Source organism: Ochotona princeps, chromosome 1 (genome assembly GCF_030435755.1).
Source record: "Ochotona princeps isolate mOchPri1 chromosome 1, mOchPri1.hap1, whole genome shotgun sequence".
Taxonomy (NCBI): domain Eukaryota; kingdom Metazoa; phylum Chordata; class Mammalia; order Lagomorpha; family Ochotonidae; genus Ochotona; species Ochotona princeps.
This window is the reverse complement of record NC_080832.1, coordinates 114323747-114395304: the sequence shown is the minus strand read 5'-3', so window position 1 is coordinate 114395304 and position 71558 is coordinate 114323747. Positions and strand designations below refer to the sequence as shown.

At 42.3% G+C, this 71558-nt stretch overlaps 3 protein-coding genes across 6 annotated transcripts; 1 reads left to right on the top strand and 2 right to left on the bottom strand.

The window, feature by feature from the left end:
• Window positions 1-13176: 13176 nt before the first annotated feature.
• LOC101532547 (butyrophilin-like protein 1) lies at window positions 13177-21862 on the bottom strand. Its single transcript, XM_058664908.1, has 10 exons — window positions 21578-21862; window positions 20979-21160; window positions 18150-18500; window positions 17332-17613; window positions 17005-17205; window positions 16476-16496; window positions 16364-16390; window positions 16178-16204; window positions 14863-14889; window positions 13177-13737 (listed from the first exon to the last, which is right to left on the bottom strand). Exons 2-10 carry the CDS (start codon window positions 21064-21066, stop codon window positions 13226-13228), a joined length of 1536 nt encoding a protein of 511 aa, XP_058520891.1. The 5' UTR covers window positions 21067-21160; window positions 21578-21862; the 3' UTR covers window positions 13177-13225.
• Window positions 21863-25715: 3853 nt separating this feature from the next.
• On the top strand, window positions 25716-39496 carry LOC101532787 (butyrophilin subfamily 1 member A1-like). Its single transcript, XM_004590442.2, has 10 exons — window positions 25716-25898; window positions 26348-26464; window positions 26961-27308; window positions 33894-34175; window positions 34290-34457; window positions 34791-34811; window positions 34904-34930; window positions 35812-35838; window positions 36035-36061; window positions 38142-39496. The coding sequence occupies exons 1-10, from the start codon at window positions 25844-25846 to the stop codon at window positions 38756-38758; spliced, it is 1689 nt and encodes a 562-aa protein (XP_004590499.2). The 5' UTR covers window positions 25716-25843; the 3' UTR covers window positions 38759-39496.
• Window positions 39497-42715: 3219 nt separating this feature from the next.
• BTNL2 (butyrophilin like 2) lies at window positions 42716-57544 on the bottom strand. Of its 4 annotated transcripts, none has more exons than XM_058664884.1 (10): window positions 57442-57544; window positions 56919-57136; window positions 53948-54031; window positions 51937-52284; window positions 50939-51220; window positions 49708-49728; window positions 45628-45975; window positions 44679-44951; window positions 43652-43750; window positions 42716-43140 (listed from the first exon to the last, which is right to left on the bottom strand). In XM_058664884.1, exons 3-10 carry the CDS (start codon window positions 54024-54026, stop codon window positions 42911-42913), a joined length of 1680 nt encoding a protein of 559 aa, XP_058520867.1. In that variant the 5' UTR covers window positions 54027-54031; window positions 56919-57136; window positions 57442-57544; the 3' UTR covers window positions 42716-42910. The 4 variants fall into 4 exon arrangements, with proteins under 4 accessions (XP_058520867.1, XP_058520876.1, XP_058520879.1 ...); XM_058664893.1 differs by lacking the exon at window positions 57442-57544 and adding an exon at window positions 57388-57406; XM_058664899.1 differs by having other exon boundaries at window positions 42970-43140; window positions 43648-43750; window positions 57442-57541.
• Window positions 57545-71558: the final 14014 nt, after the last annotated feature.

Genomic DNA, 71558 nt, shown 5'->3' with positions numbered 1-71558 from the left:
CAGTTACAACTCAACCGCATTTTTAGTCAGTGGCTTGCCCATTGGGTCACCACAACTCTTTATTTTATGTATTTGTCTTACTACTAAGGAATTCCAGTGACTGTTAAATGAGAAGTTAAAGCTAAACCTCAGGGGACAGGGGGGACAGCATTGTGATGCAATATGTTAAGTTGCTGCCTGCAATGCCAGCATCCCATATAGGTACCAATTCAAAACTAACTGCTCCACTTATCATCCAATTCCCTACTAATGTTCCTGGGTAGGAGTCAAGAGCTGCCCAAGTACTTGAGTCCCTGCCAGCCATCAGAAAAACCTGGATGGAGTTACTGGCTCCTATCTTAGACCTTGCTCAGTCCCAGTCATTGCAGTCACTTGGGGAGTTGATGAGTGTATCAATTAATGGAAGATAACTTTTTGTCTGTCTCTCTCTAAAACATCTCAATGTATACTGGAATGTGGATTAATTCATTAGTGAATAAAATGTATTATATAATGACTCCGAAGTTTAAAGAGCCAAGTATTTATATTGACATTTCCAAACTAGCACTCTTAACGGTATTCTCGATTATGATAGGGAAAATTTAAGAAAAATTACAAAAGCATAGATGAAATATCTCAGTTTAATTTTTTCATGTACATCAAAAATAGGCATGAGGTTTAAATCACAGTAAATTTTCAAGTAGCTCATTTCTTAGTCAAGCAAAAGAAGCCATTTACCTATTGAGATTTCAATCAGATTGTGTTTGGAAAACCAAAGAAATGTGTACTGAGGAAATCAGTTTGAGATTTTGAGTCTTTGGAACAGGACATTTACTCAAATAATTTAAAACATTGAGAAAAATACTATCATTCAATTAAGAAATCAAGATATTACCTAAGCTAGGACAAGATTGAGTAGACACACTTCTCCATTTCCTCATAATAATGGTAACCTAAACCCTACACATTGCAAAAAAAAAAAAAACAGAAAAAAAAGGAAAGAAAGAAAGAAAAAAGGAAAGGAAAGAAAAGGAAAGGAAAGAAAAGAAAAGAAAGGAAAAGAAAAAAGAAAAGAAAAGAAAAGGAAAGAAAAGAAAAGAAAGGGACCCATACAGTGGCCTAGGGACTGAAGTCTTTGCCTTGAAAGTGCTGGGTTCCCACTTGGGTGCCAGATCTAATCCCAGCAGCCCCATTTTCTATCCAGCTTCCTGCTTATAGCCTGGGAAAGCAATCAAGGACAGCCTGAGGTCTTGGAACCCTGCACCCACATGGAAGCTCCTGCCTCCCGGCTTCAGTTCAGCTCAGCTCTGGCCATTGTGGCCACTTGGGGAGTGAATCATTGGATGAAAGATCTTTCTCTCTGTCTCTCCTCCTCTCTGTATATATCTGACATTACAATAAAATCAAATAAATCTTTTTATAAAAAGAAAAACAAAGAGACTGAGAAGAAGTTGGAAGAAATTACAAAGGCTGAAGACAAGTATCCAAGCAACAACAATGATGACTTCTGAAGTTTTCTTTTCTTCTAATAGCTCCCACTTCGGGTATGGAGAAGCCAGCAATCAAGAAATACAAGTGGGGGGAAAAGATAATATAATCATAGAGGAAAACCTTCATTTTTCTAGCTGCCTAGTAAGACAGAAACATTCAGATAAAATTCTATTCAAGCATCACCACAGGGAACACAGCGAAAACAAAACAACAGAAACAAACAAAAAACAAGCAGAAGCTTCACTCTATAGCATAGACCAAGTGAGGAACCTAGAAACTCACTTCTACTTTACTTCTAATTCACTAATAATGCACATTTTCCTAGGTCCTGGATTTGTGACAATAATGGTCAAAAGGAAAGCTGGGACTTCACTTTAACTTAGCAGTGGTGAGGCCACTCCTTCAACTCTAACACAGTTAAGTAGAGATCACATTGAAAACAGAAACCAGGTGGCTCTCACTGTACTAGTCTGGTGGTACCAGTGGAGGATCAGCTGTGGGAGAAGTGCAGGGATGAGTAGGGGGTAGAGGGAGTCTGATCCTACCTTACCCAGCAGTAACAAAATACCTCCAGTGCAGAACCTGCAGTTTTATACCTGATTTGGCATTAACAAGGTGTCATCTTCCTTCTCACATGAAGATTTGAACAAAATCCAGAACATCATAAAATAAAGTGTTTAGGATGAAAAACCATACTTAATACTTAGGAGTAACAGGAATATAATTGAATGAAGATGATCAAGCAAAATGTTAGAATTTTCTGCCAAGGATCTTCAAGTGGTCCGAATAAAATTAAGCAATTTCAAACATGCTTGTAACAGATGAAAAGTGTAAAGTATTAACAAAGAAATGAATGCTATAAAAGAGAACAAAATAGGAGTTTAAGAACCAAAAATACAATATCCATAATTGGTACAGGCTATTGGCCTACTGGTTCAGTTGTTACTTTGGATGCCTTATAGGGAATGTCTGGCTCAAGTTTATACATTTTTTAAAAAATTTTTAAACCACGAATTATTAGAAAGACTGAGAAAAGAAGCTCCCATCCTAGTGACAGGAGGGGGCTTCAAGAGAGAAAGGACCCTTACCTGCTGTCATGGTGGAAGAAGAGAGGAAGGAACAACCTAACTTAATGGTGGGGATAGTGTCTTTTAAAACTTTACTTCAAAGGAGTTTCTCCAAAGACAAAGGAAAATTACTGGTTTCCATGGAACCTTGTCATGGGATAAAAGGCCCAAAAAGATATTACTGATTAACTTTCTCGGTGTTTCTAGTGATAAAGAGACAAGTCTGACACTACCCCCTTAATTGGGCAGGCACTTTAGGTGGGGAACTGATATTTTAATGTCACCTTTGTCTCTTGGGGAAAGCATGTTCTTGATATGTTAATTATGCACTTGTCTCTTGGGAGAAACGTGCTCTGGTGAATTCAAGGCATGGTGGAGAAAATACCATTTTTTTTTTATTATTTAACTTCATTAATTACATTGTATTATGTGACACAGTTACATAGATACTTGGGTTCTCCCCACCCCTCCCCAAGCCCTCCCACCATGGTGGATTCCTCCACCTTGTTGCATAACCACAGCTCAAGTTCAGTTGAGATTCCCCCATTGCAAGCGTATACCAAACATAGAGTCTAGCATCTTATTGTCCAGTCAAGTTCAACGGCTTCTTAGGTATACCCTCTCTGGTCTGAAGACAGAGCCAGCAGAGTATCATCCCAGTCAATTGAAAGCTCCAACATACCATCAGCAAAAATTTACATCATTATGGAATTAATTGACATAGTAATGAGTAACCAATATGTTAAAAGTAAATGCGAGTTCCCAGCCACCTTCTGTGACCACCTCACCTATACTTCAATTTTAGTTTATACACAACATATAACATTCAAAACATAACATGTTATACATAACATCATATCATCTTAAATTAAGGCATTTATATTTAAGAAAAATGACCCAAGAATTCAGAATACCCCAATTGCCTACTACCCAGTCTAACTCCTCACACATTGCACCACCCCCCGGAAGAAGAAACCCTAACTGCTGTTAGGTGAGATGGGGCAATGACTAATCTAATTACTTCATGCTGAAAGGGGCATTGTTGCTCTACTTCTTTGTTTCCAACCAGATTCCTGAGAGTGCACAACCTGGGAGAGTACAAATTATGGTTCAGCTATTTGGGTCTCTGCTTACCTGTGTGGAACAGCCAAATGCATGCAAGCATTTGGAGAGCAAGCCAGTAGAGGAGTGGAGGAAAGATTCATTCATTCTCTCTCTCTCTCTCTCTCTCTCTTTCTCTCTCTCTCTCTCTTTCTCTCTTGCTCTCACTCTCACTCTCATTCTCTCTCAACTTCAGCATTTTCTGCTATTGTGATTTCTGCCTTACTTGCTTGGCTGGGGGGCTGTGTGAATTCCAGGCCTGACAACCTACATGACACCTGGCAGAGCACATAGGCAGAGCACTCCTCAGGAAGGAGGCCCCTGGTGTTAGATAAGACTCGTTCACTGCCCTATAGCCCAACAGTTTGTACTATTTGAAAGTTGCTTGCTTCAAACCCACCAATAGAAGCCTGCCAACTTGCTCTTTAAAAGTTAATAAACTGACCAATCATGACTGAGGAATTGTGTGAAATTGGCCTGAAATGTATAAAAACCCTGTGCTGTTCAATCAAGAGAGAAAGGACCCTTACCTGCTGCCATAGTGGCAGGAGGGAGGAAGGAACAACCTAAGTTAAAAGTGGGGATAGCCCTTTTTTCTGCCCCTTCTTCTGCTACTGCTGTTGCCACTGTGGCAGCTATTGCTGCTGCTACTGACCCCCCAGTCCTGTGGGCTGGGGTGGTGGCTGGGAGCCTAGGCCAGCCTGAATAAACTGTCCTTATGTGTTTGCATCAACTTCAGACTCCTGATGATTTCCTGGGGATCTCAAAATCTGGGCACAACACTCTCTGCCTCCGTTCCTCTCTCCGTGTGTGTGTGTGTGTGTGTGTGTGTGTGTGTGTTTACACTTGTATCTATCTTTCAAATGAATTAAAAATAAAGAAACAAATTTTTAAAGAAAATGCATGAGCTTTAACAAAGACTGGAAGTGATGAAAGAATCAGTATCCCTTATGATAGAACAATACTAATTATCCAGTTTGGAAAACAGAGACAAAACAGGCTGAAATAAGTACAGACTCAGGATTCACAAGACTATAGCAAAAGATACAGTGTTAATGTCATGGAAACCTCAGAAGGAGACAAGCAAAGGTGAGGAAATGAAGTATCTGAAGAAGGAATGACTGAAACTTCCCCAAATTTGGCAAAATATGTTAATAGACAAATTGGAGAAGCTGAACAAACTACAAATAGGATAAAGTTCAATAGAGACTATATTGAGACAAAGGATTTTAAAGGATTTTCACCTCTGAAGACAACAATGTGGTCTGGTATGCATTCAGGTTATTTAGCTATTGTTTGTAAAAGAACAGTGGTGTAAGTAATTGATATCAATTCTGAGACACATGTACACACACATATACATCAATCTTTGTAGTTTGACTCATTCTCTACTTCTGTTCAGCTTCATCTTTTTTCTTGCTACAGATCAATGGTTTTTTATTCATTTTCCTGTCAGATGGGGAAAGCTGAACACATTTACCTTTATCACTATTGATGAAAGTTTGGTTTCTGCTCCTGCTATATGAATGGACATCTCAGAGACTATATCCTTTGATCTTATTTCCAACTACTTTCCTCAAAAGTCTGCAGATCACTTAACTCAATCTTATTGATGAACTGCAGTAAAGCCTTTTATTACACTGCAAATGATCTAGTAAAACTCAGAAATAACATTTGATAAATCAAAAACTCATTTTTAATGTTCTTGAATTTTCCAAACCAGATATTGTATCTACCATTATCTTCTTCTTGGAATAGACTTTGGTCTTCAGATAGCAAAATTGTTTCTTAATTTCCTTCCTATCCATCTGATTCTTATGCTCTTACTTATTTCTGTCCTAATGTTCTTCTAATATTGAATATAACTATATAATTTTGACATTAAATGTAATGAGACACTTTTTAGATTAAAAATACGGTTTATCACTAAGAAAAATAAAATTCACGGTCCAGTATGATGGCTCAGTGGCTAAATCCTCATCTTGCATGTGCCAGGATCCCATGTAGGTGCTTATCTTTGTCCCGGCTGCATCATTTTCCTTCCAGCTCCGTTTGTGGCCTGGGAAAGCAGTAGAGGATGGCCTAAGGTCTTGGGACCCCACAACCATGTAGGAGATCCAAAGAAAGCTCCTTAGCTCCTTGCTTTAGATGGGCTCAGCTTTGGCTGTTGTGGCCATGTGGGAAATGAACCAGCAGACAAAGATCTTTCTGTCTGTCTTTCCTTTCTATAAATCTGATCTGCTTTTCCAATAAAAATATATAAACTTTAAATAAATACAAGCATACATTTACTTTCCTATTATATTTGAGGAGTTTTTAATTTCAAACTGATTCATGAAAAATTATAAAAACTATATGGTTTAATATAAAAGGAAGCAAGGGAAACCTATTGCTTTACATTTCAGTAGCTCTGAAACAACCAAAAAAGAACATTGATTAGCTTTTAATGCCATTTTAACTAGAGAGCAGCTTAATTTTAACTTCTACCATATGTTTGTTTTATAACATCTAATAAGTAGCCATGTGGTCTCCTGCTTGTGCCTTTCCATGTTAGGCAACTCATGCTGCACTACAGAAGGACATACTCTATTTTCAGACAGCTGTGATTGTTCAATAATCATTCATAATTTCATCAAAAAACAGATATGAGGAAGGAGAAGGAGATGTAAGAGAAAGTAACATGTAGCAGATACAAGGTTAGTAAGTTGAGAAATCCTTAAAGGAAAACTAATTTATAAACAAGACGTCTCATCAGATATGAAAGTAACACACTGACTTAAACCTGTACCTTGTGACTAAGGTATTTTTCTTGGAAGTAATAACAACACAGACATGTGTGTGTGTGTATGCCTGTATCCATGTGTGCCAACAATAACAGCATTACCAAAGTAAAACTCACCTTCATGTGCCTCATGCTTCAAAACTGACTGTATAGCTTGCTCCATTGACTGAGTTACCACTTCAACAAAGAGTTTTCTTTAATGTCCGTCACTCCTGACCCACATGAAATTCTTAGATCTCTTCTGATCTGCTTTGGCAGTAGTCTGGAATGTCTCTGCACTCACTGTGAAAGCACAGAGAGGAAATATTGCGCTACCCCAAGCAATATCGCAAATTCAGAGAAAGGTGCCAGCCATTTCCAACAGGCTTCTTGATCCCGGGCTCTGCCACTGAATGGAGTTTGGAATTAATCTAGAGGAAGTTAAGGAGGAGAGTTTGGACCATGAACCCAGGATCATAAACGGTGCTTCTATTCTTATCTGGCCAACCAGGCTTCTTTTTTCTTTCTCACTCTTCATACAAATTAGCTTTGGCAAGACTGTCTAGTTAGGTGTTTTCATGATAATTCATAGAATTCGATAAAGCTGAGCCATGTGTGTGACAAAGTAAGCAATGCCTCTGGATTCCTCTTCTTTTGCTTTAAATCTTTATACTCAGATCTAGTCACCTTGCTCCAACAAACTCTTTTGCAATTATGCTTCAGTTGTGACCTTCCTCCTGCTCAGACTGACAAACTCCATGAACTCTTCCAGCAGGCTGAACATGGATTTTTTCATGGATTTCTCTTTCATCTTTCTAATCCTTACACCAGATGAGGCTCTTCAATGGAATTTCTGAGATTCCATGGCTAACATTCCCAACTTGATTACCTGCTGTATCATCTTTCTGGAAAAGGGTAAGCAGAAAGTTCAGTGACCCGCCCCCCCAATCACCTCCTCCTGAAAGAGCTACTTACAGAGGATTTCACTATCCTCAGTGGCCTGAAATCCAGCCTAGAAAACTTGGGAAAGGGTTTAAGCAATGATTTTGCTCCTATAAATCACATACTGTCTACTTCTTTCCAAGCCCAAGACTCAAGGCAGCTGCAGCACAACCAACTGCATTATGTCTTGGGGGCCAAGACTGCCTTTGCAGCCCCAACTCTGCCGCAGTCCCTGGAGCCAGTGTGTTTCACAAGGCAACTGCAGATGCAAGACTATGGTGCACATGTCTCTAGCCACACTTTCTCTGGCTACACATCTGAGGAACTCACCATCTACATGTGAGTAGCATAAATTCAAGTACTATAGCCATCCTAGGGGTATATTTTCCTAACAGCTAGAACATGAAGAGAAGGTGGGATCTGAACTCAGGTGCTCAGATACAGGATGTGGCTGTCCCAGGTGTAAGCCACCACTATGCCAAAGGCTCATCCCTGACCAGCCTTTCTTGTAATGAAACTTCTGCTTCTTTCTGCCTTCTGTAAATGAAATAAAAATGCCTTTGTTGCCTTTTAAGATTATGTATTTGAAAGACAGAGAGACAGAGGGAGAAGGATGTACATACATACAGAGAAAGAAAAGAGAGAAAGAGAGAGAGACAGAGAGAGAGAGAGAGAGAGAGAGAGAAGCAGAGCGATCCCATCCATCTATTGGCTCACTTCCCCCAAAGTACCAACAAATGGGGCAGGGTCAAGCCATGTCAGGAATCATAAACTCATCCAGGTCTCCCACATAAGCCCTAATACTCAGCCAACATCTGGTACCTTCCCATAAGCATTAGCAAGAAGCTAGATCAGATGTGGAGGAGACAGGACTCAATCTGGAGATTTGTTATGGCATATCAGTCTCAAGCAGAAGCACAACCCACTACAAGCAACACTTTTCTCCATCTTCATTTTTGAAAGCCATTTTTATTGGATATTAAATTTGGTTTTAACGATATACTCTTTTCCGTGCTTTAAAAATGTTAATTTGCTGTTTTCTTACTTGCATGCTATGCAATAGGTAAGTTATAAATATATTTTTATATGTACATTTTGTGTTCATTTGGTTTGGAGTTTTATACTAACCAAATATTTGAATTTTCAAAAAAGATTCAAAATATTCCAAATTTTTTGACCCAATGATCTCATAATTTTTGCATCAAATTTTCCTTCCTCATTTTCCTTAAGGAGGCTCCAATTTCTATCTGTGAGTCCTTTTGATGTTTTTCTGTGTCTCATTATGCCGTTTTCATATTTTCCAAGTAAAAAAGTAGTAGAGCGTGTGTGTGTGTGTGTGTGTGTGTGTGTGTGTGTGTGTGTGTGTTGGAATAATTTCTGCTTATGTATCTTCAAGTTCTTTTACTCTTTTTCTGCAATGGCTATTTGATTTTAGTCCTAATATGATACTGTAAAAATGTCTGCTATTTCTCCAAATTTTGTCCATTAATTCCTAAAATGCTTAGAGTTGTGCTACATTAACATAGGAAGGGATAGTTCTCTTAGCAGAGATAATTTCATTCTCCTTAAATACATGTCAAGATCATGTGATACTTCCCTTTTTAGAAGTACCTACTGTTTTCCATTCCCACCAACAGTGTGCAAGGTTTCCCTTTCCTCTTCATATTCACTAGCATTTGTTATCAATGTAGTTTAGCACTATTCATAGTATCCAATAAATGAATGCTGCCTGAGTCTCAATTCACTGAGTAGTGGATAAACAGAATGTGGTACACATATATGATGAAATACTACTCAGACATAAAAAAGATGAAGTCTTGTCATCTTGCAACACCATGCATGGTTCTGAAGGTCACTATGCTAGGTGATGCAAGACAACTGCATACACAATTACAGCACTGTCTCATGTATATATGATGTCTAAAATAAGGTAATTTCACAGAAGTTTAAAGTATGCTTGGTGATTATCAGAAGCTAGAGGTTATCAGAGGGTAGGTATGGGAGCAAGTTGTATTAATATTGGAATAAGTTCTATAGTTTGGGAAAAACATTTGGCATGGTGGTTAAAATATCAACTAGAATGCCCAAATCCCACATGAAAGTACCTGAATTCAATTACTGACTCTACTCCCAGGTCCAACTAACTGCTAATTGCACCTAGAAGGTAGCATGTAGCTGGGTGCCTGCCATCTAATAAAGGACCCAGATTGAATTCTGGACTCTTGGTTTCAGCATGGCCCAGCTTTTACAGTGGTAGGCATTTGGCATTTGAGATGTGAATCAGCAGCTAAAATTCAGTCTCCCTCTTCCCCTCTCCCCCCCCCCCATCTATCTTCACCTCACTCTCTTTTACTAGGTACACTTTAAGAAAACTAAATGCATTTTCTCCTTTAAAAGAAACTTACATTACATTTCAAATGTTTTCACCATAAAGAAATGTTACATATTTGAGAATCTGTATTTACTGTGATTGGCTATTACTCTGGATCTACATGCACTGAAACAACACTTGATGCCATATGAATACATACAACCTTTATATTTCTTGTAGAAGAAAAATAAAATCTAAAATGAAATTAATAAAACAATTTTAAAAATAATACAAATATTCAAATGGCTAATAGGCTCCATGCTGTCAGGGAAATATAAATGAAAACGACATTGAGATTCCACCTAACTCAAGTGAGATTGGCCTACATTCAGAACTCTACTAACAACACCTGCTGGTATGAAACTTGGAAGAAAGGTACCCTCCTTCACTATTGGTGGGAGTGTAGGCTAGTAAAACCATCATGAAGAGTTCTAAGAGAACTGAAAATTGACCTGTTGTGTGACACAGTTATCGGACTGCTGGGAATATATCCAAAGGAAATTAAACCTGCGTATTAGAAAGGGACCTGTCATCCCATATTTACAGCAAAAGAATCTACAATAGCAAAGACATGGAAACAATATGAATGTCCATCAAAAGAGGAATGAATAAAGAAATTGTGGCACGTGTAATCCATGGAATACTATCCAGTTACTGAAAAGAATAAAATTTTACCATTTTAGCCAGACATTCCCAACTAGACACCATTATACTCAGTGAAATTAGTCACTCCCAAAAGGACAAATATCATATGTTCTCTCTAATATAAGGCAACTTTTATGCAAAATACAAGATCAGTAACCCTTTCAATATGGTTTTTGGAACATCTATGGATATTGATATATTTATTTTTCATTTTAATTTCTCCAAAAGATTTTTCTTATTAATTTCCTCACTGACTCAAGGTCATGCATAACATTGTTTGCTCAAGAAGGTTTTTGATTTTCTTTTTCATTTCTTCAGTGACACATTTATGTTGCTGTAACTTATGTTGTTGTAAATTTTACATTTTTTCTCTGTTATTGATTTTATTTTATGGTTTTTCATTTAAGGGGATGAATAGTAACTGTGTAATAGAGACTATCATATCCAGATTTGAAGATACAACGCAGTACACATCTCTACTTCTGAATCAAAGATGGACTCCCAATGAAGCTATTAACTGTATCTTGACAATTGGATGCTTGACTGTCTCCATTGTCTGTACCTACAATCAGGATATACTTAAACAGAAGAAAGATGGACTTGTGACAGATTATGAAGGACTATACTATCAGTAGAGTTGAAGGGATTTGGGGAAGAGTAAGGGAAATCAGAGAGTCTATGCAATTGCATCATAAAATAATAAAAAAGAATAAATATTTTTAAATAACAGAAATAAAATTCTTAGAAATTCCTAACGTAAGTTGTATTTTTGTATGCTAATGAGTTAAATGATGACTGCTGCTTACAGATTTGGGGTAGGTTACCTCAGAGAGTAAGGCAGGACTAGAAGATTAAGGCTATCTATCAGTCCCTGACTCCAACCTTCCATGAGGAAGGACTGAAAATGAGGTGATTACCATGGCCAAGGAGTTAATCCACTGTGTGTGTGAAATGAAGATTTCATAAACGGACTGCATTCAAGGGATTCCATATAGTTGGACATGTTGGAAGAGGCACAAAGAGTGTAGAGGACATAGATGCTCCATATCACACCCACAATGTGTTAACTTGTTCATCATAATGTTCTGGCCATTAATGCAGCAAACATGGAAGTTTATCTGATTTCTGTGATTTTTCTAGCAAAATAGTTGGGTCCAATAAGAAGCTTATGCAAATGTTGATTTATAGTTGGTCAGTCAAAAATACAGATAAAACAAGCTGTGCTTTCCAGTGTCATCTGAAATAGGGAGCAGTCTTGTGGGACTGACCTCTCAACCTTTGTCTGATTCCAGAAGGAGTGTCAGAAACCAACTGAATTAAGACATCCACTGGTATTTCTTGCATTTCTTGCAGAACTGATTACTTGCTCTTGTGTGAGGAATCCACTTCTCTCCCCCACCTGGTGTCAGGAGATTCCTTTGTACATCATCTGACTGAGAGAACAGGAAAAGCACCTAAGTTCATCCCTGTGTCCTCAGACCGGCCCAGTGTAACTTTTATCTCACATGTTAAAGTCTTCATTTCTAGAAACACAATGTGAGTCTTCCTTATAAATTCAAATCTCTAACATTTTGAATATTTAGAGATCGTTATAACCTCTGTTTTAATGTTCTAGTCTGTTAATTCTAACAGCCATAACAGTTCTATGTCAATTTTAATTTATTGATTTTTATTTATTGTTGTATTTTACTATTTCTTTTCATGCTTGATCATCACTGACTGGAATTCAGACATTTTAGTTTCACCCCACTGAGCTTTGTTCTGAAATTAGTAACTTACTGCTTTTGGTCTTGCTTTTAATATTTAATCTTCAGGAGTAAGTCTGCTTTGAGTCTGACCCTAATTATATCTTTTTTCTAGCAGAACAATATTGAGTATCTCGTATTCCAATGTCTGAATACACAAAGGGCAATGAATTTACAAAACTTTCCAGTCTTTTGGACAGGAATATAACTATTGTAGTCCCTAACTGAGCACTGGATACTGCTTCCTGCAATTACATGGTATAGTGCAATCAACAGTTTTGATTAAAAGGAGAGGAAAATAAATCTTTCCTACTTAGAATTGCCAATAATATAAGGTCTTTATTTCCTTTATCAGTATCTTAAGCAAAGCAATAGATTGCTTCTTCCTCCTTCAGCATGTGCTCCTTTCTTCACAGTCTTCTAGATCTACATCACGCTAACATCATCAAATTTCTTGGAACTAGATGGTAACTGATGTTTTTTCTTTCCTAAAGTTATCTCTACATTGAAGACCTAATTTGGTCTGATTATAAAACTAAAGTTTCCCTTACACATTTGCAAGTAGCAGTTGTGGGGTTTTACTCATTGTTGCTGTTTTGTTCTTTAACAATATGATTCTTTTAATTTCTATTTCCTTAAATATCGCCTTAACAATGCTAGTCAATGAGTAGTCCAAAGAATATGCCTGTACACAATTTGTTTTTTTTCACCAGTTCTTTATTAAACAAGCATAGAGAGAATGTTAGAAAAATGTTAGAAAAAAAATTACAGAGCCAACTGACAATTTGCTTATATTGAATCTGACACTAAAATAATTGCCACGTCTTTATAATCGCACACCTTTGTTTTCACTCATGCCAGTTTTGCAATCATTCATTCTAGAAAATTAAAGTATGGGACATATCAAAAATAAAATAATGAGAATTAACATTTACAATAATGAAAAACAAAGGGCCCTGATATTTTTCTTCTTGAGAAGCACCACTTTTTATGTGGTAATCCTAGGTCATGTGTCCTCGTGAAGTGGAGTTGCTCTGAGACACACATGCTCATGGTCCCTGAGGCCACTCATCATGACTGGATCCTGAGCTGGAGCACCTGGGCTGAGAGTACTTTCTCTAAGTCACTTAGAGGATCGTGCAGAAAGGGAGAAGTAAGGATAGACTTGTCCAGAGAAGCTAGATTTGGTGAAGGAATAGATGTGGTCACCGCTATTTATATCATAAAAAGAAACATCATTGTCTTCATAATCTAAGAAAACCACAATCTTTTGTGGACTATTTTCTATTTTAAGAGTCTCCTCTAGAAAAGTGTCTTGGAGAGTATAGCAAAGAACCCGGTATCTAGCTCCCTGCTTCTCTAAGACTCTGAATTTTTTCTTTGATGTTTCTCTGATGGGTGCATTTCCAATTGTACAATCATCAAATATGCCTAGCGTCCACTCATCAGCACCCCCAAGGTCCACCTCCCAATAGTATCTCCCCTTTGTGAAACATTTCTGATCCACCGTAATGAGGTTGTCATCTCCTGGATGGTCATTGGCAGGTGGATTCTGTGACTCCTCTTTGTGGTTCTCTTTTCCTTCTGGACCAGAATTACTCTTGTTAGGCATTTCATGATGTATAGTCACAGAGGCTAGAAGAAGAAGAAAAGAGAACCACCATGGTATATTTCACAAACTTTCTACACAGATAAAACTTTAAAGAAACAGGGAAAACAGAGGGCTAGGTTATGACAACACTTTTCCCCTAAGCATCTGCGCACGCATGCACACACACACAAACACACGCTGGGATTGCATGTGTGTGTCTCACACAATTTCTTACTCAACTTACTTACAATGAGAGTCTTACTCAGTTTCACCCATGCTACTATTAACTTCATAGCAGAGTGCCACGTGAGCCAGAACTTTCAATATTAACTTGAGAATATTGTTCTTTCCACGTTCTTTATAAAATAGAACAATGATCGAATTCATAGAAAGGATGCTATTTAACTTCATGTTGTTGCTAAATTTCTATCTTTTCTTGCTGTTATTGGTTTTGTTTTATGGCTTTTCATTTAAGGGAATGTATAATAACTGTGTAACAGAGACTCTCACAATCAGATGTGAAGATACAAAGCAGTATGCATCTCTACTTTCAAACCAAAGAAGGACTCCCGATGAAAACTGTTAAATAATTCTTTACAATAGGATGCTGGAGTCTCTACCATTGTCAATACCTACAATTTTAGGATACACTTAAATAGCAGATTGGTGCACTTACGATTAATTATGAAGGACTATACCGTTGTAATGATATAGGGGAATTCAGTATGGGAAGGGAAAGCGGAAGGGAAATACCAGGAGCTTTGAAACTACATCATAAAATTTTAAAAATACATATTTTAAAGAGAATAAAGGCGATACATGTTCATAAATATGCAATGGGTCTCATTTGAACTAATCACTAAAGAGAGTAACTGATAATTCCTTACATTTTCAGGAATTGTTAGTTAGGGATTTTCTCAAGGGAGGGACTACATTAGTTTCCATTTTCAAATCCAAGTGGACCCCATGGACAAGAAAAGTGGGTCAAAATATAAGGGTAGAAACACAACCAATTAATAAAACAAATTCGTATTGCTGATGTACATGTTCTTCCCCTTCTGCACTAATGATGCCTTGTCCTTTCCACTAGAACATGGTGTTTGGAAAGGAAAAATGAGAAAGAGCGGTACATTGGAAAGGAGCCAAAGAGATAAATAGAAATCACTCACCAGACATAAACAGTTCCTTCCTCCAGTCTGAAAAAGACCAACACAAATTAAAGGATATGCACCAAGAGGTGAAAAAGAGAAGAAATGTTTCCTACACTGAATGACCACGTCTCCATTTTTCTCAATTTCTCTCACTTCCTCACAAAGCCCCACGACCTCTGGTAGATCCAGAAGCTACAGGACAAGTGGGGTGCATTCTGCTCTCTGTCTTTGCTTATGAACTTAAGCAGGTCATGACTGTAAGAGTTCCTAACCTTTAACCCTATGTTCCTGTACATGGAAACTGACTTGACAGGCCTTGAATAGGTAAAAACAGATTCAACATAGATTTCCAAGTATAAAACATACTATCTATTTTTGGTTTTATTTTTAATGTATTTATTTATGTGAAAGGCAGAGTTACAAAGAGAGAGAGACGGTGAGAATTATTCCATCTGCTGGTTTATAATCCACTTGTTTGCAACCACTGGAGCCGAAGCCAGGACTCTTGAACACCATTCAAGTCTCCCACAAAGGTGACAAGAGGTTCCAGTACCTAGATGATGTTCTGCTGCTCCTCCAGGCACATGGACAGGGAGTTGTATCAGAAGTGGAGTGGCTGGAACTGAAACTTGCTCTCAGATATAATGCTGGTGTCGCTGGCTGCAGCATAACACAGTGCACCAAAAAACCAATCCCCATATTATCTATTCTTTTTTAAGCCTGAGTATTTATTTGCTGTATATAAATACTGATACTGAACATTCACTACTCTTCCAAAATCTCATTAAATCACTCTGAAATTTCCATATCTTCCTTCTGCAAAGTGACTTAGAATTTATATGAAGTTCCTGGAGCCCATGCTGAGATGCACTGAGTTAAACCACAGTTTTCAGAGCTAGCATCTCATATGAGTGCTGTTTCAGTTCCCAGCTGTCCCATTTTTATATGGCTCCCTAATAATGCAGCTGGAAAAGCAGTGAATAAGTTTTTACACCCCTGCACCGACATGGCAAATCTGGAAGAAATTTCTGGCTTCTGCATGGCCCAGGTATGGCCATTGCAGTTATTTTGGGAATGAAACAGCATCCTCCTCTCCGTAACTCTGCCTTCCAAATAAATATTTTAAACATTATTTTCTACTTATCTTAGTTCTGAACAAGCATTGATTATTTGAATTACCAAATACAAATTACCACACATTGATACCAAATACGTTTTCACAACTTGCAAGTTTATAGCTCTTTGTGTATGTGAATGTGTGTCTGCATTTAGTGTCTGTTCATTAAGCTCGTAACACTGAAGATATCAGACAAGATTTAGGAGCATCATTTACCAGGATACAGCAGGGCCTTCTTCCAGTCTGAAACAGAACAATTTCAGGTAAGAAAAGATGCAGTATTCATCTGTTGTCTTACATTCCTTTACACTCATCATATTTCCTATCATTTTTTCATTTTCCCTCTTTTCCTCCAAAAGGGAGGAGGAGACATCAAGGTAAGGAAAAGGCCAAGTCTCTTACCTTCTTTGTACAGTTCTTTTCGCTTCTCTGCAAGAAACAACATCCCATGAGAAGCCCAGAACAGGTGAAAAAGGAAAACAAACTAGAGGGCATGACAGGAAGCAAGACTCACTGAGCTCTTCCTGGAGGTCTTCTGTAAGAGAAGGAGATATAAAACCGTCACCAGGGATTTACCAGTCATTGAGTTGGTGAGTAGCTAATTAATTAGATTTGGCCTTCCCGTGAGGATACCTAAATTTCAGTGATAAACTGGGATAACCATTCATATTCAATTAAGAAAACCAGAATATGCTTGCAAGATATTCTAGAATGTAATAAGTTTGTCAGAAGATATTTCTTGCAGTATGATTAGGGAGAGCGTTCTGGAGAAAACATTCACACTGGGACAAAGTACAGGCTGGGACAGAGAGGTGGGAGGGAGGACGCTGGTGAGAGGAGTCACACTTTAGAGACCTCCTGACCAGGGCGTTTAACCCAGCTTCCCACATGATTTTCTCCTCAGACGGGACAGCCAGAAATGAATGTGTGCCTGACACACACATTTCTGTGAAGTCTTTGAGAATCTCTGATATTCTTATCTACTCTATCTCCTCCAGCTTTTGCCTGAACCTCTAATTCACCCTGCTCCCTTCCACATTTACCTCTGGTCTTACACGCCTCTTCCTTTTCCTTCTTCGCTTGATCTCTCTCCTCAGATTCATTTTTCGTTTTCTTTATTTCCAACACTTTGGCTTGATGTTCTCTCCAACCAATGTAACTGATCCCAATGAGGAGGAGACTCAGCACCGGGAAGGTCCAGGCTAGCGCTACTTTCCATGGAGACATCCTGGGGAAGAAGGGCTCTACACAGGGGTGGTGGGAGGCACCGTCAAGCACCAACCTGAAGGAGCCTGTTGTATCCCCAGTGCTCCCCTCAACACTTCTCCCACTTCCTGTCCTTACTCCACCCACCTGAAGTTTGGACTCACCTGGGAGGAAGATGGCTGATGCTCTCTCCTGGCCAGAGAGGGAATTCTGGATGGCACAGGTCACATTGCCCAAGGAGCTGTCTTTGACTATGATCGATGACTCCACAGAGAAGAGCCCATCACTGTCTTGGGTTTGAGACTCAGGAAGCGATGAGAGCTTTCCTCCAGCCTTGTCTCTCCATTGCACGGTTGGTTTGGGGAACCAGCCACCGGAGGAGCAGAGCACTCGAATGCCCCCTTCTTCCGGCCCTGTCATGTGAACACGAGGGGTAGAGCCCAAACCTAAGGGCAGAAGACAAAGGCCGGAGGTTGGGGGGTTCTCAGAACTCATGGTCTCTGAAGCTCAAACCTGGTCTGAGGAAATGCACGTTCAGAGGTGAGGAATTAGTCTGCTATGGGGCAGTTTTGTAATCAACATAATGCCTTTGCAATGTGATTAGACAAAGAGAGCCATTCTACGAGGTCATTCCAGGAAGGGAAAATAGCAGGAGCAATTAAATCCAGAAAAGTTTAATTCTGTTCATTATTTTTCTCTCCCGATCATACAAAAATAATGTCTTAGGCTGAACTAACTATTCCTCAGTATGTTTTCAGAACTTTTGTATGTCAAACATCTTTAGAAATTTTCACCTTTCAGTATTTAGAAATGAAAAGAATGCGCTGTCTTATCCTTCTGTTCAAGTTAGAAGACTGGTATTTGGCAAGGCACAACGGTGTGTTGATATATCCAAGATGGTGTGCAGGGCCTGATGAGAAATCAGAATCCTCTCCTCCTTCCTGACTTTCCATGACCTCCATTCTGCTGAATACACACATACCTATGACATTCAGCTCCACGATGGCCTCTTGAAAGACGTCCCCATCTCTAAAATGACACCAGTACTGGCCAGCATCAGAGGCCCTGACATGCTGTATCAGCAGCGTCACACTCCCCTTGTTGATGGCGTTGGCCACCAACTGGGTCCTGCCACGGTACTCCAGCATCTGCTCATCGCTGTGCTCCTGTCCATCCTGGAACACCAGCACCGCCAGGGAGAGCTGGCCTCGGTACCACCGGATGTGCATGTGGGCGGCACTCTGCTCAGGCAGCAGCTGGCAGGGGAGAGAGGCGTCTTCCCCCAGGGAAACCACGACAGGCTCCTGGGGACCCTCCACAGAAAACAGGGACTCTGCTGGGAAATGAGAGAGGATGAGACAAAAGATCCATCTGTATTGCATTATGTGTCAACTCACATATTTCTGCTTTGTATGAATTTTCCAGAAAAATAGTATGTATTCTAAATTTTAAAAAAATTATCTCTATAAAAATGTGCATGTATATTAATATACATATCCAGGCATATAATATTTTGTCTAACTGCTCTCCTCTTAACTCTCTTCCAACAGATTCCATTCATTTCTTGGAAATAACAAATGTTGACAGCTTAGCATTACAAACAACATTTTTCTATGCATTTCCAAGTAGTATTTGTAAAGCATGTAGAAGAGATTTGTTGATAATTCAACGTGGCAAAGAAACTCACTAAGTTATTGTTCTTTCTGAGGGGGAAAGTCATCTCCCTGATGTCCTAGGAGAAAAAGTAGACATTAAATGCTTCTGAACTTGAGATTTAGGGAGATTTGATAGGGTTTTATCCCAAAGGTAAAAGTAGAATTTTAAGGGAAGATGAGTCTTTTATTTTGCTTTCAAGTAACTGTGAAGGCCCATAGGGTAGTTTTACATGAAAATCATTTTAGTGAAAGAGGTGGAGGATATGGAGGCTGTGGCTCAACAGGTTAAGAGTCTGACAGCTCTTAATAAAATTGAAGGAGAGAGTTATAGTGAAAATGAGAATTTTGTCTGTGCTGTAATATATGCTCCTTCATCAAATCAACTGAACTATTCAATGAAAAATTTTAATTAAAAAAGATAAATCTTGGGCCTTGTGCCATAGCACATTTGGATAATCCTCCCTTTCAAACATCAGAATCCCACGTGGACATCGGTTTGTTTGGTTTTTTTGTTTGTTTGTTTGTTTGTTTTTTGCTATTTTGGGAAAGATTTTACTGCCTGCTCCACTTCCCATGCAGCTCCCAGCTTGTGGCCTAGGAAAGCAGTAGAGAATGACCCAAGGCCTTGGGACCCTGTACACATGTGGGAGACCAGAAAGAAAGCTCTGGGATCCTGACTTGGATCAGTTCAGCTCCAGCTGTTGCAGTTACTTGGGGAGTGAACCAGCAGATGGAACATCCTTTCTCTGGATGTAAATCTATAAATCTGCCTTTCTAATAAAAACAAGTAAATCATTTTTAAAAAATTTAAGTGCCTATTTACTTTCCTTGAATTTGAAAAAGAGACAGAGTAAGGACATCTTCAGCCCAATGATTTACTCCTAAACTACCCTCAACAGGTCATCCTGGGCCAGATAAAAGCCATGAGCCTGAAACTCAATCCCAGTCTCCCATGTGGGTTCAACCATTACCTACTGCCAGGATGTGAATTGGAAGGAAGAAGATCTTATACTGTAGAATTCCACGCTGACTTAAAGGTGACTGGCTAAACCTGCACTGACAGAAGCATGGGACACAGTGGCGCTCAGGCTGCACAGGTGTGATGGTTCTGCTTGTGATCAATTCAGAACAGGATGGCTCTGTGGATGTCCAGAAGGACTGACCACAAAAGGCAAGGGCATATGAGTTTGGTGAAAATGGCTCTGACCAGCTGAGGGTGTGGATCAGACAGTCTGGGCAAGAATGAAAGTAGTCATTGTGCTGGACTGAGCCAGTGGTTTCGTTCTACCCCATTCCTGCATAAAACACCAGGTACTGCTGAAACAGGAGACACATGTCTTTAGTTATCTGATGCTGGGGTCCTGATAATACATATTACATGAGGAATTTAATGTAGAAAAAGGGCATTTGATCTTACATGAGCCATAACGTTGTAGAAAAGGTCAGTGTATCGCATACATGTGATCACTATACATCAACATCTCCAACAATAGACATCCAGCCATCTTACGACTTGTAGTCTGCTGAACCTGTTTTTCACTGTCAGCACCATTATGTGCACACTTTTGCTAAGTAAGTGAATATTTAACTTGCTTCTATGACTGCAAATGGTACCAGATCACATACAAAGGTTATGTTTCCATAGCATAATTTTTATAAAATCTTCGAGTTAACATGCTCCAACATTAAATTTTTTGGTACTCCTCATCTAGCACATCAAAATGAGTAGATAAAAGGGAAAAAAGCATCATTCCTGTGATCTTATATCTCCAAACCACTTCTCGGAAGTTTCATCCCAAGGACCCTTTTTATTTTATGAATGGGAGAGTCATGTTACAGACAGACTAAAGATCTCTGCAAGATCATAACCAGTCAGAACCCAGAAATTTTGAATCTAAACTTGTGTATGTCAGACTTTCCTGGGCAGAGTAAAAAGTATAAAGCAATTTTTCACAAACAGATCAAATCTAAGCTCAATAGGCTAAAGCCACCTACACTCATTGACAATGTCAATCAATATCACAACTATAAATGTTATAACATCTACCCAAAGGAGTAAGGACGCATGGCTGACACATGACCTACCATTTCCATTTATGCAAGAGGAATGTAGGAGAATAAGTCGGTAATTGGAAAGTGTGAGGCAGAACACTGACCTGCGGAATACCATATGAACAGCTGGAGAAGGAGAGAAGGGAGCACAAAGCTGGTCGGAGGCAAGCCGGCAAGACGCAGCATCTTCATCAAAGCAGAGGGAAATGTTCCCTCCAACACTGAACTACTGTGTAGCAGAAGGTGGGGAGATGGCCAGGAGAGGGCGAGTTCTTAGAAAAATAATCTGCTCAAAGACATAAGTTCATAATTATTTTTCATTAGGCTTTTTCCCCTTACAAACAAACGCCTATCCCCTAATTCAATGAGATTTCCTTCTTCCTTCTCTCTTTCCTTCTGAAAACCAACCATATCCCCATTAGGTGCCCAACACTGAACTCTGGTCTCTTGCTCTGGTGTCTGTCTTGCTTTCCCACAGAGTTGCCTTCTCATCACTGCTCTCTTGGAATTGAAAACCGCAAGTCAATGCTGAACAAGTGAAGTCAGACACAGAACCAGACTACTCCCCTCAGCCAGTGCTTCTTCAGAATACTTGCCTTTATGTACTTACCACAAATGATCCCGTCACTCACCTCCTTTTCTCTCCATGTGGCCCAGAGCTCAAAACCCTGTTTGCCCGTGTCCTTGCCTACCACAGACCCACCTGCACGTCACCAGTTGGATGGACCTGGTGGATTTCTTGAAGCTTCTGGTCTCCTCAGTACAGCAACAAGCCCGACTCTTTAGACGGTTGCATCTGGTGGTTCTGTTGTTCAGCATCGAAGGATATAACTGCACAGGCTGGGGTTGACAGGTTTTTAACGCATCATTAAATTGGAAAGATATTCTTGAGAAAATAGGTACACCTTGCTGCCCAGACAGGTGGGTTTTTTAATGTCTCTTCCGGAAATGAGACTAAGAAGGTAATCACAGCCAGCTTCTTGCTGAACATTTCAGTTACTGTAAAAGAGAAAGTAACAAAGGCCACCGCAGGATACTTTGAACTGGGCTGGGCCACAGAGTAAGAAGCAGGATGTGTGCCTTTGTTGAGAATGTAGGGCCCTTTTCTCACTTGCAGAGGACTGAAACCACATTACTCAGGGTGAATGAAGCGTCTATCTGTATGATGGTCAGATCGGTGAAACATTGGAATGTTCAAATCACTAATTTACTCAGAAAATAAAACCAAAACAAGCGTGATTTCTTCTTTCCATACTGTAATGCACAGAAGAAGAGGCTTGTAGAGATACGCAGGGGAAAACCAGAGCTAGAAATGGAGGACTCTTTGCTGAATAGATCTTAGGGCTTCCAATGGTAGAGTAGAAAAAGTGATTGTGTCAGATGCAGAACATGTTCAGAAAGAGCTGGCTTTCCATTGCACTTTCTTTCTTTCTGAGCTCAGTTAATGTTTCCTCATGTGACATAATATTTGCAGGTGATCAGACACCCAAAAATCAATTATAAAAATACTAGGAATGATCTGCTGACAGTCTGACCGAAGAGATACTAAGATCCTAAATGAATGTCTCCATAGCCAGTTAGAGGCATCCAGTGTTTTAGAAATAAAATCAATTGATGGGTAATTTGCACAGAGTAGAATGCATGGTTTTTGCAAAATATATTTCAAAGGGCACCACAAATTCTTATACTAATAAAAACACCACCTTGATCAAAATATAAAACATGTCTAATACTAGAAAATTTTTCTCACATCCATTGTATATTAAACCAATTAAAAATGTTCAACAGTATCATCATAAAAATTGTGATACTAAATCATGCCTGTTCTAAAACTTGATAAATAACAACAAAAGGAATCATACCGTATATAACATATATGCTTTGAGGTTTGGATCCTCTGACTAAACAAAATGTTGTTAAAACTCCATCATGTTGTGTATCTCAGAAGACATGTGAATGAAACCATTCAGTACTGTCAGCTGTGCCAGGCCTGTTTTCACTTCATGTAATGTCCTCTGATTCCTTGTATCGCAATTGGCCAGACAGCCTTCTTATATGACTGAATAGCACTTCACTCTATACATAAAACACATTTTCTGTATCCATTCATCATCTGGTGGACTCCCTCTGTTACAGTGTTGAGAGGAACGTGAATGAATGCAGCTGTTGTGGAAAATTACAGGAAGGTTCACGAGAAAAACAAAAGTAGACCTACCATATGACCTGGTATATCACTTTGGGAATACATGCCAAAGAAGTTAAGTCACCATATCAAAGACATTCTTATACTTGCCCATTGGTGACATCACTGGTCATAACGGCTAAGAAACAGAATGAACCTAAGTGTCTCTCAGTGGATGCATGGCAAAGAAAATGTGGTATAAATACATAATGAAACAAGATTTGGTCATGAATAATAATAAAAAACCTGACATTGGAGCATAGTGGGTAAAATTTTTGGTTATTACATTAAGCAGAATAAATCAGACATGGGAAAACAATTATCATATGTTCTGCCCCACATATGGAAATTTTTAACTTTATTTGAATTTAGAACACTGGTTAATGTAAGCCAGGCAGGGTGACAGGAGGGGAAAGACGGGTATGTGGCCCCAACATGATGCCTCAGTGGCTAAATCCTCACGTTGCACATGCCAGACTCCTTTATTGGTGCCAGTTCATGTCCCGGCTGCCCCACCTCCCATCCAGCTCCCTGCTTGTGGCCCCATTAAACAGTAGAGGATGGCCCAAAGCCTTGGAATCCTACACCTGTGTGGAAGACCTGAAAGAGGCTCCTGGCTCCTGGCTTCAGATTAGCTAAGCTCCAGTCATTGGCAGCCATTTGGGGAGAGTGAACCAGCAGATGAAAAATTTTTCTCTCTGCCTCTCCTTTTCTCTATAAATCTGCCTTTTCAATTAAAAAAAAGCCTTTAAAAAATGTTGGTGTTTGGTAACTGGTATCAATACATAGAATTAAAAATAAAGAATACAGGGCCCGGTGTGGTAGCCTAGTGGTTAAAGTGCACTAGGATCCCATATGGGTGCCAGCTTAATCTAGGTGGCCCTGCTTCCCATCCAGCTCCCTGCTCATAGCCTGGGAAAACAGTCGAGGACAGCCCAAAGCCTGGTGACACTACATGTGCTTGGGAGACCCAAAAGAGGCTTCAGGCTCCTGCTTCAGATCAGCTCAGCTCCAGCCATTTCAGCCAATTAAGGAGTCAATCATCGGATGGAAGATCATCCTCTTTTTCTCTCCTGCTCTCTGTATATCTGACTTTCCAATAAAAATAAATCTTTTTTAAAAAAAACTAAAGGAAACAGAAAGTATTGAAGGAGGGAGGGAGGGAGAGAGAGAAGTATGGTTATTGTCTTACAATTGTATCTGAAATACATAAAATCTGTTATTTTTATTAAAAATGTTTAAAGAGCTATTAAAAGAATCAGCTGTCTATGCTATAGCGCAATAGGACAACCATGTTCTCAGTAATGGATTATGTACCACATGAAAAACAGAGAGGAGCTCACAACCACCAAACATAAAGAAAATATACTCAGTCATAAAAAGAATAAATTCTTGTCTTCTGCGACAAAATTGACGAAACTGGAAACCATTGTGTTTTCAGTTACATCCATGTGCTTTCCCTGATATGTGGTAACTGTTACACAGAGTATCCAGTATGGTGGACTAGCGCTTAAAGTCCTCATTTTGTACATACTGGGATCCCATACGAGCACCAGAGCTAACCCTAGCAGCCCTGCTTCCCATCCGGCTCTCTGCTTTTGGCCTGGGAAAGCAGTCAAGGATAGTCCAACTGCTTGGGACTCTGCACACACATGGGAGACCAAAAAGAGGCTCCTGGCTCCTGGCTTCAGATTGGTTCAGCTCTGGCTGTTGTGGCCGCTTGGGGAGTGAATCACTGGGTAGAAGATCTTCCTCTCTATCTCTCCTCCTCTTTGTATATCTGACTTTCCAATAAAAATTATATATATATATGTATATGATCTATGTAAGTGAGACTGACATATTGAAATCTCAATGTTTTCTATACAACAGTATAGTACAGCGTTTTTTTTTTTTTCCTATTTGCTATGTATTGAAATATTTGGAGTGTTAAGCCTGTGGTTGTGAAGTGAAATCAAAGTATTCCATTGAAAAAATTAAAATGATAATTAAAATAATTATAATAATGAAGAAGGAGGAGGAGGGAGAGTGGGGTGGGAAGTACACTTTCCTCCTAAATCTGTACTGGAAAATACATGAAATTTGTTCACTTTACATTAATAAAATAATTTATAAAAAGATGAAAAAATACAAATGTGAAATATCTGATTTGGTCAGTTTATACCATACATTTGTGTAATAACACTACACTCTACAAAATGTACAAAATCACATTCATCTAATAAACAAATACATGTTACTGACCTCTTCTAATGCTTTACATGTTAATTCACTTAACCGTCACATAAAAGTTTCAGGGCAGTTGGATGAGAAACCATAGGCACAATGTTGTATACCTTGCCCCACATCATAACCTTGTAAATTCCCTCAGCAGGACTGTGACTGGCATATTCAAGCTCTACTATTAGTGTTGTTCACTTGAATCACACAATATTTCTCAGAGAGAAAGAAATAAGTTGTTCTTGAATCTTCCGATATTTCCTAAGTATGTGATCATAAAAGGTGTGTGATCTATGCCAGGTCAAAGTCCTCTTACCTTGCTTTATTTCATTTTCATTTTTGAGTATGGCAGGGTGGCCTAGAGAGGCTCACTGCTGTAGGTGCTCCGTATGAGAGATTTCTTGCTTCCTGCTTTTGAATTCCTTTTAAAAGCTTCTGAAAGCTCCCCCTGCAGCCCTCAGTTCCAGGTAACAGTTTAGAACAGGAAGCACAGGAGAGCCCCATGAGCACCCCAAGAAGGTATCAGGGAGGAATGCCAGCAAGCAGCTCTGCCCAGTGTCGGAGGTAATGAAGAGAACAAGTTCCAGGACACCTCCATCTCTCCAAGAGGAACCTCAACAATGTGAGTGCTGCAGGATGCCTCTCAGATTCCTTTCTGGGTGATGGGCAAGAACGAGAGGAGAGAGAGACCCTGGATAGGATCATGGTGGGTGGAGAGGGAAAGTCGAGTTCTAGCTGTTTCATACCATGTATGGATGAGTGTGAAAACAGGTCATGGAGCCAAGAGTAACGTTTGTGCTAAAGCCATTTCCCTCCAAGGTGCTCTTGTCTCTCTCTCTCCTTATCGAAAGAATAAAATGTTCTTGTCTCAAAAAAGAGTTGGCTAGGTGGCTACTGGTATGAGGACTGTTTCCCTGATAAGAGAAATAGAAAACACTTTGTGTATGTCAAAGACTTAATCTTATTTCCTGAAAGCTGTCCAAGATCTAGGAGACCATTTCTTAGAGGCATTGAGACCACCTTAGCCACAATAGTTCGACCCAGTGAATCCCACTCTTATCTTTGCTCCAGCTATTTACAGGACCCGCTTCCATATCACCCTGCTCCCTGGACTGGGAACCATGGTGCACTCCCTGCCCAGAGCACTCTTCCCGATCCTGCTGCTCCAGGTGCCCATGTGGGGCTCAGGTGAGACTATCTCAACTGTTTCATAACTGAATCATCTTGTTTTCTGAATAGAAGAATTGAATCACTTCATCACTTCTCATATAAACTTGGGTTAATTCTAAAATCCTCTATTTGAGTAGAGTGAGTTATTCACTTGTGCATTAGGGCAGATAAACCATGATACAATTATTTGAGGCAGAAGAACCAGGAAAAATTAGTTCATTTATACAATCTAGTTTATTCTGGTCTCAACTCCTGAAGTTCTAGTTTGATAATTTTCCACAACCACTGCAAGTTGAAAACCACTTGCTTCCCTTGAGACTGTCCTGGTGTTTGTAAGCTCCTCACAAGCAGATCCCTTTTTACATTGCTGCACACCACACCTGCAGCCTCAGTGTGTGCTGTGAACACCTGGCGAATGAGGGCTGTTGGGCTCTACCTGGAACTTTGTTCTAAAGCGTCCTCCCTGACACTCGTTCTGACATTCTTTCCACATTTAACTCTGTTCATCCCACAGATTCGTTTGAAGTGAGCGGCCCCTCGGAGCCCATTGTGGCTATGCTGGGCACAGAAGCCGTGCTGCCCTGTTATGTGACCGCAGCCGTGGATATGAAGAACGTGGAGCTGCGCTGGTTCCGCTCCCAGTACTTGGAGGCTGTGTACGTGTATCAGGATGGGATGGAGCAGGCAGCAGAGCAGCTCGTAGATTACAAAGGACGAGTAGAGCTGCTGAAGGATTACATCTCAGAGGGGAGAGTGGCTGTGAGGATCCACAGTCTCCGAGTCTCAGACAATGGGATATACTGGTGTTTCTTTAAACAGAATGACAACTTTGGTGAAGCCACTTTGGAGCTCAAGGTCATAAGTAAGTAATTATCTGCAAATACAAATAACTCTTGATCTGTTAATACATTTAATATCTCTGTCTTAAAACTGAGCCACTTCAAGGAGTGACCTTATGTGCAGTAGTTTATACTGCCATTTGGGACGTCCATATCCCACTTGAAAGTGCTGGGATCAAATCCTGCCTCTGCTTCTAGCACAACTTTCTGCTAATGCTGGGAGGTGACAAATTAAAATAATAATAAAAAATTGTTGGAGTATATGCAAGAACTGCTCCACTTTTTATTTCTAGTAGCAGTATATTACAAACATTTTTCACAATCTTTTTTGGAAAAGATTTATTTATTTATCTGAAAGGCAGAGTTAGAGGGAGAGAGAGAGATTCCACCTGCTCATTCACTCTTCTAATGTTCACAAGCATTCAGGGTAGCCAAAGCCAGGGGCCTATAACTCCGTCCAGGTCTCCCACATGGGCACAGGGGCCCAAGCACTTGAGCCATCCTCTGCTGCTTTTCCAAGCACATTAGCAGGGAACTGGATCCAAAATTGAGCAGACAGGCAGTTAACATAACACTGACTCTTTTCATACTCTTAACAACACTGAATATTATGTTTTTTATACTTTTCTGGCCAAGTAGATTAAAAGCCATATTCTATTATTTTCATTTCATGCTCACAACAGATATTAATACATTTTCACATATTTCTTAATTGTTAGCATTTTTTCTTTTTTGATTTTGCTGTGTATGTCCTTTAATCAACTGTTTGAGGAGGGGTAAGAAAACAGCTTTCCAAAAAGATTTTTGATACATTGTAGTTACTTTTAATCATGGAAATATCCTCTTTATTTGTCTTACAATTTTATATTTTATTTCACTTGTGTGAATTTTAAAACATATAGGGAACTATTAGCATTCTTTTTTATCCTCAATATTTATGAAGTCCTTTTATACCAGTGCCACAAAAAATATTTCATCTTCCTGTATCCTAGTGCTGTTCCTGTAAAATATTCTGAAATTTCAATTTTACTTTAAATGTCTCACTGCATAATTTTTGTAAGTTTGTAAAAAAAAAAAAAAAACTCCCAGATCAGAAAGGAGCATGTAATTACAATCCAAAAAAATCCAATACTCCCAGTCACTGCTTCCTCAGTGTAACAACTGGTCTGAGTTTTAACCTCAAAGATTAGTTTTGTGGTTCATTTGAAAATTTGTTAAAAAATAATAATAAGTTGCAGACAGGGAGAGACAGAGATCACCCACATCAGCCTGTTTATATAGTGGAAATTGCAATTGCTGACTCAGTTCTGACCAATGGATGTTGTTGCCCAGACCAAACCAACATACTACATACTCCACCCTCACATAATACCAGCAGGAATATAGCCAAGTCAGAGTAACCCCTACCAGACCCACCTCCAGCCCTGGTTCCTGTGCTTGCCAGTATGTGCAACAGACTGGTTCAGTCTGTCCTACATCCCATTCAGCTCTCATACACAGCAATGGGCATTGGAACCTAGTTCAACCAAACCAACCCCACTATTCAGTCCACACTCACACTGGTGGGTGCTACCACCTAATCTAGCCAAGCCTGTCCCCGACCCTGGTTCTCATGCTCACCAGTGGAAATTGAAACCCATCAGAGGCACCCACAGTTTCCCTACTGGGCTCGCTCCCTCTCACAGACCTTGCACTCTCCAGATGGTTCTGCAGCCTAGCTAGACAGGATGTGCCTCCAGTCCTAGCACTTGTCAGCTAATGCTGTGGCAAAGCCCAACCAGCCTGCTCTTACTCTGACTTATGCTGTACCAGTGGATACAGTTGTTAGCCCAATCTGGCTCTCCACCTAACCTTGTTCACATGCAGAGCAGATGTTATATCCCTGCCAAGACTGTCTGTTCCTAGTACCAGTTCTCACGCTCAGCAGTGGGAGCAGTGGCCCAGCATGGGAGCCCATGTTGCCTCCTAACAGGCTCACAACCTTCCCATCAGGTCTCACATGTACTGGTGCATGCTGTGTCCCAACTTGGCAGGCCAGCCATGTTGGCATTTTCTGACGTATGCTGTAACTTGGCCCGACCCAGTCTGTACCAAATTTCAGCTAATATTGGTAAGTGCTATAGCTTAACCCTGTCCTGTCTGCTTCCATCTCTGGGTCATACAAACCAGTAGGTGTGATAGCCTAGCCTGGGATGACACACACTCCAGCCTCATTCCTGCACATGTCAGTGTACTAAGGTTTGACACAACCCTTCCCAATCTGCCCCCTTCCAAAACCAACACACGCTTGTCAACAGGTGGAACTACCTTGACCAGTCTGACCAACACCCACGCATGAATCACATGTTCACCAGCGGGAACTATGGCCCACCAGGGGAGTTTCCCAAGTTCCCCAACAAAGCCCATTAGCAAACCTTAGATCTCACATATGTCAGCAGATGCTAGGCCCTTACCCCACATAGTCTGCCCCTCTCTATCCCAGACTATGTATAAACTGGCAGATGTTACAGCCCAGGCTACCTCACACCCTATTTTTGGGATGTGTCTGTAAGTGCTACAGCCTAGATCAGCCCTGCTTATACCCAACCCCACTACCCATGAGTGTCAGAGTGTTCCTTGGTCATAACTACCTCAGCCCATCACCACACCCCAGCTCTTTTTTTTTTTTTTAACATTTTTTTTATTGTTAATTATTTTGCATTATGTGACAGTTTCATAGGCTCTGGGAACCCCCCCCTCCCTCCCCCTCCCCTCCCCCCAGTGGATTCCTCCACCTTGATGCAGTATTACAGTTCAAATTCAATCAAGATTCTTTCATTGCTAACCACACCCCAGCTCTTAAGCAAACCAGCAAAATATACAGTACCATAGACCCAGCCCAAAGAAACTGCCCCCAGACCCGATTTTCTTGTGTACTGGTTAGTACAATAGCCCAGCCTAACATTGCCCATCCCCTGTTGTGACTCTCACTGATGGGTACTGTGACTTAGCCTTCCCATGTAGGCCCCAGCCCTAGCTTTATTGTGCACCAGTGAGTGGTTTCAGTGATGATTAATGCTAAGTAGGCCAACTCATGTCTCCCACATGGGCTGACCCTTAAGAGTACTCCAGTTCTCCCTCCAAATTGCTCAGTCTCAGATCCCTCACTTACCTGCAGGCATAGTGACCTTATTGATGGAAGTCCCTCAGTAGTCGTTTCTTACTTGCATCTTACTCCCTCAGTGATCCTCCCTCCCACACATCTATTTACCCACTTCCCCCACCACCAAGCCCGCATGAGTGTGCCGCTATGAGGTCCATGGGCTTCTCACCAGTACCAATAGCCTCCCAGCCCCAGTCCAGGTCCTGAGTCCTGCAAGGTTACCTCTAGGCTCACTGACCTGACTCCCCCTCTGTCTTTTTAAAGTTGACTTTTCTTCCAAACTTTGAGAACTTCAGCCTACAGAAATATTATCTGAGTGTAAAGTTTCATGGAATGGCCAAAATAGTTTCCAATGTCAGTTCTGATTATTTTGAGAAATATTAACCATTATTTTTCCATTAACTACTAGTGTAGATATCAGAAAAATCCAAGTTCTATGTGACTATAATAATTTATTTACCACCTTTTTATAATACTATGCTGTCTCAACTTTTAAAATTTTATATTTAAAAAAAGTTATTGATGTAAAGGGAACAAATTTCAGTCTTAAGAGCAGGTTGACACTCCCCACCAGACCCTCCCTCAATTCTATCATTTCTCCTCTTTCCTTTCATATTTTAATTTTTATAACAACATACTTTCAATTTACTTTATAACCACAAGGTTAACCCTCCACAAAATAAAGAAATCAAGAATAACTAAGTAGAAAACCACTCTCCCTCAAGAGTATGGACAAGCACCAGGAACAACAATCAAATCTCAAAATGTCAATTTTATTCATGTACTCTAATTTTTTAACTCTGTATATTAATTGCCACAAATCAGGGAAAATATGACATTTGACTTTTGGGGACTGGCTTATTTTACTAATCATGTTTTCAAACTGCATTCATTTTGTTGCAAAAGACAGGATTTTATTCTTATAAAGCTGAGTAATATTCCATTGTGTATACATACAACAATGACTCTCTGCTAACACAACATACTATTTTTTTAAAATGTATTTATTTTTATTGGAAAGGCAGATACACAGAGAGGAGGAGAGACAGAGAGGAAGATCTTCCATCCATTGGTTCACTCTCCAAGCAGACTCGATGGCTGGAGCTGAGCCAATCCGAAGCCAGGAGCCTCTTCCTGTTCTCCCTTGTGGGTGCAGGGTCCCAAGTCTTTGGGCAGTCCTCGACTGCTTTCACAGGCTACAAGCACAGAGCTGGATGGGAAGTGGAGCAGCCGGGATTAGAACCGGCACCCATGTGGGATCCAGGCACGATCAATGAGAGGACATTAACTGCTACGCTATCACACCAGGCCCTAGTTTTTTTTTAATATGTCTTTATTTTTCTTTGACTGTATTGCACATATGTTAAAATAGTAATTCTCAATTGATGCTATCTGAAATGATATCTGTAGTAGGCTCATGTTATCGATCTTCTTTTATTCTTTATAAAGATTTATTTATTTTTATTGGGACGACAGATATACAAAGAGAATGAAAGACATAGAGAAAGATTCTCAGCCAGATGGTTCATTCTCCCCAGATGGCTGCAACCTCCTGAGCTGAGCCAATCCAAAGACAGGAGCCTCAGGTCTCCATAGGTGCAGGGTCTCAAGGCCTTGGGCAATCCTCTATTGCATTCCCAGACCATAGGCAAGCTGCTGGATCAGATGTGGAGCAGCTGGGACACAAACCAGTATCTATATGAGATCCTGGTCTTTGAAAGGGAAGAGTATCCAATTTAGCCATCGTGTCAGTTCCTATACATCTTCTTTCTGTGCAATTTGGATAAGAAGAACCAAAATCATTTCTTTCCTGAAAAAAAAAATCTCCTCAGTCACATTACTCTGCCTAAGAATTTCCTCAATGAGAAATCAAAGATTTCACAGACTCAGAACTGGCCTTTTGGCAGGCACGGTTTTTCAATACCTCTCTCATATATGTTTGCCATTTAGTGGGGTGTGACTCTGACCTTTAGAAGCAGTTGGCTAATGAGATACCCATGCTTATCTTCCATTCTGCTAACCTTTGTCCAGTTGGTGTGGCCACTTTCATGCTCAGCAAACACAACCTTTACCAACACAGGTGTAGCTTTTGTCTTCTTGGTCTTGGAACTTCCATGGTTATATTCTTCCAGGAGGCTGAAGTCTGTTTCTTCTATGTGCTCTTACTTCCCAGTATGCTCTCAGAATCAGTTTCATTCAAATCTTCACTTACTTTGTTTAATCGAGTTGGCAGTTGCCTTGGGCAGTTATAAAATGGACTATTTCTTGGATTATTTTGATTCCTTGAAGCCTGTACCCCCTAGGGGATCAAGATCAGACGATAAACATTAGCTGTGTTGTAATTTTTAGTGCCAATAAAATAATGTAGCTAAAGTTCTTAATGCATTTCCCACAGCAGAAATCTGTAGGAGAACTGAGCTAGACATACCATGTGATTTGACATAAATAATATATAATCTTGGAAATCAAAATAGTCACTTTCTGGAAGACATGATGGGTTATTCTAGCATCTAATAATGCTATGTTGAGTCCATTTGTAAACTCCACATGACAGGAGTTGAAGAGATGAAGAGAAGACTTGCTGGACACAGGAAGAAATAAGGGGAAAAAATGAGAAACAATTTTAATCCTTCAGACACCTGCTTCATCTGGCCCCATTCAATTATAATGTCTACCCAGGGAAAGAAATAAAATTTAGAGAAAAAGTCCCAAAGGGGATTGTTTAAGGAAATCTTTTAAAATGAGATAGTTTTCCTTGAGATGTTAATGAATGGAATAGAAAAGTACAGATAAAGATATGGAAATATAGGGAAGCTGTAGAGCTCAACATTGACAAATATTGGTTGACTTCTTCACTATTATCCTTATGTGGCCTTATTGCAGATACACGTGGGTACAAAGTTTGTGGCAGGCCTCACTCTCAGTATTAGTGACAACTTCAAATCTGTTGTGATTTTTTTCTAAAGATTTTGTTATTTTTATTGAAAAGGCAGGTATACAGAGAGGAGGAGAGACACACAGGAATATCTTCTGTCCAATGATTCACTCCCCAAGTGGCCACAACAGCTGGAGCTGAGTTGATCCAAAGTCAGGAGCCAGGAGCTTCTTCCAGGTCTCCCACATGGGTGCAGGGTCCCAAGCTTTGGTTATCCGTGACTGCTTCCCCACGCCTTAGGCAGGGAGCAGAGTGGGAAGCGGAACTGCTGGGATTAGAACCAGTGCCCATATGGGATCCCAGAGTGTTCAAGATCAGGACTTTACCCAATAGGCTAACGTGCTGGTACCTCAAGTCAGCTGTGATTTTTGAACCACAGATACTGATTTATGTCAGGAAGTCCTCTCCTCCCACCCAAGGCTGTTGCACTTCATCGATCTGCTCACATTAGGGCTATTGTTTGATTTAGTGATTTCTAAATAAAAAGCATCAAGATTTCACATGAATGACCCTCCTCCCACCACCACCCAGGTCTTGGTTCTGGTCCTCGCATCATCATGGTGGGTCCAGAAGATGAAGGCATAAGGCTGTCATGCACTGGCAAGGGGTGGTTTCCCCAGCCTGAAGTACAATGGAAGGATGAGAACGGAGAGAAGATCCCATCTCTGTCTGAGCAGGAGACCCAAGACGATGATGGCTTGTTCCAGATGGATGCATTCCTCATTTTGAGAGACAGAACAAAGGGGAAAGTGTCCTGCTCCATGAAGAATTCCTTCCTTCTACAGGAGCAGACGGACACAATTTCTATCCCAGGTAAAGGGTTGCTTACCTGGGGACAGGGTGTGAGCAAGGAGGAGTGTTGGGGTGTGGGTTGGAAAAGCTTGTCTGCTGCCTGCTTTCTCCTCACACGTGAGGGCTCTGTGTTAGAGCCCTTCTTTCCTAGGGCCTCGCCTTGGAGGGCAGCGTTTGCTGTGACTTTCCTCATGCTTGTGGTTTGCCTGAGTGCTGTTGTCTTTTTTGCTTGGCGAGAAAAGCAAGAAAAGAAGAAATTAAAGGAGGTCAAGGATGCAAAACAGAAAGAAGTTACTGAAAAAGGTACACCATGTGCTGTGGATCTTTTGGTTTGTTAGATTCACTCAATATATGTTTGTCACCTACTGACATATACAAATATAAACAAGACAGCATTAGAACCCGAAGACACCATCAAAGTACAGATCCCAGGACACTTTGAGAAAAATATAATATAATAGACTTTGCTGTTCACTGATATAAACATGAAGTTGGGGTACAGAACTTAATCATAAGAATTCAAAGTCAAGAAAAATTTGTGAACCTGGCAATTTAGAAATATTAGTATAAACTAGAAAAAAAGACTTTGGATATTTCTTATAAAGTCTATTATGTTATTTTGTTTTTCTTTTTCAGAAGCAATCAAGAAAGAACTTGGTAAGTTCTCTCTTTTCTCAGTCCTGTGGAAAACTTAGAGTCCTGCCGCCATTCTGAATCATGGCATCTCACAGGTTATTATTTCTTTGCAGAGAGAAGGAAGAATTTGTATCTACTCGGTGAGTTCCACTCATGTTGTGGCTAGGCCAATCATCTCTTCTGCCTGTCTGTTCTTTAAAAAAAAAATCATTTATTTATTTGAAAGGCAGTCATAGTAATAAAATAACACATAGTGATGAAGATATTACATCCCTTGGTTCACTCTTCAGTGGCCACACAAGCCAGGTTGAGCCAGGCCAAAGCCAGGAACCCAGATTTCATCCAGGTCTCCTATGTGGATATTAAGATGACAAGAACTTCAACTATTTCCAAGGCACATTAACAAGAGGCTAGAGCTGGAGCTGAAGTAGAGTAGCTAGGGCTCGAATGAGTGCTCTGTTCTAGGATTGTGATGTTGCAGGTAGTGAGTAGTGGCTTAATCCACTGGACTGTCATGTAACCACAGAGGAGTAGCACCTCAGAACAAAGCAAATCAGCAAAGATGATAAGGGGACAAGCTTTGTTGCAAAAGATTACATGTCCCATGTTTTTCAAGGAAGTTATGTGGCTTAGCTTGTTTGATGAACATGAAGGCTGACAGGGATATTAAGCCATTTAGGCTGAAAAGGAGCACAACTGGACAGATTCGGAATTTATTCTGGCAGAGAGCTTTCATATCTACAGGAAACAAATCTGTTGAGTACAGAGAGATTGTTAGTAAAATATGATGGCAAAGATGTCAGAGCAGTGCACGGTTTTAGGCATTAACAATACACCACCAAGGACCAGGCCATTAGATTGATGGAAAGCAGAAAATATGAGGATAGGACAGACCCATCAGAGCTAACATTAAGAGACAATGACCACAGAAATGATAGTTTATAAACATTCAAATTTCATGAAGTCACAGTAAATTTCATTCTCTTAAGTGAGGGAATCTAATTATTATGTTTTATTTCAGACTGGAAGAAAGCAAATTTATATGCTGGTGAGTAAATCTGATGTTGTCTGTGGCTTCAGTTGACCCAGCATCTTGTGGGATATTACCAGACAATTGTTAAAAGACGTGGAATCTTCTGGAGGCATTGTTGTAAAGCTGGCATGGGGGTCAGTGGCAAGAGAGTGCATGAACTCACAAAATATTTGCTTGGTCTGTTTTACTGTGGAATTTGTTTCCTTTTCAGACTGGAGAAAAGAGAAGTTCACAGCAGGTAAGAGATTTTACTACTGGGTTCCAATCAGCCTCTTGTATACAAGTGGGAAGCACTTGCACCTGAACGTTGTAGTCACCTCAAGGCTTTCTTTCTGATCTCAATGGGTTCTTTAATGTCCTGAGGCTATTTATTCAACCTGTCAGCATAAATGTACAGTTCCTGACTTACTGTCTTCCAACTTTACAATGACACAAATGCAAAACACATTTAGTAGAAAGTAAACTTCAAATTATAATTTTGATTGTGTTAGTATCAATATATATTACAATACAATTAAAAATATTTTCTACTTATTTTCCTTTTCTTTGAAACCAAAACATTGAGAGACAGAGAGATCAGAGGGAGAAAAAGAAAATTTAACTTGTTGATTCATTTCCCCCAAATCCAGGCAATATCAAGGAACACAGAACACTACCCAGATCTCCCACAAAGGTTACAGGAACTAAAGTATTTGATTCATCATGTACGGCATCCTGAGATGCACTGTAGCAGGAACCTAGACTGGAAACAGCATAGTTGATTTAGAACCAGGCACTCTAAAATGGATCATCGCATCCCACATGATTACTTAAGCTGCTTTGCCAAACATACATCCTGGCATAACACTCATGCATAAACCACTGGATACTCAACACTGTGACATGTTTGTAGCATTTGTTGATATTATGTTTTTACTTTGCTTTCCCATTATATCATCAATAAGTCATTTTGTTGTAAATAGGCTTCGTTAAGTGATTCTGCCCAACTGTAAAGCCAATTTAAGTATTCTGAGTACATTTATGACAGTTTAGTCTATTCTAGCACTTTAGGTAGAATAGGTATATGAAGTTCATTTTCAATTAGTAATGGGTTTGCTAGATCCATCAGAAATCAGGGACCATCTTTATACAACTATTTGCTGCCAAAGAAATAAGCAGATATGATCTCTCAAAAATTGAAATGTGGGTTAAGGGATTTTCTCCAAGGAATGAATAGTTAAACTGAGAGTTGGATAAAGTATTGGATTTATTCATGTGAATAACACTGGAAGAATGCTTCAGTTGGAAGAAGGAATATTGTATAACTAGCATGAGTCAGGAAGGAGCGTTTTAAATCAAAATAGTGTGAAGTAGCCGCTAACCAGGCTAGTCTTTCGAGAATCTTGGGTTGCCCACTTCTACAGCATGCTACCTCACTCTGAATATTCCTGCAGACTCAAAATATGTCCTAATTATGCTAATGCTCCAAAAATTCAAGCATAATTTCCATATACAACTTTTCATGACAGAAACTTCACTTTTTGAGATTATTTCTTTGGACAAGATTGATTACTTTTGTGTTAGTGCTAGTGTTACTGTTGCTACCTGTAATGGTGTTAGTGTAATACTGGAAGCTAAAAATTACTGATTGCTCATCATTCAATTCAATTGATGTGTAGCATTCAATTCTTTACACACTATCTCATGTATTTCTCACAATATCCTTATGCTAAGGTTGATCATAATTATGTTCATCATCGTAAGATTAAAATGAGGCTAAGATAAATAAAATAACTTCACCAAGTTTGCAACTACCATGGATTCAAAAATGACCCAAGTTCAGATCTTTAACTACAGAGCCTGGTATTTCACCAATATAAAGAGATATAAGAGAATGTGAGAAAAGATGATTTGTTTGCTATATAAAATGCACATAAAAATAATCCTGAGTAGTTTTAAATGTAAACAAGCACACGGTGACTGGAAATATAACAAACTTAACTACAAAAGGAAAACAAAACAATAACAGGTCCTTACAAAAGGGTACAAAGACTCCATCCTAAAACACCTGACACTCTAAACAGACCAAGAGACAGTCACCCTGGCTGGATAGTCTTGGGCTGTCTGGAATAAATAGTTACACAAGGTCATATCCAACTCAATTTCTTTGGTTTACACATCATGAGCCTCCTAAAATAAAGTGTAGGTTATTTGCCTGTTCTTATGGGTTTCTTTTTCTTATTTTTATTCTTTGTCCTTATGCAGTATTTCCATCTTTCTTAAGACCAACAAGCCACTGCCTTATCTTTGCCTTTGTTTTCTTTTCTCCAACTCTGCAGTGGATGTTTCCTTGGATCCAAAAACAGCTCATCCCAAACTCAAGATATCTGAAAATGAAAGACATGCTTCTTTGGAAGAAGAAGATTATGAAACCAAATTCAGTGTCCTAGGTCGTAATTGTTTTACCACAGGAAAACATTATTGGGAGGTAGAAGTAAATAAAGAGACAGAAATGAAGTCTGGAACTAGATGGGCTTTGGGTATTTGCTCAGAAATAGTGGAGACAAAGGGATGGTTTACAGAAAATACAGACAAGGACTTCTGGGTGTTGGCATGCAAGGAAGGGACAGTCATGGCTCTCACCTCCAAGTCAGAATCTCTGTCATTGAGACATTACCCTGAGAGGATAGGAATATTCTTGGACTTAGAGAATGGGGATGTATCCTTTTACAACATGATGGATGGATCCCATATCTATTCCTATTCTGGCAGCTTCCGTGGGAACATACATCCTTATTTTAGCTTGCAAGGTGTTGGCACATCTATGTCCATCTGCTCAACTTCAGGTCAGAATGAAAATGTTCCCAGGTCTTCTTCACAAACTTCAGTAACTCTACCAAGGAATTGTGATATAGATATTCCCCAGGAAACTAATACTCTGCTGTATAAGAAGTGAAGTGGCAGCCCCAGGTACCTTCAATGCCTCTACTCAAGCTTCTTGTAAGAAAGTTGTTCTGTATGGAGTGGTCAGCTTCAACCTCTTCCCAAGAGGGAGAGCCAGAAAGAGAAATGGGAAGACAGGAAAAACCCAGGGAGAATTTCCTCTACAGCTCTCAGTGGGGAAGCATTCTCTTTGTGAGCAGCATGATTTGTTACAAATAACACCAAACACATGTATGAAGTCTTTCCTCTGTGTTTGTGCTTAATATATGCTTATGTAAATGCCTTTTATTATCCTTGAAGAAAAAAAATGTTGATGTGTGAAATTGATATGTTGAGATTTCATTATTGCTTCTAGCCCTTGTCTATACACTTACAGAACAGTGTTTTTTCTACTACTTGTTGAATTCTCTATTTAGAGGAGGACTGATTGTAATTACAAAGAAGCTTGAAACTATGTCATTGTAAAAATTAAAAGAAAAATGTAAAAAAGATGAAAGAGGGTGGAAATGAAGGAGGGAGGGAGGGTAGAAAGTATCTATGCTCGTAAAATTGTGTATGTGACATACCTGAAATCTGTTCCCTTTTCATAAATTGGAAAAGCTTTAAAAGGGAAAAGATATATTCTTCCCTTTTTACTGTCAAACATGGAGGGGTTGATGTTTAAAAGGGAAGGGCAGTTGGAGTGAATATGCAATACAGGTTAACACCGCTGAAAAGTAGAAATCTGCTAAACCCCATCAAAATGCAAGAACTCAACTTGTGTGTTCTTCAGTCTCTAGTGTCCCATGTTCCGAGTCTGCCAAGAGGTGGAGTAACCCAATAAATAACTGTAAACTGAGTCTTCGGAGTGGAGAGAGCCGTTTATTTAGCAAGTTCTCACTGGTTAGTAAGCCTAGAATTGTATTTTCTTGGAACTCAGAGTAACAATGAGTTGATACTGCATTTCAGAAAGGAAAATACCTAAGCAGAAATGAATAAAAAAACTATATCCTTTTAAAGAGAAAAAGTTATTGACTGCATGTACTAGCAACATTTTTCCTCATGACCATATTTTGTCCATTGTAGAGAATTTTCGTTGATCGTTATAACATCTATGCCTTCACCAACTATTTAACACCAAATTTAAACCTTCAACAAAATAAAATATAGGTTCTTCTGCTAAATGAATGCTGCCTTACTGATGATAGGAGAGATAAGCTTACATTTTGGTACACAACTGACAGCTCTTTAAGCCAAAGATGCTCTAACAACCTTTGAAGATGTATCTCCCTAGTGAAAATTTCCCTGTATGATCAGTAAGATATACTGAACCCAGAGTTTGTACGCAGGAAGAATAAATACAGAGTCCCAAATCTTAATTCCACTGATAGTTAAAGGAGTATCTACAAAACAAGCAAGAGGTGATTAAAGTGTAAGAAGTATAAACCAATGGTGGGGTATAAATGAATGCATATCAATAGAACATGGTAAGTCAGGAAGGATTTTTGGACATTAAATCCTTTATACAGGTGTAGCAACAGAACAGGAACAAATGAAAACAAAACTATAATATAAAAAATGGAGGTTAATGGATTTAGTTGGGATGTTTTGCTTTTTTAAATGAGCTTATCTGTTGTCTATCTATCATCTATCTTTCTATCTATCTATCATTATTTAAGAGGCAGAGAAAAGAGAAAAAGAGCAAGAATGCTGTAGTGCATCACTTTCCAAATACCTGCAATCAACAAGCCTACTTCAGGCCTGAAGTAGGGACCAGGAACACAATCCAGTTCTCTGGAGTTGCTATCAGGAATCAATGACTTGAACTGTTACCCCTGCTGTCCAGAGTCTGTATCATCAGGAAGCTATAGTCAGCAGCAAGAGACAGGAATTGAACACAGTTCCTCTTCTGTGCCAGACGAGCATCTTTCGCTTGGTACCTGGGTATCTTACTAACCTTGGGCCTTCTGGAAATTTATCATGAGTTTTTAGTATCTGTCCTTAAGGAACCTACATTCGTTCTTTGTTCTATATGATTCTTCTGCCCAACACTTCTCCACTCATTATAATGGGCTCTGCCTTTCTAAGATAAGGGGTTGGTTAACTGGAGATAGGCAATAAAACTGTGAAGGCTGATGTCTTATTTGATTCAATCATAAAAGTGTCGGAACTATTGATGTTTGTCTTACCCTCGACTGTAACTGTTGAGTAAATTAGCAAGCAGGGAAGGGTTTCCAAGGAGCTTATGGTTTCTGAAAAAGTAGTAATCATGAATTTTATTATCTGACTACATCATTCAATATTCAAGGATGGACCACTCTGGAAATCCTATTTTTAGTAAAGTTATCAAGGTTCGATAAGACATTGAACAATGGAGTGGTTCCATTGGGATAGATAAGTGCCTAAAGACAGGAATTGTGTCTTAGTAATAATCTACTGTAACATCAGGATGCAATAAGCATAATGGTATGGACTTTTGTGCTCTGGGAGGTAGCTATAATGATGATTGCTGCCATTCTCCATGCAGTGGGAGTCCTCCCTTGGGACTGGTAATTAGCAAACCAATGCCAGGTTTACAATTCTGCTTATATGAAATGGCCCAAATTTATAGGAACAGATGGCAGGTTGGTAGATGCCAGGTTCTGATGGGAAGAATAACTATATAAAATGCCTGGTGGGCTTTGAGTTTCCTTTGGGAATGATGAAAATATTCTGTAGGAAAATAGTGATGATGGCTGTGCAACATTGTGTTTGGAATAAACTTCAATTGTATGTTTTAGAGTGGTCCAGATGATGAATTCTACTAATTCACTGAATCACAACATTTTTAGATAAAATAAATATGTAAATATCTATGGAAGAGTAATACATATGCTCTATATACTTGAACCCACTGCAAATTGGGCCACTGCCTTTTTTCACCAACACTGATTTTTACTTATCTGTGCCCAATGAGATGGAACATATTCACACACAAAAGACTATGCAAAGCAGGTCTATTATTTACAGAGAGGGAAGAAGGACAAAAGAAACTATGGATCTTTTGTAAACCAGTTTCCAATATAACTTAAAGTATGCAGTATTATCAAACTTGTGGTCAGATGTGAAAATAGAGACCCAGAAAGACTATATAATTTTAAGCACATCAGGCAGGTATCAGACTATGATTATAGGTACGACACAGAGTTTAGACTAGGACACATGCCTGACAGGATCAGCCTTAAGTCATATTTAGTGGATGAATTGAGGTTAAAATGCTTGTTTAAAGATTCATTTATTTGTATGGGAAAGTCAGATATACAGAGAGGAGGAGAGACAGAGAGGAAGATCTTCTGTATGCTGTTTCACTCCCCAAAAGCTGCAACGGCTGGAGTTGCGCCGATCCGAACCAAGAGACAGGAGCTTCTTCCAGGTCTTCCACACAGGTATAGGGTCCCAAGGCTTTGGGCTGTCCTTGAATGCTTTCCCAGGCCACAGGCTGGGAACTGGATGGGAAGTGGAGCTGCCAGGATTAGAACCAGCTTCCATATGGGATCCTGGGACTGGCAAGGTGAGGACTTTCACCGCAAAGCTACCATTCCGGGCCCTAAAGCACTCTTAATACCTAGATGATCATGCCAGTCCTTTTCAAACAGTTGATGACAAGAGGGAAAAAATGGGAATCAGAGCACAGTCCTGGTTTCCAGATTCCCAGGAAGTTTTCTGGGGAGCAGGAAATAGTCTGAAGAACGTCCAGCAGGGTGCTAGAGAGACAGAGCCCTGGAGCAGAAAAGCCTGGGGAGGGTCCCAACGTGGCGCCAGTTGGTCATGTTGCACAGCGGCAAGTCTACACAAGGAGATTCTAAATGTCCATGAACCACTTTCAGGCAGCAGAGATTGTGAATATGGATGAGGGCTTAAAACTGATTTCCTTTAAAAATATTTATTTACCTACTTACGTATTTTAAAGAGAAAGACAGCAAGACAGAGATTTTTCTATCCCCTAGTCCACACCCCAGTGGCCAGGGCTGGACCAGACTGAATCCAGGAATTTGGAACTCCATCCAGCTCTCCCACATGATAGCAGGGATCAAACACATGGGTCATCATCTTCTGCCTTTCCAGGTGCATCAGCAGGGGCCTGGATTGGAAGTGGAACATCCGGGACTCCAATCAGTAATCCCCTGTGAGATACCAGCATTGCAAGCTATCGTTTAACCCCACTGTGACCCAGTATTGACCTGCTAGTACTTTTCCCACACTCAGGACACTTTGTCTCTTCTTTCAACCCTCCGCCTCCTTGTGGTCCTGTGTAGGGAGCATGTAGGTGGCCCTCTGTTGAGTATTGACTATATGAACATCCGTGGGCTGCATCCTTGGTTTTCTCAGAATCAATCCATTGCAAGTTTGTTCTATTTGGCTCTTGTATCAAATTCACTATAAAAAAGAAAATCTACTGTAATCATGACTCAGTAAAAACAAGCATTGATTTTACACTATTAATAGGCAAACAAAAGTCTTAGCAACAAAAAAAATTTAAAGCAAAAGAATTTTCTGGAGCACACGAATCAATTTATTGTATGCGAGCAGGAACCTCCAATACGTGGGTTACAACATATGTAAAGGTATTAATGAAATGAAAATGTTCATGCCAACAGAATCCCAGTGAGATATGAGGTTGTGGTTTTGAAGACAAGGACGGTTTGCTCCCAATATTTTCCTCTCCCTTTCCAGATCACCGGGGAAAGGACAGTAGGAAAACAAGTTACAGCCAGTTAGGCTTTGAGCTTCCATTATCACTGCAAATTCCAATCTCATTCAACACAGATCCTTGATTACACAGACCTCCATGTCTCCTAAACCAGCAAGTATTCACTGAGGGCCTCTTACAGGTGCCTTCTGAAAAGAGAAGCCAAGTGTGCTATGCACTGCTTATTTTCCTACTTACCGTCCTCATGGTCCTTCCTCCTCCTCAGGCCTACAGCCACAGCAAGAAGCAATACCACAATAATCATCAGAATGGGCCACGACAAAGACAGCCTGGAGTCTGAAATGGAAACCCAGCCTCCCATTAATGAAAGGAGATCAAGATTTTCCTTTTCACCTGAGCAGCTCCCAGGCTAGAGAGGGGTTGAGAACTGGGTCTCTCAGGGATGCCGAGAAAAGATTGTAAGTCTGTGCCCTGCTTTAGTGTTTACTGCTTCCAGACACACACGTGCACATGTGTACACACACACACACACACACAATTTTCTCTTCTCTTTTACAACTATAACACTGTCACAGGAATGACTGAAGAGCCAAAAGAATAAAAATAGCAGTAAAAATAGTAAGGAAAACTCACTTTTTAATTTTTAGAATTCATCTGTTATATTTCATTGAAAGGCAGAGATACAGAGACAGAGATCTCCCATCCACTGGTTCATTCTCCAGGTCAAAACTAGGAGCAAGAACTGAACTTCCTCCCACGTGAGTGTCAGAAACACAACTTCCTGAGCTGTCCTTGCTGCCTCCAGGATACCTTATATCAAGAAGCTAGAAGTGACAGTAGAGGTGGGATTTGAACCCAGGAACTCTAATGGTGAGGTGGGCATCCCAATCAACATCTTAACTACTATGCCAAGTGTGCCACTCTGAACATTAATTACTTTTAAATCCAGAAGAAAAATCACTAGGAGGGAAAAAACAAAAGCAAAGAACTTATATTTATTATTTTCAAATTGAGAGAGTTTTGCAGATAGAATAAAATGGAACTTAGTTATACCCAGGATTAAATATGACTTTAGGGATTTAGAAAGGTCTGTGAGGAGAAAAATCAGAGGACTGGATCCCTAGAGGTCCTGAAGATCAACTTCATAAGAGATAGAGCAGCTGTTTCATGAGAAAGGATAGGTTTTTTAAAAAAAGTAATCATGAATGAATTGCTCTTAATACTTATTTATCAGACCTAAGGGAAAACAAATGGAATCACCAACCTGGAGAAGAAAAAGTAGTCCTCTTCTCCTTGCCCAGAAGGGGGTTGCTGATGCAACAAGACACATTCACAATGATGTTGTTTTCCACCAGTAAAACCGTCTCCACATGGAACAGCCCGTGGCTGCCTTGTGTCAGGGCCTCAGAGAATGCTGGCATCATATTTCCATCTCGGTCCATCCACTGCACCTGGGGCTCGGGGAACCACCCATCCGAAGTGCACTTCAGCTGCTTTCCTCCCTCCTTCATGGTGACCAGTGGGGAGGAGCCCATACCTGGGGAATGAAGATCCAGGGACCAAAGCCTGGCATCTCTGGCCAGTTCAATGGTCAGGCCTATAACTTCACTGTAAGGAAAAGTCGGAGTCGCAGGGTACAAAGAGACTGCAAAGCTTAAGGGGCAATCTACTCCACTTAAGAGTAAATCAGCCTGAACATTTCTCCCAGTGTCGGGAGTTTCTATTTTTTTTTTATTCCTGAATGACACATTAATAATTAAGACACAATTTCATGCCAAATCTTCTTCTTTTGTCCCTGAGAACAAAATCACCGGTGCATGAATGACATGGAACAAGGCATCAGCCACACAGATATGATAAATTATAATAAGAATATTCTCAAAGATCACTGGGATTAACACCATACTGAGAAATCATGAGTCCTGTGTAAAATCAAGGAATAACATTATTAGATGACCCTAAATATATGGTCACTATAAGGACAGATTAAGAAGTGGGCAGGTAATATGCCCATAGAATTAACTTTTGATCCACTTGAGTTTCCAGATCTTCAGGTATCTGTAAAAGTGCTGGAGAACTAAAGGTATCAATATACATTTGGTGATCAATGGACATTAAGAAAATGTCAGGTACCAGAGCGCCCATTGCCAGACTAGCATGTTAACACATCAGGAAGAGATGCTGAACCCAGAGCACATCTCTGAAATCCTTACCTACCACTTTCAGATTCACACTGGCCTCCTGATAGACACCATCTTTTTCAAAAAGGCATCGGTACTGCCCATCATCTGAAATGCTGGTGTTGTGTATCTTCAGGGTCAGTCTGCCCTCTTGGATGGCATCACTCATCAAAGAAGTCCTCTCTGTGTATTCTTCCATCTGCTCTCCAGCCATATCGCTCCCATCCATATAAACATGGACTGCAGGGTAGCGCCTGGATCGGACCCACCTCACCTCCATCCTCTGTGCATTCGCCTTCGGGGACAGGTAACAGGTTATCCCCACATCTTCTCCCACCCTCACAAGGATAGGCTGGGAAGGTCCAATCACCTTTAAAGAAGCTGGTGAATATGGAGACAAAATTTTTTTAAAGATTTATTTATTTTTATTACAAAGTCAGATATACAGAGAGAAGAGCCAGAGAGGAAGATCTTCCCTCTGATGATTCACTCCCCAAGTGACCACAACAGCCAGTGCTGTGCCGATCCGAAGCCGGAAACCAGGAACTTCTTCCAGGTCTCCCACATGGGTGCAGGGTCCTAAAACTTTGGGCCGTCCTCGACTGCTTTCCCAGGCCACAAGCAGAGAGCTGGATGGGAAGTGGAGCTGCCGGGATTAGAACTGGCGCCCATATGGGATCCCGGTGCTTTCAAGGCAAGAACTTTAGCCACTAGGCCATGCCGCCAGGCCCTGGAGACAAAATTTTTAAAACTATTTAAATGGAGCAAATGATGCTATCTTAAGAACATCTGTAGTCTAGAGTGGAGCTCAGGCCTACCTTGTGAAAAGATGGGGTATGATGGGCTCAGGTTAGAGGTCATTCTTGCCCAGGGAAAAACCACCCAAAAAATCACTCACTCACCCTGCCTGTATCTGTTTGGGTTGCAGATCAATACCAAAATAATCCTACAATTAAACCTCACTATTTCTTAATCTGTCTGTGTCTCAGTTTCTTCTTAAAATATAAATTTGTCCTATTATTGTGAAAATCCTGATATTGGGGCAGTTCAGAGAACACAGAATGCAGTGCAGCAATGAAAAAACAAACTCTCCTGGTGTGGGGATTGTCGGTGATGGCTTCCCTGGACCCCAGTTGTGTAACACACCCCGTTCTTCCTGTGGCTATGCCAAGTTAGCTGTACTCTAATTTAAAAATCATTTTCCAGTGAACGTAAGGATGATTTCCTATATGTGAAGATAATTGTGGCAGAAATGCAGACAGAAAGTTGTCGATTCTTTGCACAGAAGTCCACGGCCAAGGACATAATCTCCTCATTACATCATAGCCAAAATCTCTAAGGTATCTTTCTAGAAAAGAAACTTCACTACAAACACAATTCAATATTCCCATTATTCCCGTCTACTTTATCTGTAATGTAACTCTAGTTATTTCTGATGTTTTCTGTATTTTATCCTCCAAATTTCCCTTGAAAAAATATTAGCTCCATTTCATATTTGTTTAATTCTGAAGATGAGGGTAAGAATTAGAAAACGCAAATTGAAGAATAGTTTCTTACTGTTATCCCATCCCCAATTTTTAAATTACTTAATAGAAAACAACATTTCCACACTTCTGCCATCCCTGTGGGGATTTTTCCCCTTGCCCATGATCTGTGGCACAAATCAAATCCCAAATCAGTTTGTCCGGATATAGACATGGTAATGAAGAGCTAACGTTGACTTTAATGGGAAGTAGAGAAAATGAATGCAAGCATGGAGGTCAGCCATTAGAAGCATTGTAGACATACAAAACTCCCATTTCTCCTGAATCCAGAGTTACAAGTAATAAACAAATCCTTAAGTATTGATTACTGATATGTGACAAGATAGGATCTCCTTTAGAGCTGTGCAGAGGTTCCATTTTCTTCACAGTTTACAGCATAGCATTCACACCATTAGTGCTCACATATACTGCTTGGTGTTTAGTATTGGATGCATGTTCTTCAAAGGCCTTCTGAACAGTCACCGGAAAGATTAAATCCTGCCTGGGGTATGAAGTGCACGGAATTGTGAGCAAATCCCCTAGAATTTGGGCATCTTGTCCTCATAGCATCTCTACCTTCAGAAATGTGTGTCCCTCTCTCCAGTTTGCCATGTTAAGTAACCTTGCAGCTATGATATCAGTGCTGGGCACTATAGCAGAGCTCAGGCCAACCTGTTCATTCTAAAGGTGAGAAAAATACAGACTAAAGAGATGCTGAAACTGTGGCTATTACTGAGTTGCTCTCTTAAGTTAGATCGGCAAGAATTATGGCATAGTCACAACTGCTTACAGCTTTCAGCAAATCACATATGCCTATAAAACAGATTGGTCACTGCAAAACGAGACTAAATCTGTTAACTGGTACAACTATGGAGCTGAAACAAAGGGAAAGAGAGAGAGAGAAAAAGAAGGAAGGAAAGAAAGAAAGAGAAAGGGAGAAAGAGAAAAGAAGGAAGGAAGGAGAAAGAAAGGAAGGGTGGGAGGTAGGAAGGAAGGAAGCAAGGAAGGAAAAGAAATGAAAGGGGGAGCAAAGAAAAGATCTCCTACAAAGCATTTAGCATCTTTTCTTGGAACATGGCGTTTCAAACCACAAGTCACTATTTTCACAAACCAATAACATTCCACCACAAAAGGACCTAGAACCGTAGTCCTGGAACTCGTGGAACAGCTGGCATGACCAGCAGCCTCCTGCACAGATTCTTTCTCTGAGCCTCCAACCACGGAGGTAGCACAGAGGTAGCCATGGAGCATGGGAGTCCCTCAGTCACAAGAGCATGCCCACTCTCCATATTCCTGGGCCTCAGCCCTGCTTCTCCAAACTGACAGTAGACAAAATGAAGCTCCATCTTTCCACCTTGCTGCATTATGGGCCCAGAAGTGAGTGCAGCTTGTGAGCAACCCAACAGGAACTTCATTTTATTTCCTGAGTCTCTAAAAGGCATGTGCAGTTAGCTCAGAGAACTCAGGGTTCCTTCTTCACTAAACTCTCCCTGAGACACACAGACTTGATTCCACCTGCCCAAACATTAACTTGACTCCCTAACCTGCACTAACCAGTTCCAGAGCTCAAGGTTTCCATGCAAAGAGGCACATTTGCCATCCCCAGGCAGGTGCAGAGCTGCCTTAGAAGAAGGAGTTTCAGTTGGGGTATCTCTTCTCACAACGTGAAGTTACCTTTGGCCTTCCTGAGGCCCTTCCCTTTATCTTTATGGCCCAGAAGAATCAAAGGTGTCACTCCCAGCTCCAGAAACTGGGGTGTGTTTTCCTGATTTTCCCCAAAAACTTTTACATAGATTATAAGGAAAAAGGAATTCCCAAAGCTCTGCTAACATGAACATCAATGCACATACATTCCTGTGGCAGGTGACTTGATGGAGTTCAGGCATTTATGGGAAGAGGACATACAGGACAGTTTCAGAAGCAACTTGCTGTTCCAGGCTTGGACAAGAGGCCTTGAACAGGAGGGGAAGTGTAGGGTTATGAAGTGGAAACTGAAAGGGGTTGCAACATGTAGTTAATGTTTAAACCACGTATCTTGAGTACAATAAAACAATACCTATAAACCAATTATAAAGCTTCAAAAAAGGCTACAGTCATTGCTCCAGTCAAAGGATCCTAGGCTACACCTAAAAATTTAGCAGCCTCCTCTCACTAAAGATGAGGTCCAGGGTCTGCTGGGTGAGGAACAGGTACAGGATCATGGCACAGCTAGATGAGCTCGAGAGGACAGTGACCTCCAGTTGTGCTGATAGCCCTGCCCCTACACACACTAGGAATGCTTTAAAATGGCCTCCAAGGCTGGCCATCTGTCAGGTGCCATCCCCAAACACTCCAAAGACAGTTCTTCTTCCATGCACAGTGGAAAGGGTGCTTGCTCCCACGGGCATCCATCTGAGGCTCATTGGAGTCACCATGCAGACTACACAATGGGCTAGGTCCTGAAGGAGACCTGTATTCTGCCAGCCCCACTGATAAACTAAGCATCAGATGGTGACCCCACCTTGGCTTCTCATTTGGATCTCAGGGTGTCCCCCTGTCTCACACGCTGTGTCCCCAGTGCCTACCCGGAACATGAGAAAGTCCCACTTACCCATCTCAGTCTGAAGTTTCTCTGGAAAAAGAATGAGAAGTACACATTGAGGAAATTGGTTCGAAAAAAAGGAGAGAAGCTATCCAAAAACATAAAATAAAGCAAGTTCTACATTTCAGAGAGAGGTTCAATATGTAACAAATATGATATGATAGAAAATACTAATTCTTTCCAGGGAATCATCTGGTATTCCAACTGGTTTTCCTTTTCTCTAAACAACAAAAATCCTTACAGCACTGTCACCCAATAATGCTAAGTATTTCTGCAGAGATTTAACTATCATGTGTCAAATATGCATAATTTTGGAAATGCTAAATTATATAAAAACATATGGACATAGATTTAACACCTGTAATTTCAATCAGAGATTACAAACTCAAATATATAGCTATGTTGTATGTATGCATGTGTATGAGTGTGTATGTATATGTGTGTGCATATATATCTATGTATATATAATTTGGCTTCTTTTAGCATTAACATAGAAATTTCATTTTATTTACTTCTTTCTATGAATCATAATAAAATAGTTATCATAATAATAAAATACATATATGTAGACTGCTTCAAAAATCTTAGTCCAGTTATGTTATTCAAAGTCAACAACCTGTGTAATTTGAAATGCCTATTTACCAATAGATGCAATCTTGATAATTAAACAACCACAAAAATTATTTAGAAATACTTTTCATTATTATAGTGATATGCTACATTGAACATGATATTATTACATTGTGTTCCTTTTGTGTTTTTTCCTATTATTAAGAAATATAAAAACTTGTTTCCTCCATTTGATTGTTTTTGCATAATACGAGTTATTGGCACAACACAGCATAGAAAGACATTTCAGAGGAATGAATACAATTTTGCTTTACTTAGAATACTTGTAACTATAAAAAGAAGGCAGACTAACCCTGTGAATATAGAATGAATTAAAACTATCTTTTTGCAAAAACAGATGAAGAGAGGGAAGTGTGGGGTGTCGAGTTGGGGAGGAAGGAAAGTAGGGTAGCCTTCTTGGAACTATACTCATAAGTGCATAATATCTGTTCTCTTTACATTAGTAAGACAATTTTAATCAGTGGAGAAAAAGTCTAGTGTAATGCAGCCAAAATGTAGTTATCTAGTTCAGGGGCAGATATTTTATTGATCTGAACACATATTGCTGATGTGAGGTGTTTCTCCACTATATTACAGGGCAGGCTGTGAACCCCCAAGGAAGAGCACTGACCTGGAAGGGTGATGGTGGCCACCCTCTCCTCACTGACCACAGGGTTGTGGATGATACAGGACGCAGACTCTGGAGAGGCACCCAGCACCAACACGGTGGCTTCCACATAGAACAGGCCATTGGCATCTTGGATGTAGTGCTCAGACAGCGACAGCAACTGCTCTCCCTGACTGTCCTCCCAGCGTACACGGGGCTCTGGGAACCAGCCCTTTGCAGTGCACACAAGCTGGATTCCACCTTCTACAGACCCGTTCATGTGGATTTGAGGGGCAGACCCCAGGCCTGTGGAGAAAAGTCACAGCTATGAGCCCCAAATGATGGAAGGGAAGGGAGTGGGAGCTCATGGGTCAGGGAAGCAGAAAGCAGTCAACATGCTCTTGCACACCAGCTTTAGGTGGTACAGATCCTTCTCACAGAAAAAAAATGCTAATGGATGAGTCAAAGTTGGTGTCACAGCACATAAAGCTGCTGCCTGAGATGCCCACAACCCATGAGGCAGTGCTGGTTTGAGTCGCAGCTACTCTACCCCTCATCCATTATCCAGCTTATATACTGGGAAGCAGTAGATGATGGTTCAAGTGCTTGGGTTCCTGCCATCCAGGTGGGAGACCCAGGTAGAACTTCTGCTTCCAGCCTGGTCCATCCAGAGCTGTTTCATGCACTTGGGGAGTGAAACAGCAGATGCAAAATTTCCCCACCCATCAGTCTGTTTCCAAAAAAATAAGTCTCTGAAAAGTTGCTAATAACTACATGTCTGATATTTCAAATAATGCCCTCCTGCAAGAATTGTCAAAACCATACTACATTTTCCATTTGGAAGAATATTTAGTTAGTGAACTGGCTTTGAAGATGTCAAGTCCGCTTTTTTCAAGTGATACAAGATATGGAGCATTAGGAATGGTTTGATGACTCCAGGGGACTTCTTCAATTGGCAATAATCTTCCTACAGGTTAACGACTTCCTCTCTCCAAAATCGTATGCCTGTTCCAGATACTCACCTGCCACTTTGAGCAGCAGGCTTGCTTCACCAGCATGGCTGCCCTCTTGGAGATGGCACCAGTATTGCCCGTTGTCGGAAGGCCGGATGTTGTGTATCTTCAGAGCCACTCTCCCTTCTGCAATGCCATCATCAATCCACTCCACCCGGCCTCTGTACTCTTCCATCTGCACCTCAATCATCTCAGCTCCATACCCGTATGCAATGATGGGTGTGCTGGGTTCTGAGCGATACCACCGCACCTCTGTGTGTGCCGCAGTCCCGTTGGGAAGGCGCTGGCAGGTTAATAGGGCATCTTCCCCCACCAAGGCCAGAAGAACATGGGAAGAGCCCATCACTCGGAAGTCATCTACAAAATGGTACAAAAGAAGAACCAGTGAGGTACCACCTAACGCCAGTAAGACTGGCCCACATGAATAAAAGCACCAACAACACTTGTTGGCGAGGTTGCGGGGAAAAGGGATCCCTACTCCACTGCTGGTGGGGCTGCAGGCTGGTACAGCCTCTATGGAAATCAGTATGGAGAATATTCAAGCAACTCAAATTCAACATACCGTATGATCCAGCAATAGCACTCCTAGGAATATATCCAGAACAATTGTTTTATGAGAAACCAACATGCACTCCTATGTTCATAGCAGCACAATCAGTAATTGCAAAAACATGGAAGCAACCAAAATGCCCATCAACAGAGGATTGGATAAGAAAGCTATGGTTCATCTACTCCATGGAATACTACTCAGCTATTAAAAAAAAACAAAATGCAGTTCTTTGTGGCCAAATGGGCCAAACTGGAAACCATAATGCTAAGGGAAATGAGCCAATCCCAAAAGGTTAAATACCACATGTTTGCCTTAATTTAAGATGATATGATGTTATGTATAACATGTTATGTTTTGAATGTTATATGTTGTGTATAAACTAAAATTGAAGTGTAGGTGAGGTGGTCACAGAAGGTGGCTGGGAACTCGCATTTACTTTTAACATATTGGTTACTCATTACTATGTCAATTAATTCCATAGTGATGTAAATTTTTGCTGATGGTATGTTGGAGCTTTCAATTGACTGGGATGATACTCTGCTGGCTCTGTCTTCAGACCAGAGAGGGTATACCTAAGAAGCCGTTGAACTTGACTGGACAATAAGATGCTAGACTCTATGTTTGGTATATGCTTGCAATGGGGGAATCTCAACTGAACTTGAACTGTGGTTATGCAACAAGGTGGAGGAATCCACCATGGTGGGAGGGTATGGGGAGGGGTGGGGAGAATCCAAGTACCTATGTAACTGTGTCACATAATACAATGTAATTAATGAAGTAAAAATAATAAATAATTAAAAGAAAAAAAAAAAGAATGAGAACCAAGGAACATCAACCAGAGAACCGGTGTATTTGCTCCAGGGTGTCCCACCAGGAAAACAGGGTTTTAAGCTCAGTGGTTCAGAGAATTCTATCTTGGGCATGTATGATGCACTTGTTTGTTATAAAGATAATTTTGTGTAGTGAGAGTAGACTAAGTTCAAAAATGTGATCCCAAGTGCCAAGTCTGTCAATCACCTTCTACATACTTTGGGGCACACCTATTATTCTCAGTGAAAATGGGATATTTGGGGTCTAATGTCATCTTATCTGGGTTATTTTTATTCTCAAGCAAATGAACATGCAAGTTTATTTTTAGTTGAAATCTGGTGATTAACATTTGAATTATTTTTCCTAAAATTAGGTAAGAACTACATTGATTAGATTTTCACCTTTGAGGATGATTACTGTCCTGTGCGAGGCTTTAACATGCACAGACATTCTTCCTATCACAAGGGCAGAGAAACCAAGGCATATGATGCTCACCTGACTTCCCCAGGGTAACACAGCTGGAAGAGGAGGAGTCCATTTTCAGAACTCAGATGCTTTAGGCACTGGACCTACACTCTGGTTTTCAGAGGTTAGAACTCTGCCTGGGACTGGATCACCAGGGCATTGCCACATACAGAAAAGGGAAGAGGGGAATCATACCTGACCGTCTCAGCGTGAGCAGGATGAAGAAGAAGGAGGCAATGGTACCAGGCACGCTATATCCTAAGATATCGACCATCCTGCCTGCAACCAACACACGATAATGAGACCCAGCAACCCTGGAAACTTCTAAAGGCTATGCAGTCTGAACAAGGCTCCAGCATCACCCTTCCCCAGTCAAACATGGAAACAGACAGGGAAATAAACCCCTCTGAATGATTATTGAGCACATCTGGCTCCTTACTTAATGTGTTGTTACACTCCCAGTGTGTTTCAGACCTTATGATTGAAATGAAGAGCTAAGGGCCAATCCCAGTATAAAACAAACATACAACAAACACTGCTACTCCCCAGGGTCTGTCCATCATAAGCATAGGGAAGTTGCAGAACAAGATTCAAACTTGGCTTTCCATCCTCCTCCCAGCACTTGCTGCAATGTCTTTCTCACTAAGCTCCCGAGGTGTGGCAGCAGAGACACTGTGTCTGAGGGCTGCAGCCAGGAGCCTGGGGCATGGAACTCTGACAAGTGAAAGAAAGAGTCATGGGAAGTGCTGTGGAATGCAGCCAGCAGGATGAGTAGAGAGGCCTCTCAATGAAATGTGGGGATGAAGAAAAGAAATGATCCACTGGTAGAGATTGGCAAATCCCCCAAGTTGATGATACCAATGTAATTGAAATATTCAACACATCTCGGGCTGGCACAAAGTGTTTCAGGCTAATCCTCCTTCTGCAGGGAGCCATCATCCCATATGATTGTCCAGGCTGTTCCACTTCTGATCCAGCTCCCAGCTATGGCCTTGGAAAGCAGTATAGGGTGAATCAAGCCCTTAGGACCCCGCACCCATGTGGAAGACCCCAAAGGAGCTCCTGGCTCCCAGCTTCAGACCCTAACTCTGGCCATTGCACTCGCTCATTTGGGGCATGAGCCAGCAGACAGAAGATCTCTCTCTCTCTCTCTCTCTCTCTAGCTCTGCCTTTCAAATAAATAAGAACATCTTGAAAAAACACTCTGCTCAGCTGAAAGTTTCGAACTTCCAAGATAAAGGCAGCTTTCATGTTGATTTAATGTTGAAACATTAAAAATTCAGAGTAAAAGAAACTTTAAAACCTGTGGTATTTGTTGTGATGAGTATTTATAAAATAAAAACTTTTGTTGCACCAAGTATACAATACTAGGTCCATTACTATCCAGTGTATAATGTCAGTTATGGAACAGAAGAAAAATTGAACAGTCTAACAGGGAAATTATGAAACAAGCACTTTAGGAGATTGGTATTACTCTATATGCTTTGTAAAAATGCATGTTCTAATTTGAGATATCACTAAGAAAACAGGTACCCAGTCACAAAGTCTAAAAGAGTGCTAAAATATTTTTATATAAAATGAGACTGAGTATCAGGCACTAGGTATATCAACTAAGACATTGCTAGGGCCTTCTGTAGCCCATACTGGAGAGCTTAGCTTTCAGGCCTGACTGCTTCTGGTCTAGCTTTCTGCTAATGTCTCTAGTGTCTGCCACCCACATGGGAGACCCAGACTGAGTTCCAGGCTCTTAGCTGTAACCTAGCCCAGTCCAAGCTATAGAGGATATCTGCAGAGTGAACCAGCAGATGGAAGCACGCTCTCTCTCTCCCTCTCTTTCTCTCTCTCTTTCTCTCTACCTCTCTCTTTCTCTATCCCTATCTGTATCTCTCTCTTTCATCTGGTTTTCTCTAGTAATCAGAGAAGATTTGTAAAAAGTGGAAAGGTGAGAACAGCTGCCTGGGTCCAGGGTCCTCAGTGGGAAGGGGGTATCCACAGCCCTGGGGGACATCTGCATTGTAGGGGGAGACATATTGGATAATCATAGCTTGGGAGCAGGTGGGGAGCTTTATTAGGTAGAAGCCAGAATGCTCTCAATGATCCTATAAAGCCTGACAACTCCCACATCCAGTTGAACCACGCACACTGAAGACCAGGGACAAGCTGACCACAGGCTGTCAGCCACCAGCTAAAAATCACTGGTTCTGCTTCTATCTGTATGTAACTGGACTTAGATGCCAAACATTAAATTCAAGCTTTCTAGTTACAAACTCATGTTTCCCATGTACACGTAGATGCAGAAACTTGTACCAATGCTATTAATGTAGAATAGGGTAAACTTTAATATTGCCATGCTCTGTGAGCTGAGACAAGCATTCACCATCAGATCGCCACAGTTCCCCATTTCCCTTAATTTTCTGGGTGAAGTGTAGTGTACAGGTAGCACAGTAAGTGAGGGGTTGGTGCAGAGGTACAAGGTGAATATCAATGCAGAGTCCCAAGGCCTGTGTCTATGTTGTTAAAAATCCACGTCAAAGAAAATTACAAATTACCACTTATACTGAGCTCTTAGAATTTAAGAAAAAACCTAGAACGTTAAGCCCCCAAAATGCTAAGTAGCCACAATAGCTGATTAGTGAGAATGAATCCACTGAGTTTTATGAAATTTGGAGCTTACACACCTGTACAAACTTTTAAAATGACTTTAGAATAACACACTTCTATCAAGAGAAAGCAAAATATGTGTGTAGGAGACGAGGTGGATTGGTTTCTGTTCTCATGATCTTGCTCCTCCCTCTTAGCTTCTGAAGCTCTCCTCTGTGGAAGTGTCAGTCATTGCTAACCTCACCACGAGTGTACCACGTGACAGACAAGCATGTCCAGGCTGCAGGACAAGAACCCAGAGTCATTCATGACCAAGGAACAACGGGATCACGCTAGCCTGACTTCCTTCTGGTGCCCCTTCCTCACCCAGCCTGCTTCACAGGAATGCTGGGCAGATACGGTGAGCTACAGACTATGGAAGGTGCAGTGAGGTATTCTAGCAGAGAGCCCGGTGCTCTGTCAGGACATTGCCCTGTTCCTGCCTGAAAGCCCCACTTCTGCTTCTTGGTTCTCTGCCCCCAGGCCCCACCTCAACTGCAAACCCAGGGGTTTGCAGACCACTCACGTGCCAGCTCCTTGTAGCATGGAACCTGGAGCTGCTTGCTGACTCTTCTAATCTCGCACCTCACTGCAGGTGTTCAAGGTGGACTGGGGCTGAGGGTGGGGGCGGTGACAGGCTTCCCGGGCTTTGGATGAAAGGAGGACCCATGCTGTCCAGTCCCTCCCATGCTGACTGCGAGCCAAATCCTGGGGCAAATTCCAGTCAGATCAGTGCAGAGCCTCCTGGTAGCACAGTGGGTCAGAAGTGAAACTCGTATGAGGACTGACTAGTGGACTTTGAGTTCAGCCCTGAGCTCTTCAGACCTGCAGAAGGACATGTGGGATTGTGATTTCCTCCCACTGCCCACAGCGGCAGGGGCTCCCACTGACCCCTGACTGGCACCCATCTGTGCCACGGCCACTCAGAGCCTCTCACACACCTGGCACTTCACACAGGTGTGTGTCTTCATTCACCCTTACAGCCTCTCACTCACCTGGCACCTGACACAGGTATGTGTCTTCATCTACCCTCAGAGCCTCTCACACACATGGCACCTGACACAGGTGTGTGTCTTCATGCACCCTTCCCTTCCTTTCTACACATCAGATTCCCACCTAGTGCCAAGTTCCCACAGCAGTGTGACATCTATAGTCCTGTACAGCTGGAAGCAACAGTGAATATCAAGTAGAAGTACAAGTCCAGGTGTTACTTCCTCCATGGTCCGACCTCAGTGCCCACACCCACACACCCACAGTAGTTTATGAGCTGCTTTAGTGCCTATTTCCTTTGCTTTGTTACCTTCCTTTGCTGAGTAATAAAGGATTTAACCAATGTCAGATATCCAATAGCTTTTCAGTATAAATTAAGGTAAAAAAGTATAATGACAAACACTTTTTTCCATGTTATTTAAGCCAAGTGTTCTATTACATGCCTTTTAAAAAAAGATATATTTTTATTGGAAAGGAAGAGTTACAGACCAAGAAGGAGAAACAGTGAGATAAGACATAAGATAGAGTGCTTCCCTCCACTGGTTCACTCCCCTAACGATTGCAACAGCCAGAGCAGAGCTGATCTAAAGCCAGGAGCCAGGATCTTCTTCTGGGTCTCCCATTTAGGTACAGGGGATCAAGGATTTGGGCCTTCCTCTGCTGCTTTCTCAAGCCTTAAGCAGGGAGATAGATTGAAGTACAGTGGCCAGGGCACAAACCATGGCTCATATGGGATGCTGGCACCACAGCAGAGGATTAGTTTGATACACCACTGCATCAGCCTGCTGGCACATGCCTTACAAGTCTGTTTTAATTAAAATGCAGGGTGATAGATTTTCATAATTTTAAGAGTTCTCTTGAGTAAGATTTAACTTAAGTTTCAATTTTAGTGTAATAATATAAGAATACACCACACTATGGAATTACAAGGTTTGCAATGTCTTTCACTCCCCTACTATGATCAGCCCTCATGTGGACCATTTGAGGTCGCTGTCCTCAGTGTAAGGAATTCTTACTGAATCCTCTGGGGAGAGTGGAGGACTTGAAAAGGAGAAAAAACTCGATGAGCTCTGATGAGGAGGTGTCTTGCAAGACTGTCTCTTAGTTACAATCAGAGCAGGGAGAAGGTCTGTTCTCCCTCCCCTTCTGCCCCCCAACCCCTTACAATGATGTGGAAGAATCGCCACAAAGGGAACCTCCTCCATGGCAGGAAGATGTGGAACATGGAAGAAACTGAGATGTTATTGAGATGAAGTTGTAGTCCAGAGCGCTGCCCTGGGATGCAACAACCAGGAAAGGGCACTGTGTCTACAGCGGTCAGTGTTAGCACTGTGACCAGGACAGTGAGGGACAGGGAGCACCAGAAAGTGGTACACTCAGTGAGAGCCAGTCCTAGGAGGACATCGCTGTGACCAGGACATGGACAGGCAGGGAGCATCACGAGGTGGCAAGTTCAGTGAGAGCTGGTGCTTATAACAGTCTGCTCCTCCTCCCACCTCAGAACCGGGAAAAGACCCTGGCAATGTGGGGCTGTCTTCAACAGGCTGCAACAGCCACTGAGTGGCTTGTTAAAAAGAGACACACTAATGAGACTCAACACAGCCAACTGGGCACTCAGTGCAGGAGAATCCCTGAGCAGTACTCCTTTTACGAGCCAAGAAAATCCACACTCACATCCTGTCCCTCCTCACAGTTCTAGTTTCCCACTCAAAGGCACATTTCCAAATATAAGATGGTTCCAGTAGTAAGTCATACCCCTCTTCTGGTCATGAAATAGGTGCTCAAGACTCTTTTTTAATTTGAAGATTTATTTATTTTAATTGGAAAGCCAGATCAGTTTACAGAGAGAAGGATAGACAAAGACAAAGATCTTCCATCCACTGGTTCACCCCTCAAATGTCTGCATTGACCTTAGCCAAGCTGGTCTGAAGCCAGGGGCTTCTTCCAGATTTCCCAGGTGAGTGCACAGTCCCAAGGCTTTAGGCCATCCTTGACTGCTTTCCCAGGCCACCAGGAAGCAGCTGAAAAGGAAGTTGAAAAGTCAGGCCACAAACCAGCACCCAAATGAGATCCCAGTGCTTGCAAGGCAAGGATTTAGCCACTGAGCCATCCTGTCAGGCCACCAAAATTTCTATTTAAACGAGAGTGCTTTCATCACGCCCCAAATGGCTGCAACAACCAACGGAGTTGATTTGAAGCCAGGAGCCAGAAACTTCCTCCAGGTCTCCCACGTGCAGTAGCCCAGGACCTGACTCATTTTCCTCTGCTATCCCAAGCCACAGCAGGGAGCTGGATTGGAAGTAGAAAAGCCAGGACTTGTACCAGCACCCATATAACATGCTAGCACATGCAAGGTAAGAATTTCGCCACTGAGCCATCACGCCAGGTCCAACCATCCTGATTTTGACACAGAAGGCTTAAAGAAGCACTCAGCCACCACACCCCCTACATTTGCTCTCTGCGGTGGTCCTGCCTTGAGGTTCTTTGCCTTGGGTTGCCAATGCTGCTAAGAAGCCAACTCCACAGAATGGCAGTCAAGCAGCCTGCTGCAGTTTCGAATGTCACCGGTAGATGACACGTTTCTTCAAGTAACCAAGGAGGGTCCGTGACCTCAGAGGGACTGCTACTGTGTTGTAAAACGTCCCACTTCTTCCTATCTTTTCCTTACTCAAGCAGCGTTCTTGGTAGTTGAGGGCCAAAGGAAAGTGTTTCTGCTGAATATGCTTCAGTCTCTCCCAGTGGGAGGATTAGGGGCAGTGGCAGAGAGGAGGGATGGAGCAGAGATTCACTTTTGGTTACCCTACTTGCTCACCAGATGCTCTTAAAGAAGAAAATCTTAAAGTTGTAGATCTGAGCCTCCACATCATTTGCAGCTTTAAGAACAGACTAAAATTTGGAGTAACTCAGTGACCAACGGAAGCACAGAAACCGTTATGGGCTGCACTGGGAGGAGGTGGTGAAGCGTTCCTTGCAGGCTCCTGGGAAGGGGAAGCGACCTGAAGAAATGGGGGACAGTGCTCTCTTACGCAACGGACAAAGTTTATTTCCAGGGTTTCAGTTCTTATACACGTAGTAAAACAATAGTTCAGACATAACTCAGAATTGGGAACAGAGAGTACAAAGACAACTTGGTCAAAGCATTATTGAAACAGGGAATAGATAGAGTACTGTCTGTCCTTGGTAGACTAGATAGAGCACAGATGTCCACCTGTCTTCAAGGACCCAGTGGGGGCAGGAGCACACGGTGGGTGAGAGGCCTTCCGCCTTCTCTTTCCTGGAACCTCTTCTCAACAGGGTCCCACAGCCTCCACTGTCCCGCTTTCCTACGGGCTATGTTCTGAACATCCTTTACGGGAAATAAGTTTTCAACATCAGAGAAAAGACATGCCTGCATTATGATTTCCACACACCACACACAACCCACCTTGAACCAAACATAGCGAGAAAAGCATTACACTGGACATGCATTGACTTTTTGCTTGCCATCCCCCAAACAACACAGCAGAACTACCATTTGGATAAACCTTCCACGGCATTAGACGTCAGAAATAATCCAGGCACAATTTAAAGTTGGGAGGATATGTGCTGATTTCATGTGATTCTAATGCCATGTGCTACAAGAAACCTGAGCATTCTCAACTGCCCATTCGTGGTCTGTGGGTTGTGCTGTGGGCACATAGAGAGCAAAGAGAAATTAACAGATTCACAGAAGGAGAAAAGAAAACTATCCCCCAGGGACAGCCTCCCATTACACGGACATCAACTGAAAACGCAGTTAGTGAGCAGTTCCACGGGCACATAAAATAGTGATGTCTGCTTGTGACGTACTATAACATCACTTGTGAAAAACACTACAGATTACTCTAATTTTGAAAACAGAGTTTGCCACATCTTTTTAAAATTCTTTTTTCAGGATTTATTGGAACCAGGCAGATTTTACGAAATTTCAGACTGTTTTCAGCCAAGAATGAACAATGCAGCTTAGAAAGTGTAAAATCCTGAGAAAGATATCAGAAATGTCCAAGATGTGTGAATTTTTAACAGTAAAATATTTTTAAAAGATAATTCTGTATACCACCACCACCCTACTCTGTATAAAGAAAAATATCCATTGTTATAATACAAATAAAACAAAATCACTTGAAGATGAATTGAGCCAAAATAGGTAAGGAGAAAAACTAATCAAGTCCCTAATACAGAGTCTTCAAAGGGCGGTGGGGCAGGAGCCTGTGGGGACGTCCAGTGTGACTCAGCTGCAGTCCATGGTCACCACCTTGTCCAGGTGGCCCTGGGGGCGTCCTGGAGGAGACGCCTCTGCCGGAGCTGAGCCCCTCGGATCCTGAGCTACCAACACTCCGTTTTGAAGGAGACGTCAAGTTCCCCTTTCAGAAGGGCGACCTTGAATCTGGCCATGTGCTTTGATACAATTATGAATTTTTTTTTTTTTTTTTTTTTTTTTTTTTTATTATTATTATTGGAAAGCCGGATATACAGAGAGGAGGAGAGACAGAGAGGAAGATCTTCCATCCGATGTTTCACTCCCCAAGTGAGCCGCAACGGGCCGATGCGCGCCGATCCGATGCCGGGAACCTGGAACTTCCTCCAGGTCTCCCACGCGGGTGCAGGGTCCCAAATCTTTGGGCCGTCCTCGACTGCTTTCCCAGGCCACAAGCAGGGAGCTAGATGGGAAGTGGAGCTGCCGGGATTAGAACCGGCGCCCATATGGGATCCCGGGGCTTCCAAGGCGAGGACTTTAGCCGCTAGGCCACGCCGCCGGGCCCTATACAATTATGAATTTTAAAATATTTTCTAGAATTAAGCTATAGTACGTGTCATACAGCACACAGGGAAGACCACACGCCTGTGAAGTCACACTTGCATCTTGGCTGATTATAAAAGGTAATGCAGAAACAGATCCACAGGTAATCCTGCTTGGAATTAACAGAAAAGGACTTGGAAATTCTTACAATTCGTATGTTCAAATAAAAATGCTGAAAAAGCAAGGAGTCTCACACTATTATAACTTTTAAAAGATGTATTTATTTGAAAGGCAGTTACAGAGAGAGGGATAAACCAAGAGAGATGTTTCGTCCACTGGTCCCCAGCTGGTAGCTGGTTGAGATCCCGAGGACGAGGCCGGCAGCTGGGAGGCTGCCACCTGCACCACAGCTGGAGTGCCAGGCCCGCTGCCGGGCGGGAAGAGCTGACCCGGGGTGTAGGCTGTCAGGATTAATCAAACAGACCACAAGAATGGTGCACTTTATTTGAGAATACAGAGACTTTTATACCCCAAAAGAAAGCAGCTATCACACAAAGGCTTTCATTAATTCTTACCTTATGTGAAGCTAGCAATTAGTAGAATAATTATTCTTATGTTAGTAAAACTTTAAAAAAAAAAGTAAAAGAGAAGACATTGACACAGCATCTTGGTATGCTTTGATCTGTTATTTGCAACTCAAGGAAAGCATAAGAAGAGATAGTATTGAGGCCAGGGATGCTCTCGTCTGGTATTTTTAACCAGAGGGAGGCACAAAGGAGAGACAGCATGGTGGGTTTTGGTTTGCCACCAGGTGTTCCAAGGTCAGACACAAGCCCAGGTGTTCCTGGCTCATGAATAGCTCCCTTGTCCACCGATGCACACTCCTTCAGTAGGCCAAGTCTGCAGCTGGGCTGCCGGAGACTTTACCTGTGTGTGCCCCCGGTCCATGCCTGCCCCACTGGGGCCCGCACACAGCTGGAAGGGTACCCTGCTTTCCTCACAGACTTAAGTACATGTACCTCCCCCCCAACCTGCAGGACGCGAAATCCTGGGTTTTCTCCAGGAATCTGTTGACACCTGCATGGCTGGTTAAGCAAGGTTTACTCCTCTCGGTGACTAAGGCTGGAAGGCTGGGAGCAAAGCGCCAGAAACCTGACCCAGGTGAGCCTGGAGCTCAGACCCCCCTGTAGGCCGCTTGGGGCCTCAGTTCAGGGTCTCCACAAGGCTTAACCACAGGGTGGGGTTCCACCTACCTAACAGTCACCCCAACTCTTTCCCTCCCCGCCCCACTCCCCAGCCTGCGTCCCAGGCTTCCCCTGAGACCAGGCAGACAGAAACGCCTCCTCGCATTGGCTTCGGAGTGGGAGGAAAAGTCTGCCACCCTCTGAGTATACCCGGAGGGGGTAGCGGGTATCTGTCTACACTTGGGTGGGATGGAAGTCCTTGCTCTTAGCTTCACAAACTCCACCGCGTGGAGGCGGCTTATTCCTGAGTAGTAAAGGCCATGGTTCCCAGAGAGCTCCCCTTGACCGCCCCGCACCGTGCAGGAGGAGGTCCCTCTAAGCGGGTCACTCGGGCCTTGCTGATGATGGGGACACAGGGCCTTCCACCTTATGGGGCTTCCCTTCCTCTCCTGCCCCCTCAGACAGGGACAGCCCACCGTCCTGAAGGCGTGCTCAACAGCATGCCTCGTGGTAATTTCTATTTTCTGACTTCTTCAGCTCCCATCCCTGGATACCCTCACAAAAGGAAAACCCTGGGGAACTCACCACTGTGAGCCTCGTCTACCCCAAGCCTAGGCCCTGTCTGTCTCTCTCCTCTATCATCAGTCTCTTTATGTTTGATTCCTAGAAGGAGGAACAGGGAGAACTGTGTACACTCCAGCTTATCCTGAGACAACGTCTCTCACCATAATTTTTTTAGTATTTCTTAAATTATGTGGAACCCAAGGGCAAAGCCATTGCTGCAGGGGACTGCTGGGTCCTCCCCCGTCCCCAGGGTCCCAGATGCTGCCGGGACTGTGGCTGCTCAAGGGACTAGCCAAGATCAGTTGCAGCGTCTGCCCAGGAGAGAGGAGGCTGGAGGAGAGGCCGCCCACCTGTGTGTGTGGCTGTCCTCACAAAAGCCCCAGGTGGCAGGATGCCGGGAGTGCCTGGGGCCCCGGGGGGGGGGGGGGGGGGGGGGAGGTGCTCAGCCCAGGAAAGGAGGAGTGCCCAGCTGTCCATGCCTTCCTCCCCCCCAACATAATGCAAATTTGAGTTACACCCACTGAGCGTGCCAATGAATGCCCTCAGGTACAGGGTGCCCGTCAATCCAAGACGGCAGAGACTGGACGGCCAGCGTCACCAACAAGCTTCCAGGGAATCCAGGAACTCCTCAATCAACCAAATGTCTAAAACTCAACTCCAGAGGAGGCCAGAGGATGCACGGCTGACTCTGAGGGACAGACGAGCCCAGGGTTCGAGCACCAGCCACCGGGTCTGCAACCTCACAACATCAGAAGGTGCTGAGGGGCTGACTTGGGGAGAACTTGTGAGAGATCTAAGAGGCTGGTGCAGTGAGTCCCTCAGGGTGAGCTGGGCAGGTGTTCCCACCCCTGGGGTACAGCGCACACTTGGCTGAATTGCCCTTTCCTGTGCCTAAAGTAGATCTTACATGTCAGTCGACGCGACGGAAGTTTTTCCTGCCTGTCAGTTTGTAACAGGCTTCTTTGTTAATATCGATGCCAGTGTTTTAACTACAGTAACTGATCAACTTTGCTCCTTCACCACATCCTCCAAGAGCTCCTTCCCTTTGCTCTGGAAGGCGGTTCTGCTCCACCCTGGGCAGAGTTCTCCCTGGCTTCAGGCTGGCTGGGTGGGAAGGAAAGCCAAGCGGCCTCCCTGTCTCGCAACCTTCCCTGGCTCGCAGCCTCCCTGGCCCAGCCCCTACTGCTCACCATACTGAGTCATGCGGCTAATGAACATCAGCTGCAAAATGCATCTAACCTTAGAAAATTGTGTTCATTTAATGTGAGTCAAACTCATAGCAAAAAAGTAACAACAGCAAGTGTCAAATGGTGTTAAAGCCGTAAAAATATGTTTATACTTACCCAGCAATTTATACACATGTATATGCACAAGAAGCAAAATGAAAACTGAATCTGTGGAGACATGTGGGGTCTTCTCAGGTTTAATTAAACACAGGACCCCCATGGTTACCCCGACTCTCCTGAGTGATGTCGGACAGGAAGTGAAGGGTCCCAGGGTAGTGGTGGGTGCAGGTTGGGCAGCACCCAGTGGTCTCTCCAGCGGAGCTGCGTGAAGCAATCCAGGACGGTGTCCAGGTGCTTGCTCTCCCTCCCCCCCCCAGACTGAGCCCTGTGGACATGAGGTCCACTCCAGGCCAGACCCTTGTGCCACACAGAATCCAGGACCTCTGGTTGTAAACCCACAGCGTGGCTTGCAGGTGGCTGTGAGGACACCCACAGCTGCAAGGATCCCAGCCCTCAGAGAGGATGGAATGATAGTTGCCCCCATTTGTTAGTTTGCCAAATGTTCCCTCCAAGCAAGACAGAAATTGCTCCCCAGAGGCCATTAGCACCGCCAGCAATGCTGTCTTTACCCAGATGACTTTGTTCCTCTTCCACGGTTCCAGAAAATGGCAAGTAAATTTGAACTGAATTTCTCATGGAGAATAAATACTGCTATCAGGTATTTACAGGCGCCAATGTGATAAAAAGTTCATTTAAAATGCATGCATTTGGCACAGGTCCCAGCACAGTAGCCTAGTGGCTAAAGTCATCACCTTGCACACACCAGCATCCTACATGGGCACAGGTTCATATCCTGGCTGCTCCACTTCCCATCCAACTCCCTGCTTGTGGCCTGGGAAAGCAGCTGAGGACGGCCCAATGCCTTGGGATCCTGCACCTGTGTGGGAGACCCAGAGGAAGCTCCTGACTCAGACTGGCTTAGCTCTGGTCGTTGCAGTCACTTGGGGAGTAAACCAGCAGACAGAAGATCTTTCTCTCTGTCTCTCTTCTCTGCAAAGCTCTGCTTTCCAATAAGAATAAACAAATCTTAAAAAGAAAAGAAAAGAATATGCTGCTCGGGGTGCTTGCACCCCATGTCAGAGTGCCAGCCTGGGCTCACTGCAGCTCTGGTTCCAGTCCAGCTTCCTGCTACTGCACACGCTGGAACACAGCAGGCAGTGGCACGAACAGCAGGATTCTTCCCCAGGGGAACTCTCCAGTGGACATCACAGACCGGCCCAGTCCTGGCTGTTGCAGGCACTTGAGGAGTGAATCTGGATAAAAGATTCTCTGTCTCTTTCTCTTTTTTTTTCTGCCTTTCAAACAAACAATAAATAAATGCATTCAGAAGGCTTCAGAGATGGCTGTTTGGCCTAGTAATTGAGAGCTGCCTCTATCCCACATTGGAATGGCTGGTTTAATTCCTGATTGTGGCTCCTACCTCCAGTTTCCTGCTAACACAGACCCAAACAAGCAGTGGCGATCTGTTACTGGGTTTCTGCCCCCCGCATGGGAGGCCTGGCTTGTGTGGCTCCGAGCTGCGGTCTCCAGCTGCAGCAACTAGTGAGCGAGGGAATGGGGCTTCTCTCTTACTTTCTCATAAATCAAATGTATTAAAAGATTGCTTTTAGACTGTAAGATGAACAACCTAATTACACCAAACACTCTGCGGAAGTATTTACAAGAGGAAAAGTGTAATTCCAATACCCTGAGTATAAGAATCTTGTTTTTTCAGAAGCTAATTATGCCAGGATGAGAATAATATTATACTATTGTAATAATATAGGGGAAATCAGTAGGGGGGAGGAGGCCTGTGAAACTGTATCATAAAATAGGAAGGAAGGAAAGAAAGGAGGGGAGGGGAGGGGAGGGGAAGGGGAGGGGAGGGGAGGGGGAGGGGAGGGGAGGGGGAGGGGAGGGGAAGGGAGGGGAGGGGGAGGGGAAGGGAGGGAAGGAAGAGGGGAGGGGAGGGGAGGGGGAGGGGAGGGGAAGGGAGGGGAGAGGGGAGGAGGAGGGGAAGGGAGGGAAGGAAGAGGGGAGGAAGAGGGGAGGGGAGGGGAGGGGGAGGGGAGGGGAGGGGAGGGGAGTAGGGAGGGGAGGGGAGGGGAGGGGAGAGGAGAGGAGAGGAGAGGAGAGGAGAGGAGAGGAGAGGAGAGGAGAGAAGTGAAATTTGGAGAAATAAGTCATGAATGAATTAAATAGCATTGACCACTAGAGGGCGGCCTAGGCCCAGAAAAGAAAAAATGGGGGCAATAAGTCGTGAGTTAATTAAATAGCATTGACCACTAGAGGGCAGCCTAGGCTCACGTGGTGTACATGTCAGCCTATGGGGAGAAAGACGTTCCCTGAGTGAGCCTGGGGTCTTGATTTGGGTATCTTTTATCTTTTCCCACTTTCTCAGAGACCTTTGCCAAAAGATCTCTTTTTCTTAGGACAGAATGTAAATACTGTTATCATCTAGTAGGTAGGATAATAAGACCCAATAAGGTATCTGTTTTGGGGATTTTAACAAATGAGGAAGAAAAAATAAACCAAAAAGAATATCAGTGAAATCAACAGGAATCTCTAAACTGTTTTTTACCTATTTTTTCAATCTTTAAAAACATTTTTTAAAAATTTATTTATTTTTATTGGAAAGTCAGATTTATAGAAAATTAGAAAGATCTTCCATCTGCTGGCTCACTGCACAAATGCTGCAATGGCCAGAACCGAGCTGATGGCCAAGAGCCAGGAGCCTCCTCCGGGTCTCCCACACGGGTACGGGGTCCCAAGGCTTTGGACCATTCTCCATTGCCTTCCCAGGCCACAAGCAGCGAGCTAGACAGGAAGTGGAGCAGCCGGGATATGAACCAGCACCCGTACAAGATCCTGGCAAATGCAAGGTGAGGACTTTTGCCACCAGGCTACCACTCTGGGCCCTGTTTCTTAGCTTTAAAGTCTTAGGGTTCACAGGGAACCTCAGAAATAAGCAATTTGTTGCTTTCTGTTGTCATGCTTACTGCACTGAGCACTCCTCCTGTATCTTCACATCAAAGTCTTCAGTCTGCTTCCTCCAGACTCTGTGTCTCGACTCGTGTCCTTCCCTGTTTTCTGTTGTGGTCACAAATTTCCCCTCACGCCGTGCTTGAGCCACGCAGCACTCGAGGCAAACAGTCACCTTCACCTCACCACTTCCGCTTTCTAGTGGAAAAGCGTCATCGTCCATGACATTCAGACTTCAAATCTTTTTTTGTTTTTAAAGGAAAAAATTTATTTATTTGAAAGGTAGTTACAGAGAGCAGGGGGAGAGGGAGAGAGACCTACAGCTGAGCCAGGCTAAGCCAGGAGCTTCTTCCCAAGTGGGAGGCAGGACCATCCCCTACTGCTCTCCAAGGCACATTGACGAGGACCTGGATCTCACGGGGAGTGGCCAGGGCTGGAACTGGTGTCTGCAGGGGATGCCAGAGTTAACCCCCCACAGCACAACGCTGGCCCAGAATTGAAATCTTCACTACACACGCACTTTGGGGCCATTTCCATCACCTGCTTCACTCTAACCCAAACCTGTCATCAAAGTCTAGTGAATCATTCTTCCCATTTCTATTTTAAAAATATTTATTTGTTTATTTAAAGGAGAGAGAGAGAGAGAGAACCTTCCATCCACTCCCCAGCTATCCACAGCAGCCTGGGTTGAGCAAGCTGGTAACAAGCAGCTTCTTCCAGGTCGCCCACATTGATAGCATGGCCCAAACACCCAGGCCATCCTTTGCTACTTTTCCTGCACCATTAACAGTCATTCCTCTCATTTTTCCCTTGAAGATTCATTTATTTAAAAGGTAGAGTCACAGAGAGAGAGGATGAGGCAGAGAGAAAGATCTTCCAGCTATGAGTTCATTTCCCCAGTGGTTGGAATGCTTGGAGCTGGGCCAGGCTGAAGCCAGGATCCAAGAATTTCCTACAACTTTCCTATATTGGTGCAGGGTCCCACGGACTTGGGCCACCCTCTGCTGCTCTCCCAGGCCAGTCGCAAGGAGCTAGACCGGAAGTGGAGCAGCCATATGGGATGGCCATATGGGATGCTGCTGCAGGTGCAGGATTACCCTGATGTGCCGCCTTGCTGGCCCTCGGTGAAGCCTCTGTCCACGCAGCCACACCAAGAAGGCCCATTAGCCTCCCAGCCTAGCACATGTGCTGGTACAACAGTTCTGTTTCCATTCTGCTGAGGGTTTCTTTCACACTAGTTTCTGAGGATGTGGAGAGGCAGCCCTTAATAGGAAAAACTTCTTAGTGGGGAGTTGAACAGGAAACGCCTGGCTCAGTGTGCCCTCAGAGGGTCTGGCCAGTCCTCAGTGGACAGACCCTGGGAAGACCCTGAGTGTTAGAGGAAGTGGAGGCAGGAAGGGAAGTATGAATGTGGGGCTGGAACTTCTCAGAACTCCAACCGCACAGACATAGCAGGTGCTGACGTCCCAGACTTGATCTGAACCCCACGTCCAAACCCTAACCTACAACTCCAAAATTATATTTTCTGGGTTTTATGCCTACCACTCAGAAGAGAAACAGAATGATGCATATAGTAGAGGTTTTCTGTAAATATGTAAAGGGACTTCAAATGATTAGTGAAAAAAGCTTTGCCTGGACTTCAACAACATTTTGCACCAAAATTAATTTTTTTATTCCACTTTCCTCGAAAGAGATGATATGTATACTTTGATTTTTTTTTATTTATTTGAAAGGCAGAGTTAAGACAGCAAAAGGAGGAAGAAAGCAAAAGGGAGAGGAAGAGGAGGAGAACAGGCAAGAAACCGAAGAGACAAACAGAAAGAATGTTCCATCTGGGCTCGGTGCGGGAGCCTAGTGGCTGAAGTTCTCACCTTGCATGCACCGGAATCCCATATGGGCGCCAGTTCTAATCCCAGCAGTGCCGCTTCCCATCCAGCTCCCTGCTTGTGGCCTGGGAAAGCAGTCGAGGACAGCCCAAAGCCTTGGGACCCTACACTTTCATGGGAGACCTGGAAGAGGCTCCTGGCTCCTGGGTTCAGATTGGTTCAGTTCTGGCCATTGCAGCCACTTGGGGAGTGAATCATCAGATGGAAGATCATCCTCTCTGTCTCTCCTCCTCTCTGTATAATATCTGAGTTTTCAATAAAAATAAATTAATCTCTTTTTTAATGAAAAGAATATTCCATCAGTTGGTTCATTCCTCAAATGGTTATAAAGGCCCAGGTTGGGCCAGGCTGAGGCCAGGAACCAGGAACTTGTTCTGGGTCTCCCATGTAGGCACAGGGGCTCAAGGACTTGGGTCATCTTTCACTGCCTTCCAGGCACATTAGAAGGGAGCTGGATTGGAGGTGGAGCAGCTGCGACTTGAACCAGGGCCCGGGATGCACTGACATCACAGTGAGAGACAGCCTGCTACACCACAGCGCAGGCGCTCGCTCTCTCTCTCTCTCTCTCTCTCCATATATATATAGTAGGCTGAGACTTGGGGGGCGGAAGGAGGATTGGAGGCATCTCACGAGTGAACATGAGTTCTGGCAGTGTTGCAGAACAACACCCCAAACTGGTCAGAGACATTGCTGTAGAACCCCCAAACTGGGTCAGATAACCTGATGTGCAGAAAGCCAATACTGACATCGGGGTGGTGGAAGAAAGTAGGTCTTTACTACACAGAACAAGGAGCCAGGCAGCTATTACTTAATTCCTGGGCTCCCCAAGGAGTTAGGAGTGAAAAATTCTCAATGACAGAAAATTGGGGCTGAGAGGTATGTTACGTGCGAGGTTCCTGATTGGACAGCCATGCTGTGATATTCAGGGAATTTAGGATGTGTGCCAGCATGTGATGCAGTGTAAGAATCCCCTGCAACAGATACCATTCCTCTTAGAATATCTGCGGGGTTTCCTCTTTCCTAACAGGACTTTGATTGGTGTTGTCAAATTGAGTATCACTGAGAAGACCTTACTCAGGTGCTTTCAAAAATTCCCTATGCACACAGGAAGCAAGTGAGAGTTGAGGAAAAAACAGGGAACCATGAATAGTGTCCAAAGCAGGGACTTCTGCCTTCACCCGGAGAAGAGGAACTGAAAGTCCTTAGCAGAGTCTTCCAAATTTAGTAATCTCATGAGGAGAACCAATCAGTGTCTTAGGACTACATGATGTCACCAGTTGCTGAGCAACACCTTGGGATTGAAGGAGCCAGTACAACACAGAAAATGTCTTGGGCTTACCATGTACTTTTTAGGGCATTATGGAAGCCAACAGCAACTGTACTGGCTGGCTTTTACTTCTGGAAGAGATACTGCCAAGTTTAAATACAGAGCCAAACACTCCACACAAACAGAAAGTGAGGAACTCTGACCTGGCTTTGTTCCCACACCTCAAGGAAATGGGTTTCTGAGTAACTTTATGGCTGCAGTGTGTGATG

Coding starts and splice junctions, on each gene's coding strand:
- LOC101532787 (XM_004590442.2), top strand. CDS start 25,844: ATGAAGAGAACAAGTTCCAGGACACCTCCATCTCTCCAAGAGGAACCT. Junction 25,899..26,347: donor CCAAGAGGAACCTCAACAAT/GTGAGTGCTGCA, acceptor TCTTTGCTCCAG/CTATTTACAGGACCCGCTTC. Junction 36,062..38,141: donor AAAAGAGAAGTTCACAGCAG/GTAAGAGATTTT, acceptor CCAACTCTGCAG/TGGATGTTTCCTTGGATCCA.
- BTNL2 (XM_058664884.1), bottom strand. CDS start 54,026: ATGGTCGATATCTTAGGATATAGCGTGCCTGGTACCATTGCCTCCTTC. Junction 45,976..49,707: donor GAAACTTCAGACTGAGATGG/GTAAGTGGGACT, acceptor CATATTCACCAG/CTTCTTTAAAGGTGATTGGA. Junction 43,141..43,651: donor GAGGAAGGACCATGAGGACG/GTAAGTAGGAAA, acceptor TCTTTTTTATAG/TGAATTTGATACAAGAGCCA.
- LOC101532547 (XM_058664908.1), bottom strand. CDS start 21,066: ATGAAGATGCTGCGTCTTGCCGGCTTGCCTCCGACCAGCTTTGTGCTC. Junction 17,206..17,331: donor ATCAGCCATCTTCCTCCCAG/GTGAGTCCAAAC, acceptor ACCCCTGTGTAG/AGCCCTTCTTCCCCAGGATG. Junction 16,205..16,363: donor AAAAGAACTGTACAAAGAAG/GTAAGAGACTTG, acceptor GTTCTGTTTCAG/ACTGGAAGAAGGCCCTGCTG.